The 72,089-nt window shown below is 40.8% G+C and overlaps 1 long non-coding RNA gene across 1 annotated transcript; it reads right to left on the reverse strand.

The window, feature by feature from the left end:
• Window positions 1-20,887: 20,887 nt before the first annotated feature.
• On the reverse strand, window positions 20,888-57,235 carry LOC134508608 (uncharacterized). The gene is made up of 3 exons (XR_010069103.1): window positions 57,061-57,235; window positions 30,129-30,259; window positions 20,888-22,026 (listed from the first exon to the last, which is right to left on the reverse strand). It is a non-coding gene; the product is annotated as an uncharacterized LOC134508608 (long non-coding RNA).
• Window positions 57,236-72,089: the final 14,854 nt, after the last annotated feature.

Raw genomic sequence — 72,089 nt, forward strand, 5'->3', positions numbered from 1 at the left:
ACAAGTCTGAGGGAAAAGAAAACACATACGTAATCTTTCCCCCACACAGTCAAACAATGAAAAGGGGAAGAAAAACATCAAGGAGACAAACAAGTACAAGTAACAGATGAGGGAAGACAGAGCTTTCAGGAAAAAGTCATTCTGGCCACTGCTGCGCTGGGACCGTTTACTTGTCACATGGTGCTTAATCATAATAAATTAAGTTTTATTTTGCATTTTGCAACATGCTAACTTGGCTCAGCAGGTAATGGGAGGAGTCCTGGGTCGCCAAATGGTGTTTAACTGAGAATAACAACAATTTCCCCCCCGCAGGCTGGCATAAATAATGAATTCTAAACGTGCCTCTTTTGAGCAGATTATTCCAGCTGCTTCTTGTTCTTAAAGCTTGTTGGGAGGTTTAACACCAGAAAGTCAGCCCTCCCGAAGCTACAATTATCATCCTCAAGCAGCAGGCCTGGGAAATCGTGGGTTTAATTGAAGTGGCTTCGTGTTGCCAGAGGTGGAGAAGGTTCCTGCAAAGTTCAGTGAAGGTCCAGCCAAGGTGACCCGCATCCCATCTGAAGGTCTGCTGTGGGGTGGCCTCAGTTTTTCAAACATGGGCCTGAAATACCACCAAACCTGAGAGGTATTGATCTTTCTGCCTTCTTTGCACCGGCTTAAATACCAGGATGGGGTTGCAGAGAATGACACCCAGAGCAAGGATCCACCAGGCAGGTAAAACGGCAGAGGAGATGTAGGTCAGGCAGCAGGGGAGGGAAAAATAAAACCCAAACTTTTCTAAGGCTAAGGGTAGATAAGCACAGCGAGAGATTGCCTCGGGAAACAGAGGAACCTCCAGTGTTGTAGGGGGTTATAAGGACAGGTTAGACAAGCAGCTGCCAGGAGTAGTTTAAGAATAGTTTGCCTGGTTTTGAGTAGAGGGATAGACCAGTCAGTCCCTTGAGGTCCCTCACAGCCCTCTATTCAATGATTGATGGAAATTGTGATATGCTTGCCAGCAACTTGCTTCCAGGCTCAAACGGGCTATATTCGGTGCCTCCTCCTGTTCTCTGGAGCTAATAGCTGTTTTGCCACTGCCTGCACTAGGAGCAGGGTCAGATCCTTAATTAAAGCTATGATTGGCTGCACGAATATTTTCCTGGGACTAATGAAGGGTCTGCCACTTGTTAGTAGCAATTTCCCTGTGGGTATCTTCCCATTAAAAAAAAAAGAATGAGAGCCAATGACTTCAAAGAAGGCGCTGACTGGTCATTAAATAACAGAAAATACATCTGAGTATTTGCAGTTGCCTGGGATTTTGCCTGATTTCTGGAGGCAGAGGAAGGTTGTGTTTGTTTTCCCAACCCCCCGGCTTTTGTCCCTATGAACTGTTGCAAATCATCCCCAGGTCCTACCTGTCAGACCTCAAAATCAAACCTTAAGAGAATAGAGCACTCGAACAAATATTTCAGTCCTTCTTGGTCAGCAGAGTGACAGACATGTCAGCATTAAACGCAGTCTCACGCCCGTGCCGTAGAGCTGAGATTAGCTGTGCTGCTGCCCAGTCCGGGTCCGGGAGGAGCTGCTGTGGAAAACTACAGATGTTTATTTTCCATCTTAAAAAGAGACTCTCCTGAGAATTGCTCTCAAGCCTGCAGGAGATTAGTTGTGCCTTGAAGTTCGTCTTCCAAAAACCTCATTGTCACAGGATAAAGCTTCTCTCTATATCAAAAATGGTTTGGCCAAACTCAGTCCTGGCAGAACTTTGTTTTTATCGGGGAAGGCACTTCTGGGCTAAATATGGATAATTTCTGTTATCCATCACTGGGAGTGATGCATTTATCTCACGTTCTTGGATTGACCCTCATTGCTGTGGTTTTTCAGTACTCATGGGCTCTATTTTTATTCATGTAGGCCCCTGCTACGAAGAAAGTTGATCATATCTGTGAAATGGGAGATGACTTCCACTGCTGTAACAGAATTGGCAGGTGTAATGTGCCTCAGTTACCCTGCCACAGATCTTAATAACCTTAATTGCTGTGGGTGGGTGAAACATTCCACCCTCTTGTCCAGTAAGGGTTTGTCATTTCTTCTCCCTGAGCCACCTGCGTAAAGACTCCGGGCTCCTGAGAGAGGGGTTCGCGGAGGTTTGCTTTCTACTGGGGTTTGCGACTGTGGCTGTGTGCAGTCTAGACTGAAAATAAGGAGCGGTAATTAGTCTGGGGAGTAAAATGTTGAACCCCAATGTCTTAACAGTATTGCACCTCAGTAAGGTGTACCTGTGGGGGTTCTCTGGTGGCTACTCTATGGAAAATTATGCTGAAACTTTTACCTTCATGGGGCATGAAGGGAGTTTTCTCTTGTCTAGTCAGATGTCTACTTCCTTCTTCTCCTTGAATATTTTTAGAATATATCTATATTATTTGCCTTTTTAATGAAACTTTCCAGTGAGTTTAGGCCTATAAATATGAATGTGATCCCCCAGGAAACACGCTCACTCTTTTCTTTAGGAAACAGAAGAAATACCAGTGTTGATAGCAAGTGTGTGATTTTAAGCTGCAAAACATGCTCTTAGGCAAGAAGTAATATCCTCCTACCTCTTCCAAATACCAAATCCTAGGGGTTAAACTTTGCTACTCCCCAGCCATAAAAGAAAATTTTCTTCTGTATAACAATGTATTTTTGATTGCTATGAATTATTTTATTTTCTTTTCATACCCTCTATGCTCTAAAAGTGTCCTATGTAAATCAACAGCAAAAAATTAAACAAGATAAGGCTGATTTGGAGAGGGAAAAAAAGAAAAAAGAGCATATGAATTCAATTTATGGTTTAGCTGCACATACACAAGACTTTTCCAGAACCCTCGTTAATCCAGTTTCAACAACACAAAAGCATCTGTAGTAATTCATAGGGTATAATGTGAGGTTTTATAGAGGTACTTTGTACTACACACTATATATTACTTGAGAGAGGAAAAATATTTCTATCTTACAATTGTTTAGCATAAAAATTATACTCAGTTTCCCTGGCCACACTGAACGACCTTTCTCACATTCAATGGTGTTATTAATTTTAATGAGACATGTTTAAATTAGGATTTGCTTACGCTGTTTATTAGTTGTATTCCCATGAGATTCCCATAACGGTATGTCTGGCTCTTTTTGTGGCTAGGGAATCCACATCTGTATAGACACCATCCAAACCCAAGGGAATGAAGAAAGCCAGGAAATGGTAAAACTGAGGAAGAGATAACAGAGGCTGGAGGGGAGGGAGATTAGTGTCTGCAAGCTCCTTGGAGAGGGCATGTCCCCAACAGAGGAGTGTCTCACCCAGTGTCTTGCCCCAGGTTTAGGCTGATGCCTGGAGTTGTGTCCAGCTGGAGATGTGGACTTGTCAGTGAGACTTTCCTGCCTTAAGAAAACAGGATGGTTTCCGTAAATGTATCCAGCAGCTGCGTAATGATTCACAGCCCATTACAGTTTATTTCCATATAAAATTTTATTTCCGTATTTCAGCATCCCCCAAGAATCGTTGTGGTGGGTACATTCAGGTTTATTCTTCCACTAGGATGTGCAGGGGTTCAGGCCACGCAAGTTGAAGATCCCTTGGGCATGTCGGCGGTTGACTCTTCTGCATGATGGATGCACTAGCTGCCCCATCTCGCTTGGAAAAGTTGCTTGGCCACTGGCCTCCCGCACCCTCTTCTCTCTTCTTTACATTTTTGCATTAGGTTTTCAGATTTTTAGAAACATGTTAATTAGTTCAATCCTTCTTAATGGCAACAGGTCGTGTGCATGCACACTTAAAGTTGTAAGGTTACCTTAGAAATTTCAAAAGTAAAAGGTGCCCTGCAGCATAAAGGGCAAATGCATTGAAAAACCTTTAGAAATGTCAGTATTCTTAAGGACATAAAAGTACATATTTGAAATTCTATTAAATTTGGGAATGATATGGTATGCATGAAGATAAGATGATTTATGAAATATGTTTAGGAAACAGGAAAAGCAATCCATGAAATGAGGTCACTTGGTCTGATTTTAATAGGGTGTGAGGCTTTCTTGGAGGAGAGAATCATCCATGCTCTGGAAGTAAGTGGAAAATGATAAAGAGAATTTCCATGGGGTCTGTAACAAAAATATAAAGTACAGCATTTCCTTGACCTAGGAATTAGGACTGATAGGAACATCCTACAGGAAATGTGACTGGGCACAGAAGGAACAGAAATGTAATTGTAACGTTGATGTGCTAGTGCAAAGAGTAAGGATGTGAGTTGAAAGATTTATAACAAGAGCTTCTGTCCCAACCTAGTGACTCAGCTGGAGACAAACAGGGAGAACAAAGGGGAAGATTATTAGCCAGCAATGTGGAAGGACCATGAAAAATGCCAGTATGATCTGTCATGTAAGTAGAGATAGGGAAAAATTAAAGACATTGTACAAGACACTGAGACATCTCAATGGGAATTATGTGTATAGTTTGGTCATCTGTAATGGAGAAAGATGAAATAAATCTGAAACAAACGATGGGAGAGAAATACAGAATGTACCCATGAAATGCAAGGGGATGAATAATAAGAGTTTCTCCTGAGAACATGGAGATATCTGTTGGGAAAAACTCAATCCTAGCTGTTTTAACATATCACAGAGTGATTGTGGCCCACAGATATGATAACATAATCAAGAAGGTGAATGGAATTTCAGGATGTGTGACGCATGGATAGAGAAGAGGTAATGTTGTTATACAAGGTACAGGTTAGACCATGTGCTTAAAACAGAAATGGGGGAATAAAAAACCCTAAAAAAACAACAAAACCCCTGATTTATGTAGTCCTATGATATGATTGCTATTAAGATCATCCTAGAGGACTCAAAGGAAAAGATCTGGAAGAAATCATTGGCCCAGAAATACATTAATTTGAGTGACAGATAAGTAAATACGTAACATCTGAAGAGACTCTCTAGCTACCAGAGTAGGGTGGTTATAGAAAGTTTCTTGTTCCTTGGAAGAAGAAGAAGGAAATCTTGCTGGATGTAACATGGATTTTGGAAAATTTGTGGCTGGAAGTTTAAGCTGAAGATGATTGCAGTATTACAAAGCTCATGGTGAAAGTCAGGGACTGGTGCTGGGGAGCTACGTACCTCTCTCCAATCTCCAGTAGTTCTGATGGCACTGATTCGCATAGGCTGAACGCCATGTAACCTCTTTCCATGTATTAAATGTTATGTTATGATTTCCAATTAATTCAGAGTTTCCTTTAACCTGCTGTGGCCATATTTTCAATCCATGCCAAAAAAATCTGGTATCAGTAATGTCAGGATTTGGATCTGCTACTAGATTTTAAAATTTTATTAAGATGTGGTTTGTTTGGTTGGTTGGTTGGTTGGGTTTTTTTGTTTGTGTTTGTTCTGGAAGGGTTCTCAGGATTCTTGGGAAGCAAGTGGTTAAATTAGTTCAATTTATTCAAATTTAACCTCAGTGTAATGGCATTTCACGGGGCATGGCAAAAAAAGAGAGAGAGAGAGAATGAATTTTATCTGTCAGCCCAAACTGTAATTTATATCCCTTTCTTTATTAAATGGTCTTAGAAGTCTAAGGAAAAAAGTCAGCTACCTTACAACATCATGAAGATCATCAGCATATTATCTAATCGGCACTAGTATTTTTGGAAAGGTCTGGAAATTGGAATTTTAATATGCAGTAATCGCACAACCACAGGCTTGATAGCTTTCTCTCTGAAGCATCACCTTATTGCATTAGCAGGTTAGTTTTAGAAAAATAATTCAAAATCATGTCCCCTCTGACCGGATTTAAAAGAAAATCTCTGTCGCATTTCTTACTCTAAAAAATAGAAAATAATAAATAATGTTCAGTATTATCTGAAAGATAGAAGGTTATTTTAGTGGAGGAAACAAATAAATACCCCTAATCTATCACTATACAATTGTACAGTGAATAGAATGACTTTTTGTGATGATGATGATTATTATTATTTGAAAAAGTCTGCCTTATGTCTCTGTTTTGTTGCAGACTTTCTCAGAAAAGTCACTTTATCTCTCAGTACCACCATTTCCCCTGTGTTTAAAGGAAATAATATCATTCCTTGGCTTGCCAGGGATGTTAAGAGGACAAATGTTTTAGAGATTGAAAGGCTTTCTTTAACTGTGGAGTAGAAGCTGGGATATACAAAAAAATAAAATCCAGTCTCGCAGACTCAGGTTAGTGGCTGTGTAAAATGAAAGCTCTCATCTATCGAGAATACACGTGGTTTGTGGGAAGTGAAGTGAGAGAAGATGATGTGATGGTAGAATTAGGGTGATAGATATCTGTAACCGAGCGTACTCTCTCCATCTCTGGTAAAGAAAAAAACGTAAATGTCTTAAACCCAGTCAACTGTCTAAATATAATGGTGATATCATTATATAGTCTGCACCCATCGACAAATGCAAGGTGCTGTAGAAGCATAAAGCACCTCAAGTAAATAGTAACACAATTTCATCAGAGGTTAAAAAGTAAAAGTGAACTCTTAGTTCTGGCCTCATTCATATTGTTTTCCATTTTTTATTTTTTTCTATTGAGTCGATTATTAAGGTCATTATATAATGCTTTTCAATTTTTCCAGGGTACATCACTTGACAATGGGGCCCTTGAGTGATAAAAGAGCCTTGTAGTTGGGATTAATATTATATTTCATATAAAGCAAAAATTCTTGCTGTAATACAGCCACCTTCAAACTGTACTAAAGACGGAGGTTTCTGTTGGTTTCTGAGCTCCGGCCTCTGTTTTAGAGGCTTGTCAATGTCAAGCCACAAATACAACTCAGAAACCAACAGAAAGGGAATTGACTTTGGTTTAATTTTTTTAATTACTCCATTTTTTTCTAAAGTAATCAGGTATGCACACATATGCACCTGAGCTTGTCTGCATGATTACATGCACAGAGAAATAAGTTCCCTAAATGATGTATGCTTAGGATCTTATAAATACTAAAAAAAAGAAACCCAAAAACAACACCCAAAGACACAAACAAGCAAACAAAACACACAACAAAAAATTTTAGGGAAGACTTGAAGAGAATCTGACTTCTCTGATAGTGCTTTGTATGACCTACTCTTGTACATGCCACGTCTCTGTATTCTCTTGAAAATGAAGAAAACACAGTGGACTCCTGTCTCCAACACATCCAGAGTGCTTCGTGCATTTCTTGGTGGGACTTTTTGGGCTGAAGATCTGGAAGAACTGTGCGTAGCTGGCTCCACAGTTTATTCTCCTTCCATGTCATTTATGCTTAAACTAATTCTGATTTTCATTGCACGGGCAGCCTTCAAGACTTTTATTCATTTATTTTCAGACAGGAAGCCATTCTCACACCCAAAAAAGAGAGAGATTCTGTGGTCCACCTCTAAAACAAAAGCCAACGCTGTTCAAGTATCACAACGCCTAAGTAGTTTCCGGTTGCCTTGTGTCTGGGCAGTCCCAGAAAAGGAAGTATGGGAACTATTCAAAAGCAATTGGTTCACAATACGCTAGAGATCATCTGCAGTAACTGTTGGATAATTCTTCCCCTCTTGGTCATCTATGGGTTCTAGCAAAGAGACGATGTTATCTTTGGCAGATTAGCCAGTAGCCCTATGATAGTGGTGTGTTTTTCTTCTCTTCCCCTAGTTTGAAGTGGCTTATTTAATAAGGTTTTACTTCAATAACAATCCTGCAGCCTGGTAGATCACATCTCAGGAGTGCATTTGTCATTGTCATCTCAAGGAGAAAAAAAAAATCCTGATATTCAGTCTGAATTAAAAAGCAATAAATGTTTAAAGAGATGAGAATTAATAAATAATCTTTTATTTCTTTCCATGTAGTAATTATTCACTCTGGGGCTAATCTAAATACGAGCTTCTCCCTTCCCCCCAGGGCTTCTAAGCAATGTAGGCAAAAGTAGACTTTGTTTCCTTGCTGATCAGGACAAAGCATTTCATCTTGGATGATGAGCAGAACTAAGAGCTTCAAGATCTGGCCTTGCTGGAACCAGAGGAGAAGAGGGTGGGGAGTGAGCGAGGAGCAGAAATGACCACCTACACATGCACGCACTCCTTCCCACAGCAGAAATAGCCAAAAGTCAGTGTCTGGACAGGCAGGTAAGAGGAAATCACTTGCCAAAAAGTCTTCCGCTATTAAAACGGCAGGTGCCCCAAATTGGTGGCTATATGCCCAGAGCTGAGAGCCTGAGCATCTGGGCCTGTGCGTAAAATTGGCTCAACTCCTCCTTTTCTAGTGACCAGATCTTAGTTTTATTTTTTGTCTTCCTACCTTCTCCCACACAGAGGTTAGTAATTGGTGGAAAAGGAGGCAAAGACTAAACATTAACAAAAAAAGAAAGGAAGATCCATCAAGACAATTGAATGGCCAAAACCAAAAAATGTGCCAAGCCCCTTAATTATGCAGTTAGTTTTGATACATTCTGTGTCCCTTCATTTGAAAATGCCTGAAGAAACTAAGTGTGGTTTGGTTTAAGAGAGGAGGTGGTGTCTTAAGGAGCAAGATGTAATAACAAGTGCAGGTGCTACACATTTGTATGTATGCAAGAAGAGAGCAGTGATAGTAGCCCAGCATAGGGCATGCTGAAATGACACATACTGTATTGAACAATGGCAACACAGCCCTGGCATTTCCCAGATGACTTTCTGTGGATACTTTTTTTTTTGCTTTCTTAAGTAGATAGAATAATTCCTCTATTGAAGATGTGGCTTTCTGACCATTGCTACCCTGCAGTAGAAGAGAATCATCTCTTCCACCTGCTTTGGTGGCAAATGGGAACTTTTATACCTGGTGAAGCACAGGGGCTTCCAAATCTCCTTGGAGGTGGGAGGGGAGGAAAATTGCCACTAAAAAATGTATTCAAGTCTGAGGTAGGCAGCAGCTAAACTGACTTAGTGAAGCAAGGCTGGGATTTGCAATGCTTGGTTTTAACTACCTCAAATATTATTTAGTTTGAACAGAGCACAGTTGTTCATTTAGCGGTCAAGGGATGGACAAGGGAAATCTTCAGAAATTCCTACTAATAACTGTCATTGAGCTCGGACTGGGAGGAATCTCTCCCTGCCTTGACCTATTTCTTTGCAAGGACAACAGAGGGACCGCAGACAACCAGCCTAGAGCAGATTTCTAATTTTTATGTAGTTAAAATCAGACAAGGTCAGTCTAATCAGTGTCTATTCTTCTGGGGTTTCTCATGTCACTATCTGAAACACAACCAGCAATACTTGCTTGGGAAGACAAATAAAAAAGGAAGTCCTCCACGGTGCGTGGGGCAGGCAGAGAGGAAATGACAAGCCCCAGGATCGGGGTAATTTTTGACTAGATGCCAACAGTAGAATAACTTGTTGCCATAAGAAAGGTATGTTTCATCCTGCCTGCCTTCAGTTGCCAAAGGTATTTCAAAGGCATGCTTGGACTAACGGAGTTTCACAGGCTGCCTCCAACAAACAATGTGCAGGATGGGTTTGGGGTACCCTTCACAAGAAATGCAGGAAAAAAACCCTATACGATTCTGCCCTAAATCTCAAAAGAACTTTAGGGTTTTTGAAAAACTTCCTTTTCATGGCTTTTTTTGCCCAATTTACTGAGAAGGAAGCATACTAATAACTTCTATTTTGTCTTGTACTTTACATAGCTGGTGCTGACACTGTGGATTGCTCCTTACCAAGTGTTCTTGCATTGCCCAGCACATGAACTGCAGCCGTTACCGTCACACTGACAGTCACACTGCTGCTCTTGAGAGAACATGGTCTTTTCAGGGAATTTCTTAGCTCCTTGCCAGCTGTGCTAGTGGGTTGCTTCTATGCATTATACATTGGTTAGGCATTATTCGTAAAATTTGTTTTTTCCTGCACATCCAAGCTCTGCATGAGCCACTCCTTCAGAAAGCAAAAGCCTCTGCGTCTTGTCTCTGCATTTCCCCTGGTATTCTCTTTATTAGCTTGGCCTTGAACTCTGACACTATGAAGAATATGAAACATAATTTTTTTACTTTTGGCTTATGATGCAATCTAGGTCATTGCAGCCTGCAGGATTTAAACATTGGTATCTCGTTAAAGAGGTTTAACTCTGTTTTATTTCCTTTCCTTCCTCAGTCACAGAAAATAGATTAATATGGCAACACTTTGCAGTAAGTGGACATTAATTAATGCTAAATTACACCAGAATTCCTCCAGAATCACATCTTAACAGTCACACTAAGTCTAAAAGAGCTTGCCATGATTAATGTTTTTGTAAGGAATATCAAAGAAATTAATAACCATTTGTCACTTATAATAAAGTGTTACCAATTAATTTCATGCCATTTTCTGTCCTGGCTTTGCTGTGAAAATGAGGTGCTGGAAGTTTAAAGCCTAGTATATTACAGAAGTGTGAGCTTCCACTCCCCGACCTAGTCAGGACTTTTCAGTGCAACTTGTCCTGCTACTACTCTTGGTACCTCACGTGAGAAATAGAGCAAGTGTCTCTTGGTTTGGGATGCAGAACCTGGGCAAGAGGAAGAGTTATTTTAATTCGTGTGCCATAATTCACTCCTCTGTATTGGAAATTCGAATCCTCAGACTATTCATTAACTTGACAAACACCGTAATGAGTGCAGAAAATGGCAGCACATAAATCCATTCTCTTGACAAAGGACATAATGAGAATGGGAAGTGACACAAACTAAATAGTAATCACTTTACAGTCTGGAGACTGTATATACTTGCTTTTTCTGTCACAGCGGCTCTTCCCTCTTGCTTCCTTCCCTCCCTGTTGGCTGGTGAGTGAAGTCTAGATAGGGGAAACCTGTGTCTTTCCAGGCCTCCCTGCTAGCCAAGCTCAAGGGTCCTCAGGGTCTGCATAACCCCTTTTGTTCGCTGAGTAGCTTGGTACCTCTACAGGTCCCAAATGAAGAAACAAGTTAAGAGATACTTCACTTCTGTCAGTACATATCTTTGTTCTTTTCAAAGGTGTGTACCATCCATCCATGATCATAATATTTTATTACCAAGAATTTCTTAACTGGTTTCAGAGATCAGTGTTGACTTCAGCAATAAGGAAATAGGTATGAAGGGATGTGGACAACTAATTCAAACACATGGCATCCCCAAATTCTGTTCAATTTTGCCTGGAAATAGTAAGTATATGGTGGGAAATGTCCCAGGAAAGTTGCACTTTTGATAGTGGCCTTATATACCAATGACCCAAGGGTTAAGTTCCTATCGTTTGTCATGGACTGTAGAACCAAGTTCATGGTGTTCACAAGACAGCTGGATGCCAAGGTCACTGGCATATGGTGTGCTGAACTGTGTCAAAGATACTACGTTTTGTATGAACCAGAATAATCAGACTCAGTTGTTTTCAAGGCTTAGATTTTACACTGTTTATTTTTCACTTGTCTGAAGGACAAGTTAGTGAAGGAGTCTGTGATATCCTGTTACTCTGTCAGGCACTAGCAATTTGAAAACTTCCCTTCCATGCATACATCTTTCAAGAAAGATGGTCCTTTCTGAAGTATGCTCCATCCTGGACTTCCCACCAAGACGCAATTTTACAAAGATTAGTCATTTGTGCTGTTCTTTAATGGCACAACTGAGGTCTTACTGTTTTCAAAGTGCTTTGAGAATTTTACACAAAAAAATATGAATGCCAACTATTATTATTAATAAAATCAAATGTGTTGCCTTTCCCACACAAAATTATCCCAGTACCCAATAATCCAATAATTTCATTCAAAACCTAGGTTGTTTTTCTTGGCATCGACAGCAAAGGCCATTTCATATAATATAAAATTCCTTCTTGCTGCTGTAAAGTGAAATCTAAGCATTTATTTGAGCCTTTCTTTCTTCTTCCTTTTTATTTCTGACGAAAATGCTCACAGGGAATAACGTAGCTTGCTTAACTGCATAACACTTCATACTGTAGGTTCTTTAATTTTCTGACACTGAAACCTGAAAAAATCAGATGTGCAAAACAAAGTCTTTTTCTAAGTATTAAGTACCAGAAGAAATTATCAAAGCTTAGGGAAACTGGGAAATAAATGCACAAACGAGTAAATGTTAAAGATGAATCCCTAATTTTGTCCCAGTGCTATGTAAAACAGCCTTCCACCTCCTCTGTATTCAGTCCCAAGTCCTATATGACCTTCGGCTCTAAAGATGAGAGTCATATATTTAACTACAGTATTTTTTATTTACTATGGAAGCTGAGATGCAAAACACTTAATCTACATCGTAAAATGGAAAGTGGCTGAGTTTGCAGTGACCTTGACCATTCCTACTCCAAAAGCTGATCATTTCAAACAAGTGCAGCCCTTTGCCTGTGCTAAATTGGACTCAAGTTCATGGCATGTGTTATTTTTCAAAATCTGACCTTTTTTTTTTTTTTGGTGGGGAATCAGAGAATACATGTTTTGCATGTATTTATTTATGAGTGCATAGATTTTCTCTGGTTAAATGGCAGTGAGGAGGAAGTAGCAGTGGGAGGTTTTCAAGAGAGTTATCCACTCAGTCCCTGCAGACCTTCTGCAGGAATTGGATACTGAGCTACCCTTTGTCAATAGAAAAAAAAAAAAAAAAGTTAAAAAAGCACAGAAAACTGAAGGCAGAAGTATCAACACCTTCAACTAAACACATTGGCGAAGGTGTTGGTTAAAATCAGTGATAAAACTCCTTTAGCTCCTTCCTCTCTTGAATTTAGGGTGGAAGTGAGGCATCGGCCACTCCATTGGGTGAAACAGTGAATTTCTGCACAGTCTGTTCCTTCAGGTAGAGCCACAAATCCACAGCTGCTTTTTGTATCCCCTATTTCACAGCATGCTCTCCCTTTTTTGCCTTATATACCCATGGGTTGTGTTTTGTTTTGTTTTGTTTTGTTTTTTAAAGATGAGCCAAACAAAAACCTTGTGTTGCATTGCTTGAATTACATTTTTGCTAGAATAAACACCGACTCCTGGCAAAAGTAGCCAAAAATCAGAATCTTGCATTTTTGACAGGTGTTCCCTTTCCTGCTCAGTACCTATTAGATGCTCTAATGTCTATAAGCTTGTTCACTATCCTTCTTTTCCTCTGTTGTTTTTGGTTTTTTTTTTTGTGATGTTGGCATGATTTTCCCTATAGTGGTGGAAAGTGTCCTAGCTCAGGTTACCGCATTGTTTGGCAACTAGACAGAGGTTGCACTCACCAAAAGCAGGAAAATAACTCTAGTAGACCCCACAGGGACATGTGTGGTTCATTTTTAAAAGGCACTTGCCAAACATACCAATGCTTAACAGTGGCAGGGCAGCGTTTGCAAGCTTTTGAAGACTTGCTCCGCCGTGCCATCCAGTCCAGGTTATTTGTTCAAAATATTGTATAACATTAACATTTGAAAAGTGTCCAGGTGCAAGAGAGCAATGAAATAGCTTTCATGTGCTACCAAAGCAGGGGACAATGAGCGTGGTAGAGAGGGACCTCAAAATACTTAAGGCAAGGATTAGAGACTACTCTATCCAGTCTGATAAACTGAAATAGATTTGTAAGGTTAATATCTTTTCCAGAAACTATCGACCATTTTAAGGGATGTGCTATAGAACTTCTGCCCCTTCCCCCAGATTTATAAATTTTGCCAGAGATTTGAAACAAAGCACAGTAGCAATTGGATTCTAAAGGTCCATAAAAGAAGAAAAAAAAAAAAATCAGTAGAAAAAAAAAACAGAAGGCGGCTCATAGCGCCCTCACTCATACCGCTCATTCTGTTTCTGGTACTGTTATTTGTTTCTGGTACTGTTATTTTGCAAATTAAACTGCTATAAAGATTAAAAAAAAAAAAAAGAAAAAAGAAAACATCTGTGGAAAATGTAGGTTTGCCTTCATGAAAAGAGATATTGTGAATTCTAAAAGCCTTTAAAATTATATTCCCTAATAAATAAATAAATTAATCAACAAGTTGTATGAAGCCACATAAAAAACACTGCACATCTCATTAATCTTTGAGATATTTTAGGGCTGTTTTGTTTTTTTTTTCTTTTTTTTTACGTGAAATAAATAAATCCTTACTGCAGGAATGTTTGCGTGCAAAATTTGTAAGCCATGCTGAGGAAACAGAATTTGCCTTAAGGCTGGGATTCTGTCTCCTTACACCAAAATGATTAGAAGCACGGAGAAAAACAAAACAAAACAAAACAAAACAAAACAAAACAAAACAAAACAAAACCACAACAAAACCCTTCATAAAGAAGAGTGATAAGAAAATCTGAGTTTGCTTATTTAAAAGAAAGAATAATAAAAAGAAGTGAGGTGTAAAAACGCAAGCTAAGGAGAACTCCAAGAAGCCACAGTCACTTTTTTGTTCCGTGTTTATGTAATGATTTTGTAACACACTGTGGTCAAATATTTTCGCTCCTTTAGTCAGAGAGCTATCACAGATGTTCTTTTCAATGTTATGATCTGGGGGATACAGGGTATGCTTGTCTGCTTTTCGATTTGTAATTGTTAGTCTAATACAACATATTATCTTTATAAAAAAAACTTGTCTTCTTTCTAGAAGAAGGAGGCAAGAGCAGCCTGTGCTTTGCATGAGGACAGAAGCTCTGAGAACAAGAAGTTATAGGAAGTGTTAAAATGGATGTTGGTGTGTGTTGGGGGTGAGTGTGCGTTAGAGAGACAGAGAGGGATGCTCTGTTTGGTAATTAAAGGAAATGTTTTCCTCTGGACATTCCTAAAGGTGTGGATATCTTTGAAAGGAGGTCAGAGAAAGGGCCAAAAAATTACCACGGAATGAGCAAGGTTTCATTATGAAGAATTTTTTAGAGAAGTTAAAAAAAGAACTGTTTGTTGAGACTTCTGAGGAGTTGCCAAGTCATCACTTCATGTGGTAAAGAGAAAGCCTGTACGACAAAGGAGCTGAGAAAATGCATTATAAAGAGGAGTACCTAATATGATGTGAAAGTGAGAAAATGGGCCTCTGCAGGAAAACTTCGTGGCACCCAAATAGCTGCTGGATAATTTAACATGACAGAAAAGCATTGTGTTGACCCAGCGTAGCCACCACAGACCAGCACAGGTTGAAAGGCACTGAGTGATGAGGAGAGGCAAAAGTAACGCCCTCATTTCATTTTAAAAAATACCATTTGGTAAAGCTTTTCCAAATATTAAAAATGCTGCTTGCAACACACACAGACTGAGCGGGAATTGGGACCAAATATACTTCGGAATAAAGCAATAAATAATAAATAAAATAAGATAATAAAGCAGTGGTGTGTTCTCACCCATATTTTTAGCTGTGGAGCTGGCAAGCAGGTAAAAGATTACGTTCTTAAGAAACATTTTAAAATGCATTATGTTCTGTTGGAAGGGAACAGAAGAGAAATTCGGTTGTGTTTTACCTTAAACCAGGACACAGTGGAATATGATCCTTTGGGGTATGTCAGGAAGGGAACAAGAGGAGAAACTGAAGCTGTATATTCACTGATGGAAGAGTCTCTGCTAGAACTGAGAAGCCTTCTTGAGGCCATCTGGGTTGAGGAGATATATGTACCTCCCCGCTCCACACAGGTACCCACATCCCTGCGTCCCACACACATGGTCATTCCAATAAAATTGCTCTAGTTCATGAAAAACTTATGAGCAAAATAATTCTGGCCAGTTCTTGTCCACAAGACCTTTAGGAGTGAAATTCAGCACAGCATGGAAGACATTCATAAGTCCTCTGTGAAATGAAATCCCACTTCAGACCTCAGTGCACAGGTTAAGTACTCCCTAAGTTTCTAGCATTATCCACACAGATAACGTAAATTCAGAAAGAATACCCTGAATGTGCACACTGTTTATATCTTTCCCAGAAAGAAATTAGCAGGCGTAACAGCCTCCCCAAAGGTGGGATGTAAACATCACAAGAGATCTCAGCCGGAACAAGAAATGGAGTATCTGCCATCTCGTAATTGGAATTTAAATTTAATTAAGATGGAGAGAAAAATACTCATCACCCTTTCAGTGAAATGCAGGAGCCCTTGGTGCAGTTACCTCAACATAAGAAAGCAGCCTTTCTAAAACTTTAGTTAAACAAACAAGTCTTTGTGTAAAAAATGGCTTGTAATCTTGATTCTCAAGTTTATAGTTGGATGACAAAAAAACAAAGATAAAAAAAATGTGTCTAACTGTTGCTCTGGGCTCACTATATGCTTCTGTCTCCTTAATCACAATATAGGATTGAAATCCAGCATCTTAGCACCAAGACACTCATTTTACAAAATTAAGCTCAGTTACCGCAATGCATGCATGTGGTGGGACCTGCTCAGACTGGGGACAGGCAGATAGGTAACCCCTAGTGCTTGGTAGCCCCCAGCTCCCACTTTTGGGCAAACCAGAAGAAGGAAGAGGAGGAGGGTTGTTCTGTCTGCGTAAGTTACTATGTTATGCTGTCCTACCTTGTTTCCCAGATGCCCCTTATGTATGGGAGGGGACCACATTTCAGGATGGATAAAGCTTCTGGCAACTGACTTCCTGCCACAGTCTCTGCCAAGGGATCTGTAATCCTTCCCCATTAATGTCATGGACTCCTGTTTGGGTATGTGAGCTGCGCCTGGTTATATGGTGCCTGGAGAACCTCTCCTATGACGACAGCATTGTGGTTGTTCAGCCTGGAGAAGAGAAGGCTCCAGGGAGACCTTATAGTGACGTTCCAGTACATGAAGGGGGCCTACAGGAAAGCTGGGGAGGGGCTGTTTACAAGGGCATGTAGCGACAGGATGAGGGGCAGTGAGCAGAGTATGTTTAAATTAGACATTAGGAAGAACTTCTTTACAACGAGGGTGGTGAGACACTGGAACAGGTTGCCCAGAGAGGTGGTGGAGGCTCTAACGCGGAGAAATTCTAGGCCAGGCTTGATGAGGCTCTGAGCAGTCTGATCTAAAGATGTCCCTGCTTCCTGCAGGACCTTTAAACGTCCCTTCCAACCCAACACATTCTACGAGTCTATATGATTTCCAAACATGCCTGCTTGGGTCTCATATCTGAAACCGTATCTGCCACTAAACCTAAGCAGGGTATCCGACTGCAGGTCTTGGTGCTTATCAAAGCACAATTATAATACTAATATTTAAAACTAATGCAGACCATTGTGAGGACAGTATGTGACTTCCCACATTGCACACACAAAGCAATTTCCCCTAGTTATTACTTTGTGAAGTATATACCATCTGGTTAAGCTGCTAGATATCTATTTATAAAAGCATTTAGTCTTGATTTAAGACTTCAAGCAAAAGAGAATCAATCATGCTCTAAGATAAAATGTCCCAGTGGTTTATAACTTTCAGTGTTAAAAAAGTGAAGCAATTTGTAGTTTGAATTTATCTTCTACCATGAACCTTTGAAACTCATTATGTTTTTCCTTTCCTGGATTAAAGAGCTGACTGTCAGTTACCTTCTCTTTTGTAGATTCTTTCAGCTTGATCAAATCAAACCTTAACCTTTCCTTGGGTAAGACTGAGAAGGGGAATTTCCTTGGTCTCACCAAAAGGCATTTTTTTTCCTCCAACTTCAGGTCAAGCTTGCAGTTTTTTCTGTATTTCCCACCCCCAGCCTTTGCTAAAGTGTTTTGTACACGTTATGTAGAGGGCTGGACACAGTATCCCAGTTATGGCACTAGTGGTGTTCCGAGGGGTTACGCAGGATGGCATTCCCTCTGTGTCTTAACTTTAATGAGACAATTAGTTCCCTTGATTTAACATCCCAGGATGACCTGTATTCTCTCAGCTACAGAGCCATGCTTGGAGCTTATGTTCCAGAGCTTTATACATCCTCAAACTCGTTGCAGAGTGACTGTTTCCTAAAAGACCATCCGTAGGCCTCTAAGTGTGACCTAAGTGCTTTGCTTCTGCATGCTTGGCTGGAATTTAACTGTAATATTTGTTCAAGTTAATACAGCAGCTCATTAAAGATGAATTAAACTTATTATCTGGATGCAAAGCATTGTGGTTAAAGACCTGAATTTGGCTTCAGGAAATCTGGGTTCTATTTTAGGCTTTTACTGTAAATGCCTATGTAAATCTTAACAATCAAGGGGGCTAAATTTTCTCCTGCTCTAGCTCCACTATATAAAATGGAGTAACAATTTTTCCACATCATTTTTATTGTCTAGGCAACCTAAGCTAAAAAAAAAGAAATTGCAAGCTTGAATAACACAAACAAAGTAAATGACTAGAGAGGAAGCACGGAAGAAGAAAGCACACAAACAGAGGAAGAAGCTTCCTAGGAGCATCGACGTGGAAAAAGAGCCTCCTGGGCCACGTAATTCAAATTCTTCTATTACACGTATTATGATCGAAATTTCCAGTTTTCAAGCTCCATTTTACAATGTTAGACTTCCCCACATTAAAATACCTTTTCTGACCATGTCAAATCTCTGACCCAAATGTCCTGTTTACCCTTTTGCAATTAATGCCCTTTAGGCTGAAATACTCTTCTGTTTACGCTATCTGATTGCAAATATGAAGAGATGAATTGTTATATTGCAGGTCTCTGTGCTTGAAACACAACCCTTCAATCAAAGGAATCATATGTATATTTTTTATATATATATATACACACATATCTACAATCATAGAGCCATAGAATCATTTAGGTTGGAAAAGACCTTTAAGACTGAGTCCAACTGTAAACCTAACACTGCCAAGTCCACTGCTAAGCCATGTCCCTCAGCACCATGTCTACACGTCTTTTAAATACCTCCAGGGGTGGTGACTCAACCACTTCCCTGGGCAGCCTGTTCCAACGCTTGATCGTATCACTGTATCTGCCATGTCCAGTGAACGCTTGGATGGATAGTCTTCAGACTGGAAAGCAATATAGCCTCGCCAGGGTTGCGTTTTTACACGCATATACTCATCCAAACTCAAATCACTGTCTGGCAGAGCCCAGCACTGTGGAGCTGGACCATGTGGTCAGGGCTGGCCCGCAGATGTAGGGCCATCTCCATGGCCCAGCAACATCAGCTGAGTGCTGCTGTGGCAAACACCGAGCATTTCAGTAATACAGTCACACAGCAAAAGCTGACATCTATATTTTTAAAATATTTATCCCAGCCAGATACAGTGCATAGTGATTAGGATACAAATGAGATCAATTCCTCCCCTCTGGAGAGAAATCCAGATTAATTTGCTCTCCCTCTCCCACCAGAGCTTCCCGCCTTCTCCCCCCAACATTCTCTTTTTTATTATTTTCCTTTCTGTTCCCTTCTAGGCATTGAAAAAAAAAAATTAAACTGTATTCATGCATTATTGTAAATCCGATGCCAGGGCATTGCATTGTCTCAGGGGCAGTACTGAACTGTGATGACTATTAAATTCAGAGAAAGTGGAAATGGGTTAAAAAACTGCCTTTAGTATGTGTGTACATGTGTGTGTGATATGTAACATTTGCAAATTAAAAAGAATAGCTCTTTCAGGCTCTTCTTTGGAGGATTTTGGACTCCAAACAAGATTTACTACTGAGCTTTATTTTTCATTCCGAATAAACGTTATCAGTTGATTTATGCTCCTTTTTAAATAAATAATGGGAGGGAGCAAGACAACATACTGCAAAAGTTGGAGGGTGCTCAGTTCTCCTCCCCCCAATACCACTTATTCCAAGTCAGGGAGACACACTAAGGGGGAGCATTTCCACAGCACTAGCAACACCAGCCGTGAAGCGATAAAGAAAATCTAGTCCCTGTCCCTCTCTGCTGTCTTTTCCCCATGTCCTTATAGTGGATTTAAAGTATTTGTGGTTTTCACCGAAAACTCTCTGGCTCCTGGAGTAAAAAGCGAGCAGGCAAATCTGCTGTGTGTGCTCCCGGATCAATACCTGAAAGTTCGTTTAGGTGTTCGGCTGCGTGCTGTTAACCGATCCATCCCAGCCAGCCCTCTGTGTTCGGCTGATTACACTCATCGCCCGCCGAGGAGCCGCACGTCAAAGCGGCCATCTATGGTACTTCAGTAATGAGAGCACCGAGGGAGGGATTACTATTTTAGTGAAACAATGATTTTTCACGGAGTTCAGTGAAAGCAATTGGATAGATGTCACCATCACGGGAGGCGGGGAAGAAAAGTCCTGCCCAGGTTGTTGCTGTCAAGGTGGCTTTGCTGTTGAGAAGTGCAGAGGGCTGGAGAGTGGGCATCAACGGGCCAGATCCTGTGACCCTCACTCTGGCCACCACAAAGCTGGCCTTTCGTCACAGGTCTGGCTCTTTCCCTTCAGAAACTTCCGTGTTTGCCTTGTTATTCGTTCAAATAGTAGCTGAGTCAAAGGGAACCTCTTGGAGTATCAAACCGCTCCTACATGTCATCCCTTTGGGGATTTCCTTTGTGTATCCTTGGATGTCCTACCTAGTCACACCATGCTCGTCTGGGTTTACACTGTGATAGCTAAAAATACAAATAATAATCAATATGTGAACTCCCATATGCTTAAAACATCAAGGCAGAGAACAAATTAATTAGCATGTAGTTCATAAATGTGACATTGATGAATTACAGCATAGCTATTGATTAATCATATATCAATTACAGTCGTCTAAGCACTATAACTACGAATCAATTTAGACCTATCTGTGAACTGATACTCAGTGTAAGAAATTAAATCAACGACTCTGAATGGTACAAAAGTGCAGGCTAAGGTTTAACTCCCAGCTGATGCACAAGTAACATGCTTGATTAACACTAATGGAAAGCTAACTAGATATGCCTGCAGTGTACTGATATGAGAACAAACTTCACCTGATTGAAGACTCCCTCACTATTTATCCTGTTTTGGGCCCTCTTACAGGCACCTCATTAATGAGAAAGTATGACCCCAACCTGGGTGTAATAGAGCTGCCACTGAGGTAAGCATGCCATTTATTCAGCCACAATACTATAGGAATTAATTACGTAAGGTTTATTTCTACAGCACTATAGTACACTTAGATTTTATTAAACACGAAAAGAGATGGGGATTAATTTATGTAAATAAATCCTGTAGCTTCAATGGAGTGTTTAGCAGAATATATTTTGCAAGACCGGGCCATAATTCAGGAGCGTAGAAAACAGTCTGATGACCTAAGCACAGCCATCACTGCAAAGTAATTAACTTGAAAACAGTCATTGAGTACTTTTGATAGAAAATTTACAAATTGAGTGGTTTGTTTCTCTTCCACTCATATGTGTCAGAGATCTTTTAAATCCTAACATACATGCAAAAAAAACCAACCCCAAAACCAACAACAACCAACCAAACAAAAAAAACTAAAAACAACTGTAAGTTAGGCACAGCCTTGGCAATTTTTTCCATGTATTTTAAAGCTTCCACTCTAAACAGGAAAAATGACTTCTTCCAAGAAATCCCAGATGGCCATTTGAATATTTTTTACTTTCTTTTTCTTTTCATTATAAAAAAGATCACAGTAGTCTTGTTGAAAGAAATGTTTCTAGTTTGGGTGGGATCCTCTCTGTGATACCGAGACACACAACTTGTAAGTAAACTGCTGGTAAAACAACTCTTTTTTCAAGGAAGCATTTGCCTTTTCAAGGAAGACAAAGCTTTCACAGTCTTAGAAGAAAATGCTATTTCCTTAAGTTTAGGAGTCTAAGGATGTCTCTGTGGATGCTTTCAAAAGCATCTTCCTGTCTTCACCAACTAGGAGAGGTCCAATACTCGTTTATGTTGCAGTGAATTCAGGGAACAGAGACACTTGGCCTCTGGGTGCTGCTCCAACAGGTCTCACTTTCCTCTGCACTCCATTTCAGATGTGTCGCACTGCGAGTATTGCATCTGATGTGGAAGTGGGCACGCACATGAGAGTGTCTGCATAGAGCCCCGGATGTCTTTCGGCTCTGCTAGCATCCTTCAAGGCTGCGAGCTTCAAGGTAGCTGTGCTTCTCATTTGGACTGTTGCACTCAATTTACGTTATCCAAATGATGGTGAGATACCAGGAAGCAGAAACTCTGTTTTACTGGGATTTGCAGGCAGCTAGGTCTGCTTGTGACCCCAAGAAAGAATTTCTGCGACGAAAAAAACATCGATGCTCCATCCTCTCGTTCCTGGAAGCAACAAAAGCCTTGTGGAACATACTGCTACACTGTTGTCAACATAATGATAGTGTTTGTAAAATAAACTCCCACCAAACACTCCAATAATTATAATGTCTTTTTTCCCCCTCCCAACCTTATGTTCCTTTGAACACAATGACATCAATGTTAATTAATTCTATATTTGAATGTTCGTCTTCTGTGGCAGCTCTACCAAATAAACAAAGCAAAACAATATTTAACCATGAGAAGATGTAAAATGTTTACACAGGATGGGAATAAAACCAGTGATGGCAACAAAACTCTAAATCAAACTCAATTATACAGACCAGGCACAATCTGCCACAGCTGACAGTTTGCTGACTTTAGTTATAGCATTCTGCAAGGAGAAATGTTGTTTCATTTACAGCCCTATGGAAAAGGTTCTTGGTTAAACACCATTGCGGAAAATCACAAAGTGGGTGGGGTGAGTTCTTGGCAAGAAAAGTTTGATCATAGTGACAACCAAGAAACTACGGGTATAAATCAGATGCGGCCATTCCCTCTAAAACACTGTAGAAGATATCGGTTGGGTCAGCGTTTCTAATTGTGCATCTATTTGCTAGAAGCAATGCCAGTCTCTGCTCCTGAGGTACATTTTAACAGCAGCGAGCAAAACCCTTCAGGAAAAAGCAAAACTTCTCCTCCTGAAAAAAACACCCAGCCTTCTAGCAACTGGGGATTTGTGTTTATCAAATCCGTTTAGCGATTTGTGAAAGTTACCTAAACAGTGATCTAGCAAACAATGAATGACAATACTTTCCAACTTGCTTTGTTGGAGAAACATGTCCTCTAAGAAGAAAAAGCAAAAAGGATAGGAAGAATGTATTCTTAAAAACTGTATGTTCCTAAGATTGTAGTTTGAGTTGGAGCAGAGGATCAGCTAAAGTCCTGGGGGTTCACTGAAGTTCAAAGTCAAATTGTGAGTTTGACCCTCCATGGACTAAGATGGGCTGTAGCAAAAAACCTAGATCTTGCTGGCCTCAGAAACCAACCTAACTTACACCTCGGAGGTTTTTTAAAACCTGTGCATTATTTTGGGTGGTGGGATGTGTTTAAACAGAATATTATCACATCCTGCCTGCATCTGACTCTGTAGACAGGGATGATTTTTTTTTTTTTTTTTATTAAGGAAAAATGTTGATAGTTCTCACTCCTAAGGAGACAAATTAGATTAATTGTTTCCTTCCCACCTTGGGTAGATTCTGTTATTTTGCAACAGAGAGTGAAAGCCAGCTAAAATGTAAAATATGATTTCAAAGTGTGCCTACTGCAGTACACATAAATAAGAGGAAAATATCAAAAAGAGGGACAGCTAGCTACAATGTCACTTACATGACTTTCATATGAGAAGCTTTTGTGAATATAGAGGATAGTCCAATAAAACTGCTAAGTCAACTTCTTGGTTTAGAAACAGATCCACCTACAAGCATATACTTTTTTTTTTTTTTTTTTTTTTTGTAGGAGTCTTAAAACTGTCTCAGTTGTGAATCCTTTTAAATGTCCATCTAAATGTCCAGGCTGAGTGCCAAGAGGAAATCAATCTATGCTGACTCTCTGAAATCTTCCAAGTGTGATAAGACTAATAGGAACATTTGTCCATTTTATGTTACCTTCAGGAGCTTTTACAGTGAACGTCTCACCCCTTTTCTACTGCTTTGCATGCAGTGGCTGTTAATTTTTAGTTGAACCTACTCACTCAAAGCGAAACCAGCTTCTTGCTAGAACTGTGTGAGATCAAACACATTTCTGTCGTGTTGTGATAGAAGAATACATTTGCTCTAGAAAATAAGTGCCTGTGAAAACATGCACATTTATATGAGGGCAATAAAACTAAACATTGTGGCAATACGTCGTTGGTGGTAGTTTGGTACATTTTCAGTTTCCTCGGAAAACTCTGCAAAAGCTTTTGCTCAGTTGGCCATCCTCCTCAAAAGAGGGTGCTGAGGGTTTTCCAGCTGCTCTTGCACCCTGGAGGCAAGAGACAGAAGAAACTCGTTCGGAGGAAGTTTCTTTCCCGCTAATGCAGCCGTATTTTGTGATGGACTAGCAGGTGAACAGCCCCTACGTGTCTTCCTATCCACCTAGATATATATTTTACATCTGTCGCTCTGGCATCTAGAAATTAGGCTCTGTCTTCTGCAGTATTGTTATTTATGCCCACCAGCCTTGTTCCACTTCCCCTCCCTTATTTCTTGCTGTCATTTAGGGTTACTTTGGATTTTACCATGGCTCACTGCTCTGCCCTGAGCTGGTTTGGGAGGATCCCTCAGTGGCTTCCCTGCAGCTTGGGAATCGACAGAGCTTGTGTTTGCCATGAAGTGGTCTCCTCGCACCTGAGCTGAGACCACCGCACCACACTTCTGCCGCTCCTCCAGGTAGGACTTCCGAACAGCAAAGGAGAAATTCACAGGAGACAAAGATCACAGCGAAATTCAAATTAGGGGCTCCAAGTACACGGGTAAAGACACGAAACGACCTCCGTTGCTCTTGGCATTTCACTAATGCTCTGCAATGACACCAGCTAACAGTCAGCACGTCTTTACTTCTTGCTCAGGAGGAAAGTGTCTTCCAGATGGGTTCTTTTTATTCATTTAGAGAGAGTTAAGCTCGATCTCAGAGCTGCAGACAGTTGACTGATTGATGGTCCTGGAAAATCTGCTGATTGGAAAGACTGTATATCACATTAGCTGTTGCAGAGTTACTTTGGTAATTGGTTCCAAAGGAGAGGAGAGAAAAAAAAAAAAAAAAAAAGCTTTGCGCCAACCTAGGTGTAACTGATTTACCTCATTATTTCTTATTCAGAATTGACAAGACATAGATCAGCCATCGACAACTTCGTGCTCCTAAGAATGGATATTTCAGGCACTCTTAAAGTGCCAGAGGATCACAGATTAATACGTTTTAAGCCTTTTGCTCTTATGTTGCCAAAATGAATGGGACTTGGGTCAGCGATGTATGTGTGTTATTACTTTTTCTTATATCTTTTAGGTGATTTAACTGAAACAAATGAATGCTTTCAGTTCCAGTTGTCAGTAGACCAGAGTTTACAATGTAAGAGCGATGGCCCAAATCTAACCTTGGTTTCCTCCTCCTGAGGATGTGTCTATCCTGCACGCAGTCCGTCGCCTCCAGACAGACCCCAGCTAGGTTTTGAAACGGTTCGCAGCTGGCAGTGGAGCTCAGGCTGACCTTCAAAGCACTGCACTTTAAAATCACACCTAGTGCAAAACACTGGGTCTTTACAGAGTTTTTCACTGGGGTTTCTGAGTTTGGGAGCAAAGTGCATGGTGCTGCAGCTGGACTTCTAGCACAGCACGATTCAGCACACTTCCCCAAGGTGCAAATTATCGTTGTTCTTGCACCTGTTCAAAATCTGGTGGAGTGCGAGGCTGATTTTCTGTCCTTTGCCTTCCACACTAAACCCTGTGACTATGTGATTGTTATTGGCAACTCTGACGTAGGGCTGTTAAATGATAACAACTGGTTTACTAGTGTGGCTAGGCTTTGCACCTATTTACTATGGACATTGCGGATGTTTGAAATTTGCATGGATTTAAAAGTGATTAGGGATATGAATTAATGGAAAGCAAATCAGTCTGGGACTGTTAAATGAAAGACAGTATCTTCAGCTCAGGGAACAGCAGAGCAGCAGGGCACAAGAGGCTGGAAGACCATTCCAAGGAAAAAAGCCTTGTATTTGATTTTACTTTCCCTATCCATCTACTTTTGGATGCTGTCAGAGACCAGGCATCATGCTGGGCAGGCATTTGGACTGAGCCAGTTCTGCCCGTCTTACACACTTAGATTTACAGTGATAATGAAGTTTAATCACTATTTAATCACTATTTGAAGTGAGTCCAGCATCTTTCCTACCCACCCCACTCATCCTTTTCCAAGGACAGTTATCTGAAATTTAAACCACATTTGTTGTCACTGAAGCATCAGGAAAATAAGAGACCAAGACACAAAATGCTTCATGGCAGCTCTGCTGCAGGGGCTGCTGTTGCCACTGGTGCCCCATCTGCTCTAGGCATTGCTCGTGCCCCATGTTACTCTTCTCTACAGCTTCTTTCCCTTTTTCACATTTATGGAAATCTCTGCCTTGCTACTTTTGCTGACTAAGCCGTTTACGTGTCTAAACTCAAGAGATCAAAGTAACAACCCTTCAAAACCACTTTTTTTTTTTTTCCCTCCAAACAATTGTTTGTTGTAAAGTTTACTGAGAAATTAATGCACTGAGGTTGGGTGCAAGCAAAAGTTACAACTGAAATCCTGACACCACTCCCATCATAAACCTCTGCTCTTCTCTGAAATATTTCATTTTTGATGAAACAACATTATAGGGGAGTGAAAAGGTAGAAACCTGTTATGTTTGATAGAACTTGGGCTCATATCTTACAGTACCCTAAAGACCCTACCAACTTTGCTAACACCTTTCCCTAGAACAATCAACATCTAGGGGATAAATTCTGATGTTACTTATATTCTAACCATGCTATTAAAGTAACAGAAAGGAAAAGAGATTTAAGGAAGGGCAGAATATTATTCCAATTTACACCATGGAATATTGAATTTAATTAATCCTTACAATTAAGTAAAAAAATGTACTCAGGCATAACCAAGAGGTGAATCTGACCATATGGATATATCATATGTGTAATCCTTACATTTTGCAAAGATTTCACATACCTGTTTAGCCCCGTTACTATTACGGTTCTAGTGCAACCTTAAAATTCATTTTTGAAAGCCTGATTGCCGTAAGAATACCTCATCAAATTTTAATTAATCCCCAAGACAAAGCTACAATGGGCATCTTGGGGACTCTTCTCTATTGAACTGACACACTGGTTAAAAAGTGGAGCAATAAAATTCCAGTTCTTTGAAGGACTGTTGGATTCTGAAAAGCTACCAGCGCATTTAAATATTTAATGTGGTCGATACGGGAATTCTTAAACACAATTTTTACTGGAACTTTGTTTCTGCTAGTATTTGATTATTCTAGCTTCTGTCATATATGAAAGCACCTTGGATGTTTTAAGTGGAAATTTACTAAGTCCCTAAAATCCTGTGAGATGATTCCTTCAAATTACATTGAATCATTATTCATCATTAAATTGCAATATTTTAAATTTTGGAAATGCAATTCCGTATCAGACTGATGATAACTGGCGCTTATACTTACACTCTTTGCTTTATGCTCTAAAATAGCTGTACACAATAATCAATGCAGATTCAACTTCTTTTTGCCTTGACTACCTCAAGCTCTGAGAAGGATACAGTGGTCATGCCTGAAGCATCTGAGTCTGAACGAATCACTATATGCTCCATCAGAAAACTGAATAAAAGCCCAGTAATTCTAGAGAGTGATTCATCACGCTTTAAGATGGATGTCTAAGGTAGGCTAGATGACTCAGCCTCCAGAGATGCCTATTTTTTTCCATTGGCTGTATGAGAAGCCTAGTGTGAATTTGGACTGAGATATGTAACTTGTACGTGCTTGCTGTTTGAGCAGGAGACAGGGACATTTGGATTAGAGGAAGCTGTACATCTCAATCTAAACGATCACTCAAGTATGGTACAAAATGGGAACAGCCTGCTTGTGTGATACTGTCCTACAACCACTGCCTTTTTTAAGGATATAGGCTGTTCTGGTTTTGACGTTTTTTTTTTTAGGGGGGAGAGGGGTGGGTTGGGGGAGGGGGTCTGTTCTTGGGAATTTGGCTAATACTGAGTTGCAGGAAAAGACATGACCAGTTTCACACTGTCTTCCTTCCATTCTTGAATCTATCTGAATTTTCAGTCAAGACATGCTTGCTTTGATGTGTTCATTGCCCCTGGGAGTGGAGGGCATCACAGCTGCCAAGGACAGTAGTGCTGGAATAATTCATTCTAGTTGATGGAAAGCCAACATGTTTTTGGAAAGTTATAAAGCCAGACCTGTGGTTGTGTATTACATTCTTCCAAACAGGATTTACAGCAGACAGAACAATAACAATGAAAGAAAATTAGCTCCACATGTTATATGAACCTTTCCCTCCTGAGTCAGTATTGCATCTCTTGGGATTATAGAGAGAAGAACACTAATTCTCCCTTGCCCCATTGTCAGATTTCTCAGATGTCAGGGTCTTGTAGAAAGAGGTTAGTAAATGTGATATATCAGTGACTCAATGTGATTAATCAAATCAGACTGTTAGGGTTTGCATGATGTACTTTTCTAATACTTTTTTTTTTTTTTTAAATCAAAAGTACCAGTTCCTACATTTAAAATGTTTAACTTGAGATTCTCTGTTCCCATTCACAATTCTCAGCTATGTGTGAGAAGACTCCTCTCTCATCAAGTTTTTTACTTTATAGTGGTTGCTCTTGTGTATTTTGTGAACCCTAAAGAGATACGGTTATTACTTTCAGTGTATTTGTGCTTCAGTTAAGGGTAGGTTTATCTTTCAGAGAAAGAAATATCTTTTTTTTCTTGGAGAAATCAAAGAAAATGTGGCAAGAAGGGACACCAACAGGTCATGTAGCCCGTCTCCTTTCATAAAGACAGGGTCAGCTATGTCACTTGTACAAATGCTAGTCCAAGTTTTCTTAAAAATCTTCAGTGATGAAAACATTTCCTGATGTTGGATTTTAATCTTCTTTGTTTTATAACTCCTTGGCCTAACAACAGTAGACACAGAAGAGTTTCTTTCCTCTAGCTACCTTTTACTGTTGAAGACCATTTCCACATTTTTCCTCAATTCCTCAATTCCTCAATTTTTCTTTTCTCTAGATTAAGTTATTTTAATTTCTATAAACTTTCCTCCTAGGTCATATTTCCTGCACCTGACAAAATCAGTCTCATTCTCTTCTGAGGATCCTTTACAAATAGTCCCCATCCTTCCAAATTATTGTGCCTTCTACGCACAAGGTTTTTGACTCAAATTCAGCTGTAATCTGATATTACGCAGATCCCGTTCTGCAACACTGCAGCCAGGGCAGAAATCCACTTTGGTACGTGTGCAGTTCTGTCTTTACCTTTGTCATTTCTGAATGACACTTCACTTTTTCTCCACTTGTCTCCAATTGTTTTGAATTCCAGGCCTCCTCCCCACTGTGTTTGCAGGCTCTCACCTTGGTGCTCTCTGTGGCTGCAACAAATATGCTTGCTATTCTTTCCTCCAAACCGTTTATGAAATTAGGAACGGTTTCAGACATTAGACAGAATCCTAACTAGACAACTGTATTGAGTGAGAGTAGCTATCTAATGTTAATGTTGATGTTTTGACAGCAGCTATGTAATCCTGCACTCTAGAGTTTCACCTAGATAATATTTCTCAAACTTTTTCCTAAGTCATTCATGCAAGACAGTGTCAAAGCTTTGCTAAAGTCAAAGTATATGACATTTCCTGTTTCTCCCCTATGCACAAAGCCAGTTACCTTGTCATAGTAAGAATTACATTAGTTTGACATGATTTGTTTTTGATGAATGTAAATTGGCTGTTGCTCTTCTCTTATTATCCTCTAGACGCTTGCAAACTTTTTGAGCTATTTATTCGAGTATTTTTGTGAGAATATGACTTCAGCCAAATATGTACATCTGCTACAGTTCCCTGAATCTTTTAACGAGAAGCATTGTATCTTCTCTTTTCAAGAAAGACTTCCAAAGTGGGAGAAAAAAAAAAAACAACCTGGAATTTTCCGGTTCTAGAACTCAACCATCTGTTTTACAAAAAACCTTACAAAACCCCAAAAATCTGTTTTATAGGTGTTAAGAATTTATGCAATATCTATCTCTGCATTCAGTTATTGAGTGAGATGATAGATACTTATGCAGGTTTGTGGTTCAGACACTACTATACCTACAGAATTGTAATTCTGTTACGATAGCCCTATCTATACCACAGCTTTCAAAGCAGCACAATAGGACCAGGACTAGAATTGCAATTTTGCTTCTTCAAATACTTATGACACAAGGAAAAAATTCTCTCTGCTGTTAGCAACATTATTGAAATGACAGAGGTGATCTGTTACAACTTAGGAAGGCAAAGTTAACAATACATAAAAACATGCATCCTTCTACCTTTGCCCCTCACCTTTTGCAGTGTTTAGAATGCTTTGAGGGCCATCAGGTGGAAATACAGAGCTCGAAGGGATTCCGACTGCCCAAGTTTCAAAGTCCTGTCCTCAGATCTCTTTCAAAAGTTTGGTCTGAAGAAGTTTGTACCTACAAGGAAATAAATGAATAAGAAAGCAAAGCGGAGTTGAAACACAGGAACAATATACAAAAACTGCAATTCATCTGATTTAAATACAGACAAAAAAAAAAATCAGAGCTCAGAAAAAACATGGATTTGCAGAAAACATGACTAAAATGCCTTGTTTCTTATATATTGACTGCAAAGGAAGCATGCCACAAACAACCAGCTATCTCTTCTAGACCTCCACCATTAGATAATTGTTTTAAATCTTCCCAAGCCACATAGTCTCTATTTTATTTCTTTTGTACTTGTTCATTTGGTCGTGTAAGTTTCTTCTCCTTTTGATTCACTTTCAGTTGTACTGTCTCCCCCTGTTGCTGCCCAGTCTGAAGATGAGTACGAAATACTTGGTCTTTCAATACTCTGTTAAATTACAGATAGTGAGCTGTGTAGGTGTTAGAGTTTCTCAGAAGCAGGGTCCTGCTTATTTACAGCTCTGCTGTTTAGCCTTCTGTATTGGCATGCTGTAGTACTCTGCCAGAATGCCTACTGAATGTGCAAGTTCATAGGCAGCTTTATTAGCAACTGAAATCTTAGTTTATGACTAAAATAGGGGACGTAGCAATTGCACTGGAGATTTGGCATGGGTAATAATTTGATGAGCATCTGGTAGGATTTGATATCCTATTTTGACGTTCTATTTTGATGTATGGCTGTCCTGCTCTAGTATTTGACAGGAGAACCTGTGTGAGTTGGTTCTGCTTGTCAGGAATATTTCATGGTGCTTCTGACTTTGATAGCCTTACATTTAATGGATTTTTCTATGGGCAAGACTCAGCCAGTTTAAGGGACTAAGTCATTTTAAGAGAATCCCAAAATCTTCTCTAATGGGCCTCCTTAGTCTGGAGAAGTCTATACACAATACTCACCTTTTTTATGAAATGAAAAATAGTAAAAAAAACCTCCAAAACCAAACCCAAAAACCTCCACCCAAAAAACCCCCAGTCATTAAGATTTAGATTTTAGTTAAAATAGCCACAATTAGGTGCCTGTATGTAAGTATCCACTTCTGTGCTGGATGGTGAAGTTGTCTTTAGAGGCACTGGAGACGTTGCTAGGGCAGTTGGTCCTGCTGAATCCTTCTCTGCCACAAATCTCCGTCGTGAACTGGATACTTATTTAAATTGTGCCCTAGACAGCATTTGGATTGCATTATCTCTTTCCACTGGTTAAAAAAATAGCTTAGAAATCTACCCCCCATACAGACACCTGCATCTGGGGGCCTAAATTGAGCTCAGCTAAGATTTGGATCACAGTCTGACTTGCTTCGACAACTATACTTGAGGACTTGTGCAGTCTGAGCAAGCAGGTGCTGAGGTGCCACCTTCGCCTCTATTGTTTTGGATGACAAAGTCTTTTTTATTGTGGTTGATGGTTTTCCATGCTTTTTTTTTCTATATGGGTTGCACCTACGTCCCACATCTGGGGATTCATGACCCTGGGATAATTCAGCCAGTTTCTGAGACTAAAACTGCTGCCTCTTTATGGGATCTTTTCTAGACTGAACTTGCATAAGCTAACATCTTGAATGCCGAGCCACAGGAGATGTTTTTTAATGCATGGCCATCTCCCTCAAGTCCATCTTTTCATCTGCTACATGATTTCACTGGGTGCTACTCAATATTCCTCTGTGAAGCTACTTGCTTTTCCCAAAGGATACAAAAGACCTATTGGCACATGGCAGCGACTTAAACATCATAGGTTGGTTTAATGTATACTTTGCTGATGAAATAAAATCAGCAAAGTGTCACAATGCAAAACTAGCGAGGAGCTGAAGCAGAAATGCTGAGCAGCTGTTAGCTCCATCTGACTGAAGACAGGGGTCCTTCTCTTTGGGGACAGTATTGTAGGTATTCTGCAGGCGCTCTTTACTAACTATCCAGGGAGGTCAGGACATTTTGATGTTGTTTGTAATAAACTGCTCCTTCAACCAAGGTGAGCGTCCCATTGCAGCAGGCATAGCAGTAACTCATAAAAGAGGCTTTCTTTATATTAAAGGTACTATGAATAGATAGAGACAAGGGATGGTGGAAGTGAAGCACGGTTGTTCTGAACTGACAGGTGGAAATTGATTCACAAATAAAATGTTGCGAGGCTCAGTAAACCGGGGAACAAAGACTGAATTATGGGTTTATGGTAGAATCACAAGATAAGTGGTAAAGACAGTCTTGTATAGGGATCATCTGGAATACAATGTAGAATATTGATTTTTTTTTTTATTTATAATATATATGTGTCGATGTTATGGTTGCTGGTGTTATTTCTGCCTGCTGCTATGACAGTATTTTCTTCTTTAAGCTATTTCAGATACGACTGCTGCATCCCAGTTCCCGGAAAATGATTGTTTTTAGAAGAAGCTGTGTTTCAGATGAGCAAGGTTCAGAGATGGCATTCTCATGTCTTCTGTTCTTGTATGAAGAGCACAAGATCAGTAAGACAGTCAGTAACATGTCCAGTAATATAGGTCACTGTAGGTAAGTGAACACGATTTTAAACTTAAATCCACGAGAGTTCCTTCTGCACGAGCTGTGTTTTGAATTCTTGAATTTTTCAAAAGACAAACATCCAAAGCTAGCAAACTGTGTCAGCAGTTATTTGGTTCTTTCTCAGTGAGTCCACAAAATGTGAATTTTAATGAATTTTGCCAGGATTCAGGATTTATTATGACAGCTTCTGTACAGCTTTAGACTTGGTAGCATTTATTACCTACAGTGAAGTTATACTTAATAATGATATGAATTTCCTCATCATTTTTTTTTCTTCTACATCTGGAAGAAGATCTGGCAATAGTATAATCACAGGCTAATCCTTTGATCTTTTACTACCTTATATTTCATCTTCTACAAAACGCCGTTTACAAAGTAGTCCAAGCACCTTGAGCTCCTGGAGGGAGAGCGCATCTATATTACCGTGGTGTTGCTATTAGAAATCAGACTCTAATTTTTGCTTATTGCTCTTGCAATGCTATTTTCATTCCCAATGTAGGATGGGAACTGCACTTGTAGAGAGTATCTACTCTTAGCCTATGTAGGAGGGACACCAGATGGATATGACAAATAAATGGAGGAAGCGCAAGGTACCAGTAGCATGATTATGATTCGTGTAGTAAGTGGCAGTCACAGCACACCCACTGTCTAGCTATTGTTGAGTGTTTTGTAGTCATTATAGCACAGCAGGTAAACATTAATGGGAAAAGATTACATACTGTGAGACAGAGCATTAGCCTGTGTAAATCATCAGAGCTCAGCTGAAGTCAATGGAGCTGTGAGGTTTTGGACCAGCTAAGGATATGGACTTACACGCTTCCTTTCCAGAAGAAAAGTAAAAATTTTGAGTCTCCTCCACCATATACTTCAGACTGTTCTGTCTATACACCTAGTTCTTCAGGTGTACATATATCCATACTTAGTGTAGGGGGGTTATTATTATTTTGGAGAACAGAGTGCAATACACATTATGGGCCTGGGGGAAAGGTCTGTGTCTGCAACTATCAGCAATTCCTGTAATTACACCCACTGTCAATACCAGCTTTTGGAATTCCCCTTTCATACAATCTACTTTTGTCCTCCTTCATCAGCAAAGCTGAGTGTGACATCCTCTAACAAGGCTGGTAGAATGGTTATGTGACTCAATTATTAACTCAAATGCAACTCGCATACTCCAGCAAATAGAATTTCTTCTGACAGGCTGCTTGTCATATTATGGCCTTATTTGATTAACTCACCCCTTTGGAGGTGTTCATGATCTCATTATATCTTTAATGATAAAATTCCCTTCTGCTATGTGCTATTTTATATTACGTTAAAAGGGATTCATCCATTTTTCGCTTGTCACTTGCATAATTGGATAAATATTTAACAGGGGCAAGTTGATTAAATTTCTGCTAAAATTATACTCACTACCAAAATATATTCTGAACACCTTAAAAGTTGGTCTGTTGGCCATCAGTGGAGCAGATGGTAAACCCAATGAGACCTTCCATCTTGAAGGTTACATGAAGTCCTTTTTAACGCTGCAGAGCTCCAAAAATGAATAACAACAAAGGATTCTACTCCAGTCGAAAAATATGGTTTTAGTAGATTACTCTGAAAAGAGTTTAAATTAGAAGATGGGAGCCATGACTGAGGTGACACGTTACAGAATTGATCAAATGTGAGAGGTACTGCATCTTCTGCTTAAAATGTGAATTACTCTGGGTCAGCATTCTGAATCCGCTGCTGAATCACAAAGGCCAGGAACAGATTTTTAAGCTCCCTGAAAGGGATATAAGGTATTGTCCTGGTTTCAGCAGGGATAGGGTTAATTCTCCACAGGACACAGGTATTAATATAACAGTCCCATATGGCCGGTGTGAAAATCTAATGGAGAGTGGAAGCTAACTGTAGACTACTGTGGCCTGAATGAAGTCACGCCACCGCTGGGTGCTGCCGTGCTGGACATGCTAGAACTGCAGCATGAACTGGAGTTGAAGGCAGCCAAGTGGTATGCCACGATTGATATAGCAAATGCATTCTTCTCAATCCCTTTGGCAGCAGAGTGCAGGCCACAGTTTGCTTTCACTTGGAGGGGCGTCCAATACACCTGTAATCGACTGCCCCAGGGGTGGAAACACAGCCCCACCATTTGCCATGGACTGATCCAGACTGCACTGGAACAGGGTGAAGCTCCAGAACATCTGCAGTACATTGACGACATCATTGTATGGGGAAACACAGCAGAAGAAGTTTTTGAGAAAGGGGGTAAAATAGTCCGAATCCTTCTGAAAGCTGGTTTTGCTATAAAGCGAAGTAAGGTCAAGGGACCTGCGCAGGAGATCCAGTTTTTAGGAATAAAATGGCAAGATGGACGCCATCAGATCCCAATGGATGTGATCAATAAAATAGCAGCTATACCAACTAGTAAAAAGGAAACACAAGCTTTCTTAGGCATTGTGGGTTTTTGGAGAATGCATATCCCAGATTACAGTCAAATTGCAAGCCCTCTGTATCAAGTAACCTGGAAGAAGAACAATTTTAAATGGGGTCCTGAGCAACGACAAGCTTTTGAACAAATCAAACAGGAAATAGTCCATGCAGTGGCCCTGGGGCCAGTCCGGGCAGGACAAGATGTTAAAAATGTGCTCTACACCACAGCCAGGGAGAACGGCCCTACCTGGAGCCTCTGGCAGAAAGCACCAGAGGAGACTCGAGGTCGACCCCTAGCATTTTGGAGTCGGGGATACAGAGGATCCGAAGCCCGCTACACTCCAACAGAAAAAGAGATATTGGCAGCATATGAAGGGGTTCGAGCTGCTTCGGAAGTAGTTGGTACAGAAGCACAGGTCCTCTTAGCACCTCGACTGCCGGTGCTGGGCTGGATGTTCAAAGAAAGGGTCCCCACCACACATCATGCAACTGATGCTACATGGAGTAAGTGGATTGCACTGATCACGCAGTGAACTTGAATGGGAAACCCCAGTCACCCAGGAATTCTGGAAGTGATCGTGGACTGGCCAGAAGGCAAGGATTTCGGAATGTCACCAGAGGAGGAGGTGACGCGTGTGGAAGAGGACCCACCATACAATAAACTGCCAGAAAATGAGAAGAAATATGCTCTGTTCACTGATGGGTCCTGCCGGACTGTGGGAAAGCATCGAAGGTGGAAGGCTGCTGTGTGGAGTCCTACACGACAGGTTGCAGAAGCCAGTGAAGGACAAGGTGAATCAAGCCGGTTTGCAGAGGTGAAAGCCATTCAGCTGGCTTTGGACATTGCTGAGCGAGAAAAATGGCCAGTACTTTATCTCTACACTGACTCATGGATGGTGGCAAATGCTCTCTGGGGGTGGTTACAGCAGTGGAAGCAGGGCAACTGGCAGCGCAGAGGCAAACCCATCTGGGCTGCTGACCTATGGCAAGATATTGCTGCCCGGATAGAGAATCTGGTTGTGAAAGTACGCCACGTAGATGCCCATGTACCGAAGAATCGGGCCACGGAGGAACATCAGAACAACCAGCAGGTGGATCGGGCCGCTAGGATTGAAGTGGCTCAGGTGGATCTGGACTGGCAACGTAAGGGTGAACTATTCATAGCTCGGTGGGCCCATGACATCGCGGGCGACCAAGGAAGAGATGCGACATATAGATGGGCTCGTGACTGAGGGGTGGACTTGACCATGGACACTATTGCACAGGTCATCCATGAATGTGAGACATGCGCTGCAATCAAACAAGCCAAGCGGTTAAAGCCTCTTTGGTATGGAGGACGATGGCTGAAATACAAATATGGGGAGGCCTGGCAGATTGATGATATCACACTGCCACAAACCCGTCAAGGCAAGCGCTATGTGCTCACAATGGTGGAAGCAACCACCGGATGGCTGGAAACATACCCTGTGCCCCATGCCACTGCCCGGAACACTATCCTGGGCCTTGAAAAGCAAGTCCTGTGGCGACACGGTACCCCAGAGAGAACTGAGTCGGACAACGGGACTCATTTCCGAAACAGCCTCATAGACACCTGGGCCAAAGAGCATGGTATCGAGTGGGTGTATCACATCCCCTATCATGCACCAGCCTCTGGGAAGATAGAACGATACAGTGGATTGTTAAAAACTACACTGAGAGCAATGGGGGGTGGGACTTTAAAACATTGGGATGCACATTTAGCAAAGGCTACCTGGCTAGTTAACACCAGGGGATCTACGAATTGAGCTGGCCCTGCCCAATCAAAACTTCCATGTACCGTAGAAGGGGATAAAGTCCCCGTAGTGCACATGAAGAATATGCTAGGGAAGACAGTCTGGGTTAGTCCTGCCTCAGGCAAAGGCAAACCCATCCATGGGATTGCATTTGCCCAAGGACCTGGGTGCACTTGGTGGGTGATGAGGAAGGATGGGGAGGTCCGATGTGTACCTCATGGGGACCTGATTTTGGGCGAGAATAGCCAATGAATCAAATTGTGCGTTGTTGATTGCTAAGTAACACTGTCACTGTATGTCCTCGTTGCTATAATTGCTATCAGCTGCACTACAGTAAGAATCACCCAAATTAAGGACAGATGGACTGAAAAATTGAGTAAGGCACAGGGGTGATGGGATCAGAACTGACCTCAGCAGCTGGCGCCCAGGAACTTCCTCAAGATCTACACCTTCAGCCCACGGACTGCCACACCAGGTGCACCAGTCACAAGCTCCGAAAAATACAGCATGCAACAGACCAGCACCACACAGCATCTCACCTGCCCTGAGAGACTGTTCTAACAGACGGAGCCCAAAGCCATGGATTAAAAGAACTCAACGGACACTTTGGAGGGATGGCCCATAAACTAAGGGCATTATATCTGCATGAATATATATGTGTGTGTATATATATATACATATATATGACAGAGGAAAGTGGTGGCAACTCATTGGAACCTGTAAGATCTGGGCATGGCAAAAATAGTATGGAATAAGGGGTGGATAATGTCCTGGTTCCGGCGGGGATAGGGTTAATTTTTCCTGGTATTCCATGCCATGTGAGCCATGCCCACCCTGAGCTGCCGGGGGAGGGGGCAGGAAGTCATCGCTTGGAGCGGGCTGGGGCGTCCCGGGTCCGGTTGGTGAGCGGCGGTTCCGTAATCATGTCTGTATATTCCTCTATCCGTGTTATTGTTGTTGTTTGCCTGTTCCCTTTGCTGTTCTGTTAAACTGCCTTTGTCTCAACCCAAGAGTTTTGCCTTTTTCTTCTGATTCTTCCCGTATTGGGAAGGCCCGAGTGAGCGGCACGTGGTTCTTTGTTGCCGTCCGAGGCTAAACCACGACAGTTATGTTAGCAAATACAAACTGTATATATTCCTCAGATCCACAGGCCTCATTCTCCCATGAAGATGTTTGGATGTCCAAATATTTTGCTTTATACATACCCATGGAACATAGGACTCCGTATGTTGTCAAAACTGGCTTCACAATTTGCAGTCAAAGTAATTTACTGGCTCAGAATATTGACATCAAACGCAAGTACAAACAGGCAGTTAATGCCTGAAAACATGGGTGAAATCGTGGATTTATGGGAATTTCAAAACTAGTCTTTTTTTTTTTTTCTCATTGCGTCAGTTTCCCTATCTATAAAATAATATGAAGTTAACAGCCATAGATAAAATATTTATTTTATTTACTTTTAGATCTTAATATAAAAATCACTGGAGAAGGGCATATTAAACAATTCTGTTTGAATGCATTACATTAAAATAATGGCTGACATTTTGTATTTTGACAAAATAGGGTTAAGTATGCATTTATCAAAACAGAAACCTCTAATCTGATTATCTCTACTTTTATCTGATTGCCTATTTTCCAGGAGGGTGACATGAAATTCCGGTCATACGATTTTAACAACCGTAAATCTATGAAACCCTAGGCTCCTAGATAATAAGATAATCAGCATCTCAATAGGTTTTCTGGTCCATTCCTTTGCCCCAGAAAAAAATATCAGCTAAGACAGTACCTTTCAGATAGATGTTTCTAAAGCCTGTTGTTAAAATCCTCCCATGCTGGAGATTTCACAGCTTCCCCAGACAAACCGAACCTATGTTTCCTTATCCTTGCCGTGAGATTTGGTCTGATGTCTTCATTATATATATGTGCTCAAATAATTTCACGTGTTATTTTAAATCTTTTCAAATTCAATGTATTTTATGAAGTTGGGAATTGGAAAGAGATGGATAGGTTTGGGGCGGGGAGGGGGGGAAGAAGAATGAGAAAACCTGTATGAGTGATATTTTAATCTGTTAAAGGAAGTGTAAAATTTTCCAAAGCTCGTACGATCAAATTAGTCATGGCTTTCACCTATTTAAAGGCACCAAACCTCCTCACGTTGTGTAGGTTTTCCAAATGAGTCTCTGGAGGCACGTGTTTCTCTCCCTTAGCTATAAACAGACAGCTGAGACTGAAGGTGACGTTAGATGACCAAATTATACGCCTGAAGTTGCATGGACCCACCGCCCCTTTCTGACCTTCAGTAAAACTGTTCATTCATCTAAAGGTACAGTTTTCAGCCTGCGTCCTGCTGGACTCAGAAGTTTTGATTGTCAAAGAGTATTCCCAGATTCTGGAGTATGAACTTTTAAGTTGTATGTTTTTAAAAGTGGTTTTTTTTCTTTTTTTTTTTTTTTTTGGTGTGTGGCTGTGTCAAGTCCCAGAAGGGGACCTGAAGTTCTCAAGGGCCAGAAACCAATCTCAGTTGGCAAGGTGCATACAGCCACTCAGTTTTGGACAGTAAGAACCATTATAAGTGTGAACATGCCTGATCCTTGCCTATTGGCCTCACTGTCAAAGAGCAGCTACAGAAACATTTAGTTCACTAGGACAGACATAGCCTATAGTCCATTGCCTAATTCCAAAAGTTCCAGGAAAGGCCACAGAGGAAGGTCACGTTTGGACATTTAAAATAGTAATCTATGTAAATTAAATTTCTCCAGGGATTTCCACCGCAGTCTGAAAACTTTTAGCGGGTTCATCAGTTGGAAAAAATAGAAAGAAAAAAAGCAACAAACAAATTATATCCCAGTTCATTATTCTACTCTTTCTATCATTCCACCAGGCCGATTAAAACCCTTGCCATACGATTCAGATGGGCAATCACAGAACATCATTCTGGGCAATAAGCACTGAATAATTTTACTGGGAACCTGCCAAAGGCTGAAAATCATGGAATGAAAAATGAATGATGAATAAATGAATAAACAAATCTGTTTGCAGAAATTAGGGTTGATTGCTATATGATTTGGTGCCTCACAAATGGGGATAAATTAATCGTGAGATTTGTTCCGTAATAGAATGATTTGGCCTTTATAGCACTTGATTGAGTGCCTGTTGAATTTGGCTGAAGGATTCTCAGCTACTTCAGTGGACTTTGAATTAGACCCAGACAACATTATTCACTGTCATGTCGTCCTATGCCCTTGGAAAGAAAGTTGTCATTATTTTCACTGCACAAGTGGGGAAACTGCGGTACAAACAGAGAATGGTCGTGGTCATAGAAAAGGTCACTGGTACGGCTCACTGACACAAGACACAGATGGGAAATGAGAAGACAACAGTCATGCCCATAAGGTTTTATTGCTATACACACAGAAGTAATAATAACCTATAATAGTCTGGGATTGATTCATTTGCTATTGGGTGTGAATAGTAGGGTTTTGAGGACAGAAAGTGAACTTTGGATTACCTATAATATCCCATCAAAGTTATTAGTTTTTCTTCAAGAGCATTTTTTTCTTCCCAGAAATTAATTTTTGACCTGCAGTATGAGAAAAAAAGTCATCTGCCACCTGAAGTCCTGGGTAATCCTTTCCCAGACCCTCATTTGAAACCAGTAGGTGACAGTTGTACTATTTCACCCAAATTCATCTGTCCTTTTAACCTGCGGGGGCCAAATAGGAAGCAAAATAGCTTTCGCTCTTAACAGATCAAACCAAAGAAAAACAGTGGTGAGAAATGGATTGTGTGCTGCGCTCACTCACTCATTTGAGGGAGGGGAGATTTATTGACTGCAGGAGTCAATAAAATTGCAGCGCAATCTGAGTTTTCATTCTGAGTCCTGAAGTAACTCTCTGAACTTTGGCAGGAACTTGCTGCAGACAAGTTAGATTCCAAAGTGTTTGCTAGTTTAAACGACGGCTAAGTCAAAGCAGACATGAAGGGAGTAAGGGGCGTAAAGCATCCCACCCCCTCATTCAGCCTCATGCTAGCGAAGAGGGAATACGACTGGGCAGCTGGTGCTGTGAGCATCCTCCTGTGAGCACGCGAGTGAAGGTGATGGGAAGGGTCTGGGGGACCTAGCTCAGCCCCTAATTTTCCACTGTTCAACTCCAAAGAAATCATGGTCAGCCCAGGACTGGCCCTAAAACCATATGGAAATTTTTAATTTGTGTTTTATAATTTCGATATGAAGGTCAGAATGGTAATACGTGACCACAAACAAGATGGCGTCAATGGCTCATGAGTTTCATTCTCAAAATGGGTGTAATGGACACCGTCATCAAGTAATCTAAAATTACAAAGCCAGAAACAAATGTTTGTATTAAGTTAGGTGTTATCATGTATAACAAATGGAAGTAGCAAACACGATACCCATATTTAACAAAGGGAAAACAAATTATCCACTAGACTTCAGTTTCACCAATTTGATCACAACAGCACACCCTACTTCAAGAGACTCCAAGTAATGAAACATTCAAATGACGGAAATAGAGGAGGTATGGAATAAAAATGTTTTCCACAGAGAAACTACATAGCCTTTGCAAATAAAATGAGCATTTTTTGTTAAAAAAATTGGTCAATCCAGTAGAGATAAATGTTAATAAAATGATTGTTGCCACATAAGATATTTGCTGTTAAGGAGCAGAAAATGGGGATTCCTTCAAGAGCTTTAAAGAGGTAAGAAACTGTATTAAAAGAGGTGATATAAGGCTAGAAATAGCTTACTTGCAGAGGATGGGTTCACACATTATTATTTCTTAAACAGTAATCTTGGTATGAAGTATAGGAGATTGCTTATGAAATTTGCTGATGGCATGAAGGAGGAAGGCATCATCAGTGCAGAGTGAAAATTAGATGACACATTGGAAGAAATGGATAATGTAGTGGACAAGGGTAAAGATGGTTAAATTTCTTACAACAATATGGAAGCTCATGAGCTGAGGGAGTAATAGCAAGAATTTAATGGATAAACTGCTAGGTCATCACTTAGTAACATCTTAAGGGAAGAAATATCAGGATATTCTCGTTAATCATAGGAGGGGGGTTTTCAACAGCATGCAGACATGGGAAAAGCAGCTGTGATTGCTCAAGGAGGTATTTTCAGTAGAGATAAGGATTCATTAACTTCTCCACACAAAATTGTGATGAGAAGTCATCTGAAATTGTATAGATAGTTTTGACATGCAGGTTTAGAAAAAAAAAAGTAATAAAACTGGAACAAGTTTAGTGATGAACCTTTAGAGAAGGGTGATTGAATAATTCGTAAATGAGGAGGCTGACACTATGTCTATGCTGTATTTGCAGGCAGCTCTGAGGACATGTTATGCCTAGCTCCGAAACAACCATAAGCTGTGTGCTCACAGATAATGAGGCAGCAACTCTAAGATTATTCATGCTGCAGCAAGTCACAGCGTTTTAGCAGAGATTTGATGCTTCACTAATATAATTCAACAACTTGGAGTGTCAGCAGAGAGGCCTAGCATCTCCCTAAAGGGAGGACAAAGGGATGCTTGGACAATAAAATCCTATGAGAAGAGGTTGCATTGTTTAGCCAAGAGGAGGCACAACTACTCAAACCATTTAGGTTATTGTGGATAAGAAGGATAAAGCATGCTGTTTAAACCAAGGAACAACTCTGGCAGCAAGTCAAGCGTGTCCAATGAACATAATATAAAAGGGCTGCTTGGATATTCGTTCTTGAATGTCAACAGTCTTTTCTGGTCCTGTGTTCATTTTAAGCTTGTTTTTTCTCTATGCTATGGGTACCTACCACAAGATATAATAAGTTGTCTTAGTAGTAAATGACCTTAGCAGTAGATGTGTTTTGGAAAATGTTATGTTTCTGTTATTTTTGTCACTTATGCAAACTTGGCTGCTCCTGCTGCTTTGGCAGCCCTCGCTGCATTTTCTTTCTTCCCTGACTTCACTGTGACAGCTCTGCTGTCACTCTTGCTAGTGTTGCTGCCACCACCAACATGCTTTTGGTGGCCACAAAGATGCTCCGAGGGCTGGAGCACCTCTCCTATGAAGACAGGCTCCTATGAAGACATCCTGGACAAGAAAAGGCTCCGGGGAGATTTTCTAGAGGCTTTCCAGTACCTAAAGGGGGCCTACAGGAAAGGTGGGGAGGGACTCTTTATCAGGGAGTGTAGTGAAAGGACGAGGGGTAGTGGTTTTAAATTGAAACAGGGTAGATTTAGATTAGGTACCAGAAGAAAATCTTTACTGTGAGGATGGTGACACACTGGAATGGGTTGTCCAGAGACGTTGTGGATGCCCCACCCCTGGAGGTGTTCAAGGCCAGGCTGGATGGGGCTTTGAGCAACCTGGTCTAGTGGGAGGTGTCCCTGCCCAGGGCAGGGGGTTGGAACTAGATGATTTTTATGGTCCCTTCCAACCCAAACCATTCTATGATTCTCTGCTGAGGTAGGACACAAATGGAAACTAGAGGACTTTTAGAGTGCAGAAGATCCAAGTGGGCGGTTCCCCAGGGGTACATGCAAAGCTTGATTCATCTGCTTAATCACAGGCATCAAGTGGTATTTGGGCTGTGTCCAGAAGGACACAGCTGTTCTACAGGCTATGTGTCACCTCTATCTGTCCTGTATGGATGTCTCACACACCCAAGCCCATCTCAAATGGTGTCAAAGGCCTATGGAGGTAACTGAGTCACTTAATTCTTCAATGGCCCTGATAGCCATTACAGTATCATTTTGCCTCTGCTTACATTTAACCTGGATTCAATGTTCATAGCTGTTCTGAAGGGAAAAATCATCATGTTACATGCAGAATGGTACAGAGATAGAGGGGCCTTCTTGAAAAATTAGGGTTTGTTTTAAAGGATAAGTGTACTTGAGAGCAGGTGGGAGGCAGAAGAGAGCCCCACCAATGGATTTAGTAGTAGGACTGAAAAGGCCAAAAGGATCTGAATAAAAGAATAGGTCAAAGGCTTCAAACTTGTAAGCCTAAGGTTAAATATGACAGCATTTTATGTTCTCTGAGTATCAAACCTCCTATTAGGCTGCTAGTGCTAGGAAGCAAAATTTTTGACAACTGAGCTGTGCAGGACTGTAATTAAAGTTTTACCACGGAATCATCTTAGTATGGTGTTACCATAATTTATCATCTGACAGCTGTGAAAGTAGTTCATCTTAGATGTTTAAATTCATGCCGCAATCGGTCCTTTTCGCTTAAGCTTTCAGGAAATACTCACGTTAAGTGTTATTCAATGGATTTGACATAATCTTTAAAAATTTATTATTTAGAATTAAGAAAATGATAAAAGAAAGGCCGATATTCTCTCTATATTGGTGCAGATTTTCAGTCAATGCAACTATATCAGCTTAGACCTGGCCTACATTCCTATCTTTCCAAGACTATACAATCTAATTATAAGCAAGACAAATAGAAAAAAAAATAAAAAATCAAACAATAGAAAGAACAGCAGATGAGAATAAAAAGTATTCAGTGGTGCAGCTGCTTAGATTTGTTATCTTCACGCCTTAGAGATTCCATTAGGTTTCCAACACAGACTGCCTGGCTGCTTTTTTGTAGTCTACTAGTGCACTAAATATCCATAGACATAAAAAGTACAAAAAAAGTCTTCTAAGCCAGAGGGAATAGAACTGTAAATGTGTAAAACTCTGCATCTGTGTATATATGTCACATCAGTTAAAAAGGAAAGTATAGTTCCTTGATTGCCTATACAAGCTCCATTTACTAAACAGCAAAAGTACCAGACATACATTTTTCAGGGAGCATTACATTGGCCAAAGGTCGCAAAAACAATTTCAGAGGCAGCCTGCCCACATTAGTTTCTTGAGGTCTTGATTACAAATTTATAAGAGACATACCCTAGACATTGAGAGATGGTCTCAAAGATTACTGTCCTTCCCGCCATCTGCACACTCCACTGGGAACATGAGAAACCCTGTCCATCAACCAAAATAAACAGCTCTTCTCATGAACAGGCCCAAAGAATGCCCTATAAATCATACCTGTCAAAAACGCTAGTAGCATTGCAGAAGACAGAAATCAATCCAAAACTCATTAGTTCGCCTGACAAGTGCTTAATCTTATATTGTCTAATGCCGACCTGAACAACTCAGATAGAATAGAACCATGCAAAGCAGTGGCTGGATTTTCCATTATAGAAACTTTTGCAGTGATTATAGCTTAATCTTTCTCTCAAATCTTCTTCCTTTTAATTCTCCGTTTCTCTATACCACCTGCCGAAAGATATTGACTCCAACAGAGTTTTCTTACTTCTGAAGGGATAGATACATCATGATTGCATTATTTGATAGCGTGCAAGACTGTACATCTACATTTTGCAAATGTCGTCGGCTAAGTAGGATAAAGTATGGATTGGATTATATACTGTATTGTTTGAAGAGGTTGCCAAGCAGAATGGTTATACTGCTAACTTCTTATTAGATTTGTACTAAATCTTTTAATCTGCCAGCATGGAATAAAGTGTGAAATAATTCCAAAGTCATGTGGGATAGCAAGAAAACACAAGTACAGAAAGTAAACGTTGTAAGTCAAGATCTTCTTCATCCACACATTTGGGAACAAGACATGTAACAGTTCCACGTGGAACTCATATTTTGTGAATTCCTAAAAATATTGGAGGAATGTGTAGTTTGCACAAACATGTACAAAACGCGTTATGAGCTCCAGTGGTGAGTGTCTGACATACTGGTTAGCACCATCATATCAGGTGGCCCTTTGGATCTATGGACATCAAAAAAGAAGCAGAAATTCAAATCTGAACTAAGGAATGCATACAGCCATTCATAAGCAAAGCTAACAGCACTGCACAGTAACTTCCATATAAATCCAGGGAAGAGCCAACTTGTAAGGAACATGCTCCAGTCAGGCCACAAGATGCAAAGCTGGCTGGCCTTGGTGTAATCACTCTGGACTTTGAATGTCAGAGCATGTGTTGTGGGAGGAAGAATTAGCCCTGTCTTTTATTGTGTTCTTGTAAGTGTTGCGTATAAAACTATAATCGCAATCTGGAGTTAGAGCAAGGATGAAATAAATTACTACTTTTTTTTTTTTTTTTTTCCCCACACACATTAAAGGGTCAGTTCAATTTTTGAAGAAAGAGAACTCCTTGTCAGTGTTATGCATCCTTGCACAAGGTACCTTCCCTGCATATCATGGATTTTGCTGGAGTCAGGCATTAGATCCAAATCTGGAATTGGAGGTCCCAACTAATCTTTTCTGTTCTTTCAGTCTAAGCAGTCCCAGATATGTGCAAAGAAACTAGCTGTTATGAAGACTGATTACCTAAGATCTTTTTTTAGGATGGCAGGAAGATAGGCATGAAGTTTTCTAGAAAAGAATATGGTTTGAGAACTGAAGTGTGGGAATACTGGGTGCGGAATGGAAGCAAAAAAAATAAGGGAGATCTGGGTAGATTTAGGAGTTATTGAGGGGAAACCAGCTGAAAGGAGGTGAAGACATAAGAGGAGACTGGTGCTAGCGCTGGACCAGAAAGGGGTGAGAAAGCATATTCAATGTTGACTTCACAGAGATTGTATCAAATAGCTAAGGACATCCATCAGAATCTGACAGCAGATGCTCAGAATAATTTACAGCCTGTGCTAGTTTAGGAACAACAAGCTCTGTAAATGTATACCCTGTCTGCTTTTTACGTAGCAAAAGGAAGAGAGAAAAACAGAACAACACAACGGGATTATAAAATGCTATAGCAGTGGGAGGTTAGGAAACGGAAATAGTGGGTGGTTTCCGTGATAGGCCCAGGAGAGCATGAAAACCTGGCTTGATGATGTAGCTTCTGGATCAATGGGTGATTTTTAGTTCAGTATGATTCCCCTTCTCACACGGCTTATTTTAAGGGGAGGTGGGGGCAGCGAGGGGGAAAGGAAATGGCACTTCCAATTTAATAGTGTCTATAATAACCCTTACAGACTTTATAGGTCTGTACGCTCACTTCTTTGCTCCCATCTCTATCCCTAAGTCATCTTTTTCCCCGTATTCTTCAGCTTTCATTTAGGATCTGCTTTCCCCAGGGGATCTGACCACTGGTGCCCCTAATTTTCTGAGTTATTATTTCCCCAGGCTCCTGTCCACCACCAGCTCACAACTCCCATCAGTCAGTATGGCAATCAGCCTTCACCATCTGCCCCTGGTTTTTATCATCATCATCATCCCCTTCTCCTTCCCCTTGTACTGTATCAGCCTCTTGCTCATGATGGTTCACCCCCTTCCTCTACATCTCACCCTTCAGAAAATGGATACTATAGCAAAACTGCTACAAATCTCTGTGTCTGTAGGCTTTTAGCAAAACAGAAGTGTTTTGGTTTTAATGCCTTGCCATTCCAGGTAAGAGTTTGTATGGGTTCCTTCCTCTCATTTATACCCTTCCTAAGATCCCTTGCAGCCCGATCTTTCTTCCCTCCATGCAATCATCACCCACCTTAACTCTGTCCCTTTTAACGGGGTGGTTTGCCATGGGTTTGGGGGTATTATGAACTCCCATTTACCCAGAAGGGAGCAGGGAGGGCAAAGACATGTAAACGGACAATTATGTTATAGTTGGCATCCTCTGAGGAATTCCTGATAACACAATGCTAATTTTCCTTCAGCTGTATTGTCTTAAATAACAAACTTTCACTGCATCTTTGGGGAGAATCTCCCACTTAAGGATGGATTAAAAGTTCATGTGGGCACTGATGACTGAACTAGGCGTTTCTAGAGTAGGTAGGAAATTTGGTCTCAACTTGCTTGCTTTTTTTGCAATATATAATTTTAATAGCAACAACAGCAAAAATAAAAATAGTAGAACCTCCATCCTTGGAGATATTCAGAACTCAACCGGACAAGGTCCTGTGCAACCTGATTTAATTAAGCCTGCATTTAGCATCAGGCTAGATTAGATAACATCCAGAGATCCCTTCTGACCTTAATTATTCTGTGAATTCATGATTAGTAGCTGTTAATAGCAACGGCCCTGAAAATGAAGATCTGAAAGATGCACAGGGAATAAGATGATTATTTACTATACTTTTTTGTGGGTCTTGAACTTAAAATAAATTATTTACCCATATGTATGCATGATGTTCTTTAAATCAGGGGATAATTTCTTTTCCCAAGGGGGAGAAGGAACCATAATTTTATTTAAAGCACATTCTCGAATGACACAGAAATCAATGGGATTTGAAAATGGGCCTAATGTTCGGCATGTTACATATTTTCTGGAGTTGTAGCCTATGGTGGGGAAGCTATATTAATAACAGAAAAAGGCAGTTCCTAGGTATTAGAAAGAGATTACATCTCTCAGTACTTCACCTTGGAAAGTCTTTTACCATTCCTCAGAAAACAAGACCATCATAATGAATAGTCTTCCCTTGGTGACCCTTGAAATCTTATTAGTAAATGGGATCTTTCCTTCCCCAAGGGCTTGATTGACTAACAGCAACGGAGCGATTCCTGCAAGGTTCACAGGGAGGGAGCTGAACTCTTGTGTCGCTACTTGTGTTGTGGGAAATATGGGGGGAAAAAAAGTGCCTGCCGGTTTATGTCCCGTGTTTCACTTTATGCTCCTCCGTTTCCAACCAGAATCAAGAGAGGCTTCTCTAACAATGGAAAGAATTTAAGCATCCTGCTTTGTAATTGAAAGAGAAAATTCACATCTACTATCATTAAGCAATAATTATTTTGTTTTTCTAGGGAGGATTCAGTAAGATAAACACTTCACAGATAAATAAAGTTCCAGGCTTCAGGCCAAGATATTTATTGACTTAGATGGTACTTATCTCTTAGTTCACTCCCATGTAAAAAATATAATGATAGTAATTATGTTAAAAAACAGATCACTTTTTAAATTATTTAAACGTGCTCTTCCAGAATTTAACAGGATGATAATTGCTCCAGCAGCTTTTATGACCTGTGGGGAAAAAAATTAGCCACAGGGAAAAAAAAGATTCCAAGCTGCTCTTTGTATTTTATTCTTAATTATTTAATTATTTTTAGTATGGCTTTTTCATTTCAAATACACCTGGCATTTGGGGAAATAGACTGAATTCTTAGGACAGGAAAAATTCAAACACCATGAAAATGACTGTTACTTTAAAAGCCCCAAAAGAGACATATCAGAGAACTGTCAGATTGAGTACCTAGATAAAACTTAGACATAACTAATACTGGTAGCTCAGAATCTCAGTTATCTCAGACAAATTCAGACACCTGTTTGTTTTTTTTTTCTCATTCCAAAATAGAAAGAAAAATCACAGTATAAAAATTCCCATAATACTTTGATGTATAATTAAGACATTTTCTGTTCTGTTTTTTGTGTAGCCATATTGTCATTAATAAAGTAAACCTTGTAAAAAAGATCATGTTACTCTTTGAGCTTGCCTTCTCAAATTCAACACTCAAATGTCCTGGTAAGCATGAAACAAAATGATTTGCTTTTATTTTTATATTTCTGCTGGAAAATAAAAAGCAATACATATGGGCATTTATAGACAGGGAAGAGATCAGAGAATCAAGCTGATAGACAGAAATTTGCTCAAAGGGACCACAAAGCCTGTAAACTACCCGCTTCCCAGGAAAACTTTCACATCTCTCCCTCAGTTTTATGAATTCCACCTGTGCTTTTATTAAACATGTTCTAAAAGGAGTTTAATCAGATTATCTCAGGTTGAAGTAAATACTCAGCCTGAACTAAATTGTTTCAATTTGCTGAACATTATGAATAAATAAATAAATAAAAATGCTGATCCTCAGTGATGTTTGCTGTTCCGATTTGATTTCATTTCTGACCTGAAAAAATCAATTACTTCCACAGTCAAGTTTTACCCCCCCTTCTCCTCTAACTTCATACTTAGGTTAATGGACTGTTGAGTCAGAAGGGACCACTGTGTTAATGTAATCTGACCGCCTGTGTAGCACAGACCATGGGATTTCCTTGCACTAGTTCCTGCTTGTGCTAAAATATTTCTTTATTAAAAATAATAAAACAAAAACTAATATAAAAATCACCTAGTCTTAATTAAATTTTATCTGTCATTGTAAAATTCTCATCACTACTCCAAGGAATTAATTCCAGCCAGGCGTACCCTGAATGCAAGTAGGTGTGTGAGAATTTTAAAATATACGAACATTTACTAATCAAAATAAATTGGTTTTGTGTTGAGGGTTTCATTATTTTTTTTTGGTTTGGGGTATTTTGTTTTGTTTAGTTTTGTTTTTTTTCTCTTCTGCGGTGAACACAGGTTCCTTTAGACTGCTCTCAAGGAATATTATCCTACTTTGACAACTAAACCCACAGTGCAAAAAATAGTACCTCTCCCCAAATTCCCTCCTGAGTCTGACAATTTTAAACCTTTAGCTATTATTTTTCCTATTCTATTTAGGTAGCAAATTTAAAGAATAGGTCTGCACAGTAAGATGCTGTTTCGGAGATAACTAAAACTGGAAGCACTGTAGCTGTCAGTTTATACATTATTTACAGCAAATTTAGCCCAGATATGGGTCTGTAGTGATGTAACTACACTGCTTCCAGGACAGAGAGTATCTCTGCATGGCATTATGCTATACTACATAAAAGTATTGTCTCATTTAGAGACAGCCCTGGCATCTCTGCATGGGGTGCTGTTGTACCAGGTAGGTTGCTCTATGCTGAGCTCTTCAGGGCAAGAACTGTCTTTTCATTATATGCATGTATGTGTAACTGCCTTTCCCTGGGGCCTCTAGGTATTGCTGTGCTAGAAATAAATTATAATAATGAATAAGTGACCTGGACGCATACAGTCCCGGAATCTCTGATGTATGCAAATAGCATTCAGTGCAAAGGGCTAACACTAAATTCAGGCGATAAAGTTAACTTATAGGTCTATCCTGTCCATTTTAAATTTTATGTGAGCTTGTTATGCAGAACATTTTGCCCCACCGGGGGCGGGGGCGAAAGAAATGTGAAATGATAGCATCCACCTGTTTACTATCAGCAAGGGCACAAGAAAATTCCTGAATGCTCCTAGTAAGCCGTGATGGAAGAATAGTCTGACTGTAAACGCCACTGACAGAAACCGAGCAAATTATTCCGTTCCAAATAGTCGGCCATATATATTTGTAAACTATCGGCTCGTGAATTTTACAGCATGCACAGCTCGGAGACATTGGCCTGTAACTATGCAACTGCTGAGCATATGTAAGGGCTGGGATAAATAGCCAGCTGCGGCTGAGCACAGCCTGAGGTGGACTTTTGTGTTACTGTAGGGCTGCAGTTGTAGCAGGGAATGTGCGGATACCATGTACGTTAGCTGGTCAAAGTCCTGTAAGCGTGGTCCTTCTCCTTCTTCTTGGTCTTGACACTGGGTTGAAATACTCACCCCTTCAAAGCAGAGATTACAGTGACAGCACTAGTGATTTGGTGTTTGGAAGAGATAACTGAATTTTGCGTAGTTACTAGGAGTGGTGAATGACTTTCACTTGATTTTATAAATTACAACCCAGTAGTTTCTGTTGTCTGTATGGATGTTGGAAGTCTTGTGATATTTTTACAAGATCCATGAGTTTCTACTGTGTGTTGGCCTACTCTTTACTTGTTTCTTTCAAAAAAAAAAAAATCCCATTAAGGCAAAATCTCCCATTTTTCAGGAGAGCTGAACAAGAACAAAGGGAGAAGCAATAGTGATCTGCATGAACCACGCATTCACCTGATACGTGTCTGCTAAATGTCTCCTTGGCAGTCTTCCCACAAATAATTTCTCGTTATTTTGGTTTTGTGGTTTTTTTACAGACCCATATGTACGTCAAACCATTAAGAGATATTAGTCCTTGTTCAGTAAACACTTCATCAGGGTCAGCCCTTCATCCACTAGTGAATATTGAGAAAGCATCTTTTCTTCATGCTTTTTTGGGCAAGAAGCATTTTAATATTGATATTAATGTAAGTGGTAAATCATTCTAGGCTTTGTACTTTGCATTTCACATCAAGGATCCCACTGTGATGTGAGTAATTATTGTGGTAAAAACCCTCTGTACACCAGAGAGCTCCCTACATGGGTTTACAAAAAGTGCAGAAGGAAGAAAAAGCTAACAAAGATGAAATAAAATAAAAGTCACCTCCTCTGACACATTGGAGCCCTTTGCTGCTCAGGAATCACTGACCAGCACGTTTTGGCGGGCATAAAGTTTGCAATCTCAAGAAGCACAGAAAGGAGTTGTCTCTGAAATAGCAATATCAACTCCAGAATGATTCATCTAGCTTGAGTGACAGGAACTAAAGTTTGCCGATGACACCAAGCCGTGTGGCACGGTTGACACGCTGGAGGGAAGGGATGCCATCCTGAGGGACCTGGACAGGCTTGAAAGGTGGGCCTGTGTGAACCTCTTGAAGTTCAACCAGGCCAAGTGCAAGGTCCTGCATCTGGGTCATGGGAATCCCAGGCACAAATACAGGTTGGGCGGAGAATGGCTTGAGAGCAGCGCTGAGGAGAAGGACTTGGGGATGCTGGTGGATGAGACGCTCAACATGAGTAGGCAATGTGCACTAGCAGCCCAGAGAGCCAACAGCATCCTGGGCTGTATCAAAAGAAGCGTCGCCAGCAGGTCGAGGGAGGTGATTCTGCCCCCTCTACTCCGCTCTGGTGAGACCCCACCTGGAGTACTGCGTCCAGCTCTAGAGTCCTCAGCACAAGAAGGACATGGACCTGTTGGAACGGGTCCAGCGGAGGGCCACAAAGATGTTCAGAGGGCTGGAGCACCTCTGCTATGAGGACAGGCTGAGAGAGTTGGGGTTGTTCAGCCTGGAGAAAAGAAGGCTCCAAGGAGACCTCATAGCAACCTTCCAGTACCTGAAGGGAGCCTACAGGAAGGATGTGTAGGGACTCTTTATCAGGGAGTGTAATGACAGGACATGGGGCAACAGCTTCAAACTGAAAGATGGTAGATTTAGATTGGATATCAGGAAGAAATTCTTTACTGTAAGGATGGTGAGACACTGGAAGAGGTTGCCCAGAGAAGCTGTGGCTGCCCCATCCCTGGAGGTGTTCAAAACTAGGCTGGATGGGGCTTTGAGCAGCCTGGTCTAGTGGGAAGTGTCCGTTCCCACGGCAGGGGGGTTGGAATGAGATGATCTTTAAGGTCCCTTCCAACCTGAACCATTCTGTGATTCTATGATTCTATGAAATAACCTAGCTATGTTTCAGCTGAATAAAAAAGATTATTACGAAAAATATTGTTATTATTGTGCTTTGAATTTTTACTTCAAGTTTAATTATAATAATAAACACTTGAGGGAAGCTAGTCTGAAGAAATTTAATCTAGTAGATAAATTTCTATAAAGGCTGAACATGCACTGAAATACAGGGGGCGTGTTAAGCACTTTTAATTTCTTTTGAATTCATTGGTCAGACATGCAATCCATATCTGTGGCAGAAGGATGGTGTTACAGTGTAGGAGATACTATTTATACTACTTTCCGGATAATTGCCAGTCCTCTGAGTTAAAATTCAGAATTTTGGCTTCAAATATCAGAGACATTTAAAAATCTATGCCTTACTAATTAACTAGGCAGAGGGAGATTCCTAATTTCTCAGCATTAAGATTTTGGAGCTAGAAAAATAAATCTGTTCTTCTAATAAATTATAAAGTAATTTTTGATTAATTGAATAGCTTCAAAATATTGGTATCTCTTTTCTCAGTCTGTTATGCTTGCTTTAGATTGCACACGTGAGTATTCATATGCATATATATAGATGTATTTTACAGGAAATGCAAAGGGTTAAAGCCAACTTGAAATCCTGGCTGATGCTAGAAATTACTTTAATAATAAATTCTGATGAAACATTCATCTTATAGTGGCGATTAAAGCTCCTCAGTAGCTGAAATAGGAATCAGAGCTTTTTAAAACAATTCAGCCCTGGCTCTTTGCATTATTATCTGAAAATATATTATTCTTCACTCCACAAAGTGTCTGCTCTTTCTGTGCTGCAGAAGCTTGTTCTGTAGCCTGCAAATGTGGTATTTGTGCTCTTTTACAAGAGAAGCTGCTCTAAAGCAGATACCATGGGAATCACTAAAGGGAAAGAGATAAGCCCAGTTCCTCTGTCACTATGAGAGTGGACTTCACTACCTTCTGGTGAGACCCAGCATGATTCAGGGCGACCTCATTTTCCATTATAAGAAAAGTGTAAGGGATTCCTGTGGTGAGAATATGAAGAATAACTTGCATCTGAAGGATTAAGGGGGTACCAAGCAAGAATGTAGGGTGCTATAAGGGAAGTGCTAATTCCTGCATCTCCTTAGCAAAGCATCCTCTTTTCTCTCTGGCAGCTATGACTTTATGCTAGAGCTCATCAAGAACTTTAATACTGTCTGACACCAAAAATTCCTTGTATTTTTTTTTAATAAAGTATTCGGGGTGTTTGAAGTCTTTCTATAGGTATTATGGTGACGAAAACACAACAGAACCCTAACCAGAAACCTTTGAAATGAGAAAGAAAGCAAATCAGCAGTTCTAGCGGACACCCAAGATTAATCAGCTTCAGTGCCTCGTGGGCACAGTTTAGGAGTCAGCAAGCAGAGCAGGGTGGTGGCAGATGAGGGAGAGGTGTGATGAGGGAGGGAGAGATCCTGATACGCACATTATCTCAGCTAGTCTAGCATGAAGTTTCCTTGAGTCAGCAACCAGCCACCAGGGATTTACTCAATCCCAGGCAGCTCCTGAAAACTCAGTGGGGTTGTGTATGATGAGCCTTATCCACCTATGTAGAGACTGAGATGGGGATGCATTTTTTTTGGCCAGTGCCGTGCAACAACAGGACCGATCTACTTCTTTTCCACCTGCAGTACTGTGAGGTTATGTCTGTGCTCTAAATTAATTGAAACAAGGAACAACATACATGGAAATCTCTTTTAAATAGGGAGCTTATATGCTACTTGCGGTTTGTGGTGTCTCTTGTATTTTGAACACTTCTTCTCTTCCAAAACACCCCAGTCCACCGTGCCACGATAAAGTCAAATCTGTCCTGTGTGGGTGGCATATGTCCAGCCCTGACTGCAGATGTTCTTGCTACTTGGCTATAGGTGGGGAAAAGAGGTGCGTTTCTGTATGTCAACCCTCCATGAAGCCCCCACAGCAAGGGTAGGAGATCCCAGAGCAAGAGAGTGGCTGGGACATTCACTGGTAAGGAAGGAGATGGGAACCATAAGGGACGTGACGCGGGATCCACCTAACTGACTCAAGTGCTCAGTCCTGAATCGTGACTGTGGCACAGGAAAACAAGGATGATTATAGATACCATTTTAAACTCTGGAAAATAATATGCTAAGACCAGGAATCAGTCCTTATTACCACCTAGTTTCTTGCTGTAAAGATACTGCAGCTGAAGACGAGACAATACAGCGAATGAACAGTGGGCACTTAGCTAACAGCAAAATAATTGTGATCAGCGCGATAAGTACTTATGAAATTACTCCTCCTCTCCCACCCCTTTCAAAGATAAAGACCTCATGATAAGAAGGCAGCTAGGAAAACTGAATTTATTTTGCTGGCTAGAAATACCTGTAATTTATTCCTGAAAAGTACAGAGATCATGCTGATTTTATAGCAGAGAGTGAGGAGGGAAGAAACACCGCTAAGATACCTGCATATTTCCTATGTCCTCCTACAGTTTTCCTGCAGGGGCTGAAATCACAGCCTTGGTGTACAAGGAGCTGTTTGAACAATGACTTGAGCCAGATTCTCACTTCCCATGGGAAAGTCAAGGGCTTTTCTCTTTTCAAGTATCTTTATTAATTTCACTCTTCTCTTCCTTATTAATACTTCTTCTGGTTTACACAGAACAATAACCCTAGTGCATTCTCTGTTAGCATCCTGCACACCCTCCATGCCTTCATCTTCACTGATCTTTCTTCTGAGAAGACCTTCCTGGACTGATCCATGGATTCTGCATCAAACAATCAGTCAGAGAAAAGATGTGAGTGGGAAGAGGGGGGAGATTTTGTTTCAAGAGCTTTTGCTGTTAATAGTATGTGGACAAAACAATTGATCATGACCAATAATCCCTACTTACACTGAATAATGCAGTTTTCTGTAGAGCCCTTGGCACTAATTCTGACGAACAGCTTTTCCTACCTGTAGCAATGAGTCTGAGCTGGTCCTTCCTAGCAAAAATAGTGCAGGGCTCAGCTTCTAACACAGGTACGATGCTCACAGTGTCTGGGCTTCCCTGTTTGGGGTTTGCTCAAATACCTCTCCGCCGCGTCCTTAGTATAGGTGAATGGAAGGGTTTTTCTTGTTTTGTTTTTCTTTAAAAAGAAATTTGATATGTGGATCAAACCTTCAAAAGAGACAAAATGGCATCTTTAAAGCTTTTTTTTTCAGGTTCTTATTTCTTGTCCAAGAATCCTTGCTCTGCCCTGGCAACAGAGTTCCTGGGGAGGGGAGAATAGGAGAAAACCATAGAGTCCTAGAATGGTTTGGGTTGGAAAGGACCTTTCAAGGCCATCTACTCCAACCCCTTGCCATGAGCAGGGACATCTTCAACTAGATCAGGTTGCTCAGAGCCCCATCCAACCTGGGCTTGCGTGTTTCCAGGGATGGGGCATCTACTACCTCCTCTGGGCAACCTGGGCCAGTGTCTCACCACCCTCAGACTAAAAAATTTCTTCTTTAAATCTAGTCTAAATCTACCTCTTTTAGCACAAAACCATTACCCCTTCTTCTAAGGCAACAGACCCTGCTAAATGTTTGTCCCCATCTTTCCTGTAGGCATCCTTTAAGTGCTGGAAGGCCACAATAAGGTCTCCCTGAAGCCTTCTCTCCTCCAGGCGGAAAAAAACCCAACTCTCTCAGCCTGTTCATGCAGAAAAGGTGTTCCAGCCCTCTCATAATTTTTGTGGCCCTCAGGTTGCTCCCTACTGTGGATGCACAGACATTCACTTCATATTTGCTAAAAAGGCCTTTCATCAAACAGAGAAGGGGGAGCCTCACATCTAAGGGAGACTGCAGGAAGCATCAGTAAAATACGGTATTCGGCAACCAAAATAGAGAGATCAGCACACTACCTGTCAATAACGGAGAGTGGGAATCGCTGTCCCCGGCAGGATACACCGCGCAGGAGAGGCGAGGGATGGTTTCGGGCAATACTGAGCCCACCCTCCAGCCCAGAGGCCTGCTGTAAGGCAGTCTGGGGAGAAAAGTTATCGGAGCAGCTGCGATGTCTCTTGCAGCACGCATCACCTTGGAAATTTCCACTCGAAAACGCGTGGGGCCAGCAGGTGGCACTGCGAAGTAGCCCAAGGCGTGGGAGCGGCGCGTCGCAGGCAGCCCGGCCGCATCCGCCGCCTTCTCTCGCAGGGATGAAGCTGCTCACAAACCTCTGACTTTTTTATTATTATTCTCTCCCCCCTGCTCCTCCCCACCACCCCCCCCCCAACCCCCCCGCCACACACACGCACGCACCCCGAGATGAAAAATGCAGTGATCAGCTCGGGTGGAAATAAAAAGCAAAAATGCCTGAAAATTGGGTTATTCCCCTCTTTGAGACAATGGTTGTGCAGTGATAGGGCGATTTCTCTAACCACCCCCCCGCTAAACTGCCTTCAGGTCTGGTGTTGTTAAAGGTTAACCCTGCGAAAGCTACCTTTTCTTTTATGGTGCTTCTTTTTTTCTTCCCCCGGCGTGAATCTGCTTCCCTACTACTGCTCGCTGCTTTCTCCAGTCCAGCACAAAATGTTTCTTTTGTCATGTGAATCGAGTTTTTTTCCCCCCAGTCAGAGCTGGAGCATTCCTCGTGCTTCCGCCTGCTTTGAGGATGGACGACCTCTGTTTTACCCTCTGGTTTGGGCATCGAGAGCCACAGGTATCTTTACAAGACAAGCTGGAGCCCTAGCACTGCCTCTGGCCTGTTGTGTGACTTCATACTGTTCATTTCCCTATTTACCCTTGTGAAAAGTTTCTCTGTTTCATCTGGCCAAAGGAGAGGCAGTCTCTTACATGCCACACAGTGTCGCACCGTAAAGATCTGATCTTATCTTACCTGGAGATATCACCATTTTAGTAGTAATTACTCTCCAGGTTAATCATCAACTTTCTTTCTAAATATAAAGCTTGTATTTACTTTAGAAGCAGCACGGGGAAATGAGAATACAAACAGACTGCTTTTCACTTAGAAACCATGTAACGTGCTTTACACTTGTTTGGTTTTTTGTTTTTTTTTTACATTACCGTGCGCACAAAGAAATTCATCATCTTGCTAAATGGGCTTTAAAAAGCGCCCTTGCAGAGTGTCTCTGGGCGAAACAAGCGTTGCCATCATGTAATGAGCTCTGCGTTTGCAGCGTTGGTCGGAGCTGCAGCTCACCGGCACAGCACGCTGTCAGAGAGAGCAGCCCCGGTCTGGAGCCATGCTTTGTGCCTGCAGAGGAGGTTTCATCTCCATTCCCACGTGGACCCTGGAGCTCCAAACCAACGGACTATCCGAGGTCCATGCATGGTCCCCATATTGCCTTGGCACTGCTACGTTGCAGGATTTTGATGGGCTTCAAAGCCATCAAGGCTGTTTTGGCCCCACAAATGTGATCGATCAACATGATTTGAGGCTCCCAGAGCCTGTGGTATAATGGTACGACTCCATCCCCTGATAAGTAATGAAGGCCCCAGACGCTCATTTGTGATAAACATATTGGGTATGGGAAAAGGGAGGGATTAGCCGTAGATTGCCAACGTTGCTCATTTGGTGTTTATGAGCAACAGAGGAAACATAGCAGAACCAGGGTTTCTAAAGAAGAGGAGGTGTCTGTGTGCTATGGAAAGTGACTACCCCCAGCACGAGCCTTGTCCTGTATTGAGCTGTGTTTATTGGACTGATTCACGGTTGTATTGCCCTAGTTTTATGCATTTGTTAGCTCAATAAAGAATTCAGACCTGGTGTGAATGGGAAAAGTTAAACTGACGACATCTCTCAGCGAGTGGTAAATCAATGCAACAAACCACCGGGTCCTTGGCTCGGTGGAAGACCTTGAGAGTGGTGGAAAAAAAAAGCCTCTTTGCATAGGGAAATAAACTCAGGCTGCATTTCTACAGTGTCATCCTCCTTTGATATTTTGTGGCATTTCCACAGGTCTTGCTCTGGTTAACACATTTAAACACACATGTTTTCAAGGTTAGTTTGACATTAGTGCATTTACTGCTAACGGTGTGCCATAGTCTAAAGCACTCGTTCAGCTCAGCCTGCTTGGTGTCCCAACATATTGCACAGTTCACTTGTATAATCTCCCATCAGTCTGAGCTACGGAGCGTGTTATTGCTAATAGAGCAATATTTGCATCCTCCCTGGGGAACCTGAAATCCTCAGTCCGCCAAGTGCCAATGTGTGTGGCCTGAATGTTACGACATGTCAATCAAGGTCCTTTCAATAACTTCAGCAGAGTTATGGAGCGGTTTTCATCTTCTGGGCACCTGACACAGTTCCTAGTCTCTCAGCTCAGTTTTCCTCATCCATGATTTTCTGTAATGTTATTAGGATTAAAAGTGTTTATTAGTGGTAAAACAGGCAAGCATCTCCACTCCTTTCCACTCCTGACTGGTTTAAATGCACCCAGAAAGCAAAGGCAATTTTGTGGTAATTCTGTCTTGTATATCTGTTGATAATCTCAATGTGTCCTTGTGGCCAAGAAGACCAGTGGTCTCCTGGGGTGCATTAAAAAAAGCATGATCAGCAGGTCAAGGGAGGTCCTCCTCCCCCTCTACTTTTACCTGCTGAGGCCACAGCTGGAGCACTGGGCCCAGTTCTGGGCTCCCCAGTTCAAGAAAGATGAGGAACTACTGGAGAGAGTCCAGACGAGGGCTACAAAGGCGATCAAGGGACTGGTGCACCTCTCTAATGAGGAAAGGCTGAGAGACCTGGGTCTGTTTAGCCTGGAGAAGAGAAAACTGAGAGGGGATCTAATGTTTATAAACATCTAGAGGGCTGGTGTCAAGACAATGTGGTCAGACTCTTTTCATTGGTGCCTGGTGGCGGGAGAAGAGGCAGCGGGCACAAACTGCAACACAGGAAATTCCATATGAATGTGAGGAAAAAGTTCTTTACTTAAGGGTGGCAGAGCACTGGAACAGGCTGCCGGTGTGGAGTCTCCTTCTCTGGAGCTATTCAAAACCCGCCTGGACGCTTTCCTGTGCAATCTGATCTGGGTGACCCTGGTTTGGCAGGGGGGTTGGACTAGATGATGCCCAAAGGTCCTTTCCAACCCCTACCATTCTGTGATTCTGTGCTTCTGTGATAGGAATCTTTTACTCTGGTATTTAAAACATATAGTTTCACAATTTCTGCCTGGTATAATTTCACAGTTGGGGAAACTGAGCCATAATAAGATTAAAGGCTTTTTTTTTTCCAAAGGAAAGGAATGAGTTAATAATAATAGTGGGAACAGCACAGACAATAAAACCCTTGTCTCTTTGTTTCCTGCTGTACCCAATTAGCAATTTCCTCTTACAGTATGAGTGGCTGTAATTAGGAAATGGGTGGCTTTGCACAAACAAGTTATTTCCATTCAGTATTGAAAATGCTGCCTAGCAGAAGTTCAGTATCTATATAGCTTCTCAGCTCTGTCTAAATATGGGTAGGAAAATAATAATTTAAGTATACATATGTACGCTTACCAGCACTCTATTTTAATGGAACATTAAGCTAATGCCACGTTAAGTTACAATGCACTTCTTATGGAAGCAAAAGCAGCATCTATATAAATATCAGATAGATCTATTATGATCTGCACAATTGCAACAAATAGCAGATGGCTATGCAGTAATGGGACACTAAAATATATTTATTGCATTTTCTGAGAGTACTGCTGCTCCTGTTTGCTGTTAGGGTGAATGGCTGAGTTTGATGTGTGGCCTTTGGTACGGCGCCTTTCCAAATGTGTGATGACATTGCAAATCATGCAGGGTTTTGAGTGAGAATGACCTGGTCTTGATACAATCACCCAGGTTCCCCAAACTAATACTACTCTGGGCTAGAACAAGCGTGTGGGAACTATGGTATGGCTGTTAGTGTCAACAGTGCTCAACAGGAGTGTGGATGAATTACTCAATAATATTCCTAAAACTCTTTAGGCCAAATTTTCAAAGAGGGTGTCCTTCTGTAGGAAGAGTTTCCATTTGTAAGATTGGTGCTCAGATCTGGCAACTCTTCCCTCTGTGTCCGCACCTGTCTGAACTCAAGGACTTATCTGGCCATGAGAGGTCTGATGTATATTTCAAATTCAGACTGCTAAAGGAAAGGAGAGGCTCAAATTGCACCCACATAAAGAAGGTTTTATTAGAATGAGTTTGAAACATCAGGGCTTCTTTTTCTTATTTTCCTATTTTTTTTTTCTCTTGAACTATAGTGACTTATCTATTTCTCTTTTTCTCCCTCTGTGTTAGCTCTTTTTTTTCATTCTTTAGCTAATTTTTTTTGCCCACACCTTCTGTCTGTCTCTGTCCTTCCCATTTCTTTTTCATCTCATGACCTACTTGACTTCCTTGTTCACTTCAGCATCCTCATGCATGTTGTCAGCAGGGCTTATGGACTTCTGACTGTTTGATGACCTGTGTCATTTTAGTGCTCCAGTTTTTCCGTACTGGATATCCAGGTGCTCATGCACCCTCCTGGCAAATGTGTGATTTTGTTCTGTGCCCTTACAGAGGTGAAGTGTGGTAGTGTTGTCCTCAGCCTAGGAAGATTGTGGCTCTTCAGACTGATGAAAAAATTCCTAGGTCCCCATTTTAGTTTGTTATGCATGAGACAAGTTGGTGGCCCTTACACTAGAAAAAGTTAGTCTGAAGTTTTGCTGAGTCAGCCTATCTAGAACTGAATGTAAGTATTGAATACAAAAATATGTTTCTAAGTATAGACAGGCAGGGATATACATCAGATATACTTACCCATTAATCTATATTATTTGTATTTTGTGTAGTAAAATACACTTGAGAAAAAATAAGTAAGATTAGTTACGGCCATGTCCGTAGCTTCCCATTCTAAAGCAAATACCTCCCTATGACTTCCTCACTTCTCAGACCACACCAGTCTCATAGTCTCACCTCCATGGCTGTTAATAAAACCAGATTCCCAAGCATATCCGTAGGGAAAGAAACCTTCTCTGAAGTTGTTGATCTCTCAGGAAGGAGATTTCAGCCTTGCAAACCAAATCTCAGCTCAGCACTAGATGAAGTCAGAAGTTCAGTGTGACCTAAGTAGGAAATCTTTTGTGATCTTTTACAGAAAGTTCCAGCAATTAGCTGCCCTGGTTCACATTTCACCTGTGTTGTTTATCCATTCTGTGTGGCTCTGGTAACCTGTGATGTATCAAAGTTTAGAGCTTATCATATAAATAAAGAATGGAGGCAAAATCATCTCATGGAAAGATCAGGAGAAACCTAGCTTTTATTACTGTTCCAGCCACTCACCTTTTGTGTGGTCCTGGGCAACCTGCTTTTCCCATCCACACTAGTGTTACCATCTGTAACGCTGACAAAGACATTTATTTGAGAGTTGTGCATAAAAGCAGGTGTGTTAAGAGTTTTTTGGAGGCTGGGGGAGTACAGAAAACGATGTGTGGAGAAGTATTGTCTTCTTGAAGAAGCATGGTGGAAACTGTGTGCTTGGGGAGGGAGGGGTTAAAGCCTGCTGCTTCCTTTTAGCTGGATGGCAGGCACCTCAACCTCATTGTGTGTGCGGAGCAGCCATAGCCCCAGAGTGCTTCACCAATTAGTTACTGCTCACATTTCCCATGTTTCATAAATCAAAGTCTTACAAGGCCTGGTCACAGGAAACGAGAAGCATGTGGTTAAGACGTTTTTATTTGTAGAATGGGAAGGGGAGGGAAAAAAATAAAATAAAATAAGTGTGCTTGCAACATATTCCTTTTCTTTTTTTTCTAATGTAGACCAGAAAAGGAAGCAAGTTATTCTCAATACACAGAAGTTGAATAATTACCTCTGTTCCTTAAGGCAGTGTTATCATATTCGATGTATTTTTTCATTAAGCGTATCAGACAGAGATCAATGAACGTAGAAGAGTTCTCTCTTCCCTGTAGCAGTAAGTGCTAATGGTCCTGAATTGCTGTGATACCGTACACCTCTCAGAAAGAAACAAATGCTGTGCACTCCATTAGAAACCTAAGAGTCTTTGCTACAACCAAAAGAATGCTCCGTTTGGAGCCTTGATGAATAGAAAGTTATGCATCTACAGACCCACCATTAGTGTAGGAAAGGATCTTTTTTCTTTTCTGAGCCGCCAGCTAATGCCATTCAGGCAGGAGATAGGAGGAGTGCACGCTGGCAATCTCTTCTAGTGAAGGTTGTTTAAAATACAAACGTTCACACGCACACAGACTCACTACAATTATAACTGTAAATGTTGAAAAATTAAAGTTTTGCACATACGAGAGTCAGCAGACTCAGCGGAGGCAAGCGTGATTTTGTGGCTGTCATTTTTCACTGCGTGTCACCACCACACATGCTGCTTGTACCTACCAGCTGATTGCAATGTAAACATAGAGTCATTCCACTAAAGCCTCTTTCTGACACTTTTTAAATGCCTGAAAAAGTCTGGAGCTTCTGTAAGCCAACGTGGAACAAAATACCATAGTTCAGGGCCAAAAGGAACCTTGTTTGGCTATTTGTACTTTCTTTCCTATTTTACCAATAATATATAAGAATTAACTTGAAGCTAGTAAAAATTTTATTTTTACAAAAAGTAAATCAAATTTACTTCATTTGGTCTCAGCAGCAGTGTTAATTCTGGAAGTAAAGACTGTACCACCAAGATAGTTGTATTTGCATTATTCACTTCATTCAATATAGAAAAAAATGGGTATTTCTGCAGTATAGTTCATCTGAGCTTTGTGTCTACGTTTATTCATGAGAAAACCAGCCAGTGAGGTTTAACAGAGAGAGTCTCCCTGAAAGAGCCCAAACTCATGTGTGTGTGTATGTGATCTAACTGACCCACTGAAAAATGACATTCTGCTGTTGGAAACATTGATTCAAGATTCATAAAATAGATGTTGGTTTTAATTTTTTGTACATTGTTAACATTGTTTGTATTAGGAGTAGTGTGGCCAGCAGAACTAGGGCAGTGACTGTCCCCCTGTACTCAGGACTGGTGTGGCCCCACCTCGTGTATCCAGTTTTGGGCCCCGTGCTTAAAGAAAGACCTTGAGGGGCTGGAGCGTGTCCAGAGAAGGGCGACGGAGCTGGTGAGGGGTCTGGAGCACAAGTCCTGTGAGGAGCGGCTGAGGGAGCTGGGGGTGTTCAGCCTGGAGAAAAGGAGGCTGAGGGGAGACCCTCTCGCTCTCTACAGCTCCCTGAAAGGAGGGGGTAGCCAGGGGGGGTCGGTCTCTTCTCCCAAGGAACAGGCGATGGGACAAGAGGAACTGGCCTCAAGTTGCACCAGGGGAGGTTTTGATTGGATGTTAGGAAAAAATTCCGCACAGAAAGGGTTATTAAGCATTGGAACAGGCTGCCCAGGGATGTGGTTGAGTCACCATCCCTGGAAGTATTGAAAAGATGGGTAGATGTGGTGCTGGGGGACATGGGTTGGTAGCAGCTTGGCAGCACTAGGTTAACAGCTGGACTTGACGATCTTAAAGGTTTCTTCCAACCATAATGATTCTGTGATTCTATGATTCTAATTCACCTACATCATTAAACACAGTGAATTATACATCTGCTATGGAAGGTCCCAGGAACAGAAACATGAAAAAAATTGTGTGTCCTTTCAATAACATTACTCACGGGGCTTAGGTTAATGACTAGATTAAGGAGTCATGGATCCACTAACTTCAATAGAACAGTTATGGTTTCTATAAGCCGGGGATGTCCTGGGGTTTATTAAATTAATGTCATATCAAAAAGAGAGTGAGGAAAAACTTTATTGTTTGGCGTAAAATATTCCCAAGAGACTCCCACTGAAGTACTAGAATAATTCAGGGAAAGGAGGAATGATTGCACAAAAGTAGTTTTCCCTTGAAATGCAAACTGTCTCTCTGCAGTGTCTTGGCACTGGTAACTATTCCTGAAGTATGAAGTAGTCTTGGGATTATTCAGCCATCATGTTTAAATAGCTGGGTTATGTAGTTTACTGTTGTCTTTTGTAGTTAGATTGAGAACAAATACTGCCATTTTCTGGTTTGTCAAATTTAACTTTGCTTTTACTTCGGCCGAGAGGTCCCTTGTGAAAACACCACACAGTTTATTTGAGCTCATTTGTAAAGCATATAGGTTTGGATAAAGAGACACAAGTGAAAAGTAAACTGATGTGGAAGTTAGCGTAGGTATTTTGCCCTACTTTAATTACATTTAACCTCTGTCTGCAAGACGTCAGTGGCCTGCAGACACTCTATTGGCACTCTGCAACTACATTTTATATCCTGAATAAACCCATATATTTGTGAATATTTATCCTAGCTGGATTATATCTATGCATCCAGGTTTTCTCTATCACGACAAACTGTTCCTATTCTGCCTTTCTCTTTTCTACTATTGTAATTTTCTTACCATATACAAAGCACGTGATTCTGTACTAACTAAAGGGCTCAAGATCATCCCTGCTATAGTTATCTTTTATTGGTTTTCCCTGGACAGATCTGGTCATCTTGATTCTGTTGTGTAGGTACATTTGATATCTTGCATAGCAAATAACATTACTCATGCTAATTAAAGGCAGTTTGGTTTGATGTGCCCAGGAATATGAAATCAAAGGAAATCAAACAAGGCTTTAAAGCCCCCCCAAAAGAGCATGCTGAACAGTGAAAGGAAGTTAACAATTTTAGCACTATTGAAGGCTCTCTATTAAATAGAAAGATTTGGGCTTTTGAAACAATGGCCAATATGTATATGAATTAAACATCTGGAGAGAATATAAAAAAAGAAACTCATTTAGAGGGAAATGAATCCCCTATAGAAAGTGTGCTAATCATAAGGACTGAATGTAGTCTGTAACTCATGCTGAGTAAAGGGATACATTAATGCATTAATTTTAGGAGTCTCAATCTCAGTTTTATTTATATTTAAGCTTTTAATCCTCAAATAATTAGTCATTACTAGTATTTAACGACTGGTTTGCTAATTGGGTATCCCTAGATGGAACTAAAGGCAGTTAAACCCTAACAAACTGATCATTAACTACACTAATGATCAAATTCTCTGGGATTATTACTATTATAAACCATAATTAACAGTTTATAACAGCTATATTTTATTTTGTATTTTGTTTCTTCTAAAGAAAACATCCTGGAGTGCTGCTGTGAGGCTCTGTTAAAATTCTCACTGTTAGAAATGTTGTGGTGAAAGCACCCATTTCCTCCAGTTACAGGGGGAAATATTTAAATGTTTCCCTACAATAACTGTTGTTAGGGTTATAGTATATATATATATATATATAGTATATATATATATATACACTATATATATATATATACACATACTATATATATATATATATATACACTATAGTAGGTGGTTTGTTGTCAGATGCTGGCTGAAGAAGGCACCAGCGATGCACTCTAGCAAAAAATCCTACCAAACAACAACAACAACAAAAAAACCCAACAAAAAACCCCAAAACAACTCAGAAAATGGGGAGTGAATGGAAGGCTAACTCAGATTCTGTAAATTTGCAGTTAATCTTTCAAATGGGTGAGTCAAGTCCCAAACTCCTTTCATTTTAGTCCCATTTGCTACCACAAATAACTCCTCTTGCAGTTTGCCAGGGGGCACTGAACCCACTGCTTCCAGTGCCAAACCATCAGACCTCAGGAACGGAGCTGACTTGGCTCTTGCCAATAGTTGCAGTGAACTTTTATTTTACAGGGATGGGATAGCAGTGAGGATAATCAGCTCAGTTAGCTCACGCAACCAGCTAGCTAACTCTTTCAGTTTTAAACCAAGATGGGTGCCTTTTCTCTTAAGTAACCCTCAATGAAAGTGTACATTATCAGAAACGTATGGGTAAATATTGCGTTCTGTACAGAAAATCAAATTTGACCACCTGAGTAGCTGTCTGTATTTAATTTTATACATTGACTTGGTCTCCCTTGGTGATAATGGCAGTTTTGATACCTAACTCATATGCAGAGAACTCTTTGTAGATAGTTGTCTACTTCTTTTAGATGCATGTATTTGAGGAATTAATCTCTCTATGGGTGAGTGATCTGCAGGCCTTCCAGGAAGGACTAATTGATCAATAACATCTCACCCTTTCTTACTCACTTCCATGGTCATATTCACAACTCAGCACTATGTGTACTATTTGTTAGTCTGTCTGCCTGATTTTACTTGAATCAGTATATTCATATTTAAATACGGCACATTGTTGCAATTTTTCTTCCTTAAATTCATCTAAAATGCTTTCACCCAAGCGTCTGGGCTCTAAAGATCTATCAGTTCCTTAACATATTTGATTTTACATTTTCTCCAGCAAAAAACAAAACAAACAAAAAAACCAGCTGCTGACAGAATGCCAGAGTCTTTTTGTGCCTCTCCTCACTTCATGTCCCAGACACTGCGTTCACAGACTTTGTGATCATAAACTGGACCTGAAAGCAAAATTTGATTATTTTTATTTTTTCCTTTATTTAGCTCCTGATTTTATTTCTTCATTCAAGAGGAACTGTATCTGCTTTTCACTTCTGAGGTATAACCTACATTAATCAGCACAAATTCATTTCCTCTATGTTATCTGAGGATGTGGGTTAAGCAGTCTAGTCTTGCTCCATGAGTCACCTATCCTATTCCTCTCCTACTCCTCATATTTTCCTGTGTGTTTCTGCTGCCTATTAAAGGTTAAGTCTAGGAGCTGTATGGATTTGTTTGAAGGTCCCTAGGCAGTTCAGTTGTCTGTTTTGTCCACAGCTGTCTAGTTTACCCAGGACTTATCTCTCTTCCAGCTTAGAGGTCTAACCTTAACCTGAGTCAAACTATAATTCACTTGCTTTTTCCGACAGTCACGTCTAAGTGTAGTGGACTCTGGACTATGACAAATGCACTCAAGCAGTACAGAAAAAAAATAAGTCACAAATAGTCTTGTCACAGAATTATAAAAATATCAGTTTTGCTCATTAGCAGAAATCCTGAACAGAAAAAAAAAGGGAAAACAGAGAACAGAGTGGGGCTTGTCTTTCTCTTGTTTTCTTTTCATGGTAACAATTTTGCGTGGCTTCTTAGGTAATTTAGATGATAAAATCCCTTGAAGAGGGATAGGCTGAGAAACAGAAGAGGTGTAATGGCCAATTTTTGTGGTGGGAGTAGAAAGGGAGCAGGAACAGAGACGGGAATATAATTCAAAGGAGAAGCTTAAGGTATATGAGTGTTCAGGATGACTTCAAGGAGGTACTCTAGGAGATCACACTATCGGTACAGCCTGAATTTTGATAGGAGAACTGAACAGATACATCTCCAGGAATCAGTCCTGAAATAAGAAGGTGCCAGAAAAGATCCATAAGAGACCTACAAGTCTGTGGGTTCCTCTGGTGGGAAAGGGTTTGATGGAGTTCTTCTCACATTTAATCCTCATTACATCAGAGAATAACACAATACAGTCTAGCAGGTCTTTTTTTTTTTCTTTTTTTTTAAATGAGGGACATATGTTACAAAAGAGAAGGGCGAAAAATCAAAACCAAGCAAAGAAATTGCCCAGGTTTGGAGGTACATAGAACTTGTAAAAGCAGAAAAGGAATGTTTGTGACCAGAGCCCTAATTTTGCAAAAAGGAGTTGTAAGAATAACAAAAAATGAGGGAGTGTAGCAACCAGAAAAACATGGTTCAATAAGACAGCGTGGTAATAGTCATGCCCTAAAGCATACTGCAGCCTAAAGGTTGCTGGGCTATTTATGTTTAAAGAACGGCTCAGCAACCACAGAAGAACCCCTAGGGAGAATTAACTGATCCATTAACCGGGGTTACAACCAAAAATCAGTTAGTTAATTTGGGAAACCATTCAAGCGTACTTTGGATGCACACTTGCAGTAAAGTAAAATAAAGAAGAGGAGAAAAGACAACTTTGGATTGTAGCCTGGAGTCTACCTCTGACCTCAGATTACCGCTCTGTGTCGTGGTGCTCGGAGGGTGATGGCACAGATACCAGTAGCAGGTTCAGACGCAGTGTAGGGGAACCGGTGAAGTACTTCAGAGAAGCTAACCCTGTCAGAAGGTCCTAACTGTCCAACTGCGCATTTAACCTGAAACACCAGGATCAGAACTATAAACTCTGAGTACCACACTGGATTTCATAAATATATCAACTTGTTCAGCATAAACTGGTGCAGACGATTCAGAGGGGGAGGGTGCGCAGTGCAGCATTGCTGTTCCATATGTTACAAAATCCCCGACCAGCCGTGGAGCGTCAGCAGTGCTGGAGGCAGCTCAGTCCAACTCTTTCCCCTTCAGACAGGATGCAGTGCTGTGACTCACGGGGACAGCATAAAAATCTACGGTGAAAAGCTGGTTTTCAGCAGCCAATTCTCTGTCCAAGCAGAGAATTTAAATGCTGTTGCCCTTAATTTGCTGTGGGACTACGTCTACACAAGTAGCCGACCTGTCACAATGCCACCACTGATATTTGTGGGCATGTTTCTGGTTCCATGGGAGCTGACAGCAAAAGCCGCATATTTAGAGGGTAGGGGATCAGAAGCTGTGCGAGAGCACAATATTTTCCTCAAAGTCATAAGGCAGTCCAAGAATTTATGGAATCAGGGGAGTTTCTTAATGTAACTTTACTCACACTTGTAGGTACCACACGTGGGCTGCTGATAGCTTAGTCTTACAGGCTTAGTAGCTAAAATAACTCTTCCCATTGGAAATGTAACGTGCAGAAGTATCAGACAGGAAAGCAGCCCAGTCCCCTCACTTCTACTCTTATGAAACAGTTTGTCAAAATTCCCCAGGAAGCCTTGTGCTTCTCATCATGTTCCATTGCAGGGGATGCTAGCATTACAACACTCGCTTCACAACTAGTACATAAGGGATGTGTACTTTTAAACGCAGTTCGTATATGTGAAATGCAACAGTTAAAGTGATACAAATTGGTTAACTCTGAGGTTTTATTCAAGAGAATTTGATGCTTGACATAGACTTGCATTTACATAATTAAGACAGATGTTACCACTGCAGTAGGCTCTCTGGTACATTATTATTTTTTGTTTTATGATTGTATTAGTTTGAAAACTCTAGAGCTGGTATTTCTTTTAAATCCTAGCACACAGTCGTGGCCAGATATGGGATTGTTTCTTTCGTATTTTACTTTTCTTTTAAACCATGTCCTATATCCTACTGTGCACTATGGAGTTCGTGAAGAGGAATAGAGTTCTAAATTAGGAAGGAAATAAATAACCATTTTACAAGTTAAAAGTCCTACTTTTAACACTGAAATTTAAGGAACAGTTATTTATTATTGGGGTACTATCCCAAATGGAGTATCTTTTATTGTTAAATAAGTGGTCCATTTTCAGTCCAAGTCACTGAAACTTGACTCATTATCAGCATCAAGACCGGTTAGCAGCTTTGCTAGGAAGGTCTCACTTCTCTGCGAGCTTATACTGACATTAAAGTAGTCTGACCCCCTGGTATGTAAGGGTCATACACTCAGTGACCACTTTTTTGTTACTAGTAAACCTTTATCATATCTAAAGCCACATCAGATTCATCAATGAGAGTTAAATAGGTTTCTAGCAAATGGTATTGCTTTTGCTAATGGAAATGGTCTTTTGGGAGCTAATAAACTGCTGGTAAGGTGCACTTTCTCAGCTTGGGTTGTACATGCTTGTGAATAGAGTGGGTTGGACCTTTTTTACCAAAAATTGGTCATGAATGAGTTAGTTAGGTTTGTTGTGCGGCAGCAAGGGTTCATGTCTAGGGTCTCTGCCTCCAGGGCTGGTTATTAGAGTGTCCTATGAAAATTAAAGTTACATAGAAGCTAAAAGACACTCTGAAACACACACAAAAAAGCCTTCCAGCTTGGCTTCCCCTACCTGATTACATTTATGTCTCCTTACTGTCCCAGAATGAAGCAGTGCAGGGAAGGATCTGACAGTAGCTCTCACTGCAGCTCTGACACCACATCCAGTGCCAAGGGCTGAAGCACTTGGAGTGTGGAGTAAGACTGCATGCGGGAGGACACTGTGATCTCCTCGAAAACAGTAAACCCTGTATTTAATAGAAGTAATTTTTCCAATTTTTCCTGCTGAGCTGTGTAGAACATCTCTTTGCCTAGCAGGATTTCTCATTGCAGAAGATAATAATTCAAAATCTCATTAAGCTATTAATGTGTACAAGGTGATCATGCTGTTGTAATCACAGATGTTCTCTAGATAGAAATGACTGTTGGGTATCGGGCTGTCCCAAGTTGTGTATGTTAGGCGGTTTCATTAAAGGCTAATCAAAGACCTGGTGAGGGTAAGAGGAACAATTTCAGGGCAAGGAGCCTTATAACTTTGCCAGTGAAAAGGGAGTACCAAGAACACCTCGCTCCCTGAGATCATCAAAGGGAAATGAGTAAACAGTTGGCCCTGGTGTGAAACCCAACAAGAGGAGTCAATGGGAAAGGTCTCTCCCTGAATGCATTGCAAAAAACCAAAAATTAATTGGAGACAGGTAGGTCAATAGCTATAAATCACAATAGTATACAAACAAATGGCAGCTCAGGAAATCCTTCATCTGCAATTTGCTGGAAGGGTGATTCTCTGCTTATCCTTTAATCCATTTTCCTAAGCACCCCCCAAGTATCCAGCAGATGACTTACCAGTACTGTAATAACATAGACATTGCATCCATATAGTGTGGAGCAGGTTTTCAAAGGCTTGAAGAATATCTGACGACCTTCTCGGTCTAGACTAGCATATAGGACAGAAACAAATGTGAGAATGCACTGTGATGTGGAAAATGGATGTGGAAAATGGTTCCAGATTAAGACAACTGTATTCAGTGTTCTTCACTGTGTGCCTGGTTTCCAAGGTGGTATTATAGTCACCAAAGAGATTTAGGACTTGATTAATTTGCTTCAACATGAGCGTGTAATGCAACATTGAAAAGCCTTAGCATGTCAGAGGTATCC

The sequence above is a fragment of the Chroicocephalus ridibundus genome, chromosome Z, assembly GCF_963924245.1.
Source record: "Chroicocephalus ridibundus chromosome Z, bChrRid1.1, whole genome shotgun sequence".
In the NCBI taxonomy this organism is placed as follows: domain Eukaryota; kingdom Metazoa; phylum Chordata; class Aves; order Charadriiformes; family Laridae; genus Chroicocephalus; species Chroicocephalus ridibundus.